At 35.4% G+C, this 72,089-nt stretch overlaps 4 protein-coding genes across 13 annotated transcripts in view; 1 reads left to right on the top strand and 3 right to left on the bottom strand.

The window, feature by feature from the left end:
* The window catches only part of LOC125657898 (uncharacterized), a 22,817-nt gene extending 20,491 nt beyond the window's left edge, over positions 1 to 2,326 (bottom strand). For all 5 annotated transcript variants that reach the window (XR_008798419.1, XR_008798420.1, XM_056148526.1 and 2 more), the window contains exons 1-2: positions 2,248 to 2,326; positions 1,805 to 1,919 (exon numbers count right to left, since the gene is read on the bottom strand). Coding sequence is in view for 3 of the 5 variants with exons in the window: in XM_056148526.1 (XP_056004501.1) it covers positions 1,805 to 1,919 (115 nt within the window). In the remaining 2 variants the exon portion in view is untranslated. The remainder of the gene's footprint in view (positions 1 to 1,804; positions 1,920 to 2,247) is intronic.
* Positions 2,327 to 17,366: 15,040 nt separating this feature from the next.
* On the top strand, positions 17,367 to 33,457 carry LOC125658890 (uncharacterized). Of its 4 annotated transcripts, none has more exons than XM_048890327.2 (10): positions 17,367 to 18,280; positions 26,559 to 26,646; positions 27,916 to 28,061; positions 28,387 to 28,696; positions 28,811 to 28,909; positions 29,582 to 29,611; positions 30,184 to 30,284; positions 30,379 to 30,947; positions 31,129 to 31,154; positions 33,262 to 33,457. In XM_048890327.2, the coding sequence occupies exons 1-10, from the start codon at positions 18,151 to 18,153 to the stop codon at positions 33,266 to 33,268; spliced, it is 1,506 nt and encodes a 501-aa protein (XP_048746284.2). In that variant the 5' UTR covers positions 17,367 to 18,150; the 3' UTR covers positions 33,269 to 33,457. The 4 variants fall into 4 exon arrangements, with proteins under 4 accessions (XP_048746284.2, XP_048746286.2, XP_048746283.2 ...); XM_048890329.2 differs by having other exon boundaries at positions 31,120 to 31,154; XM_048890326.2 differs by lacking the exon at positions 31,129 to 31,154 and having other exon boundaries at positions 17,373 to 18,280.
* An 8,806-nt stretch (positions 33,458 to 42,263) lies between these two features.
* On the bottom strand, positions 42,264 to 62,297 carry LOC125659264 (sodium-coupled monocarboxylate transporter 1-like). Of its 3 annotated transcripts, XM_048890873.2 has the most exons (17): positions 62,119 to 62,297; positions 60,958 to 61,295; positions 57,292 to 57,360; positions 57,093 to 57,144; positions 56,723 to 56,790; positions 55,803 to 55,883; positions 55,465 to 55,538; positions 55,223 to 55,360; positions 54,173 to 54,308; positions 50,993 to 51,081; positions 50,734 to 50,846; positions 48,521 to 48,591; positions 48,295 to 48,381; positions 47,970 to 48,205; positions 46,559 to 46,659; positions 44,131 to 44,255; positions 42,264 to 42,686 (listed from the first exon to the last, which is right to left on the bottom strand). In XM_048890873.2, coding segments are annotated over exons 1-17 (2,064 nt in total). In that variant the 5' UTR covers positions 62,120 to 62,297; the 3' UTR covers positions 42,264 to 42,401. The 3 variants fall into 3 exon arrangements, with proteins under 3 accessions (XP_048746830.2, XP_048746831.2, XP_056004499.1); XM_048890874.2 differs by lacking the exons at positions 60,958 to 61,295; positions 62,119 to 62,297 and adding an exon at positions 57,686 to 57,814; XM_056148524.1 differs by lacking the exons at positions 60,958 to 61,295; positions 62,119 to 62,297 and adding an exon at positions 57,447 to 57,602.
* A 6,061-nt stretch (positions 62,298 to 68,358) lies between these two features.
* Positions 68,359 to 72,089, bottom strand: part of LOC125659726 (protein shisa-5-like) — an 8,382-nt gene continuing 4,651 nt past the window's right edge. The window contains exons 2-4 of the mRNA XM_048891496.2: positions 70,800 to 70,929; positions 69,427 to 69,500; positions 68,359 to 69,137 (exon numbers count right to left, since the gene is read on the bottom strand). Coding sequence (XP_048747453.2) covers positions 68,872 to 69,137; positions 69,427 to 69,500; positions 70,800 to 70,929 — 470 coding nt within the window. The 3' untranslated portion in view covers positions 68,359 to 68,871. The remainder of the gene's footprint in view (positions 69,138 to 69,426; positions 69,501 to 70,799; positions 70,930 to 72,089) is intronic.

Below are 72,089 nucleotides of genomic sequence, written 5' to 3'. Positions count from 1 at the left end.
ATACACAATATTAGGACTTCTAAAAAATTAAGATTTTTACTCGGAGTCCGTGACCGTCACTAACGCGTCCGCGGGACTCGCCATATCAGACAAACTTGCATCCAAAATTAATTTTCTGCTTCTAGGACGCAGATTCTTGCGTTAGTGACAACTCTGATCATATACGTTTTAGATTGACTGTAGATTTATTTAATAATCCAAAAATTAAATGCAACACATTAATATAACAAATTCTAATAGACTGTCAATGTTTTCTTGTTTTTTTTATCAAAGTTATAAAATGCTGTTATGAATAGATATGTTTACAAATGACCACATATAGTTATACAACTTGAATAGAATTAAATCAAGTATGGTACTCATCAAAATTGTTAATTTTTGTGCTGTCATTAGATATATTGGACCTATTATGAACCGAATCGAAAATAACTGAATCATAATGTAATGAATCGAAACCGAACCAAATCGAGCTAACCCTGAATCGTCCCAGCCTTATTGTATAAGTCGGGAAATATTTTGTTGCATAAAACGAACTCCCAAGATCCACCTATGTCACAATCGTATTGTGACGTATGTCAAACATAGACACAAATTCGATTTGGTAATTCGTTCATAGTTTTTATATATATTTTTTTCAATTTCATGTACAAGCTTTTTCAATTAGAATTTCGTTTTCTTTTTCATTTTGTTCCAGCTCAGTTTCACTGTCTGATTCTTCATCTAAGTCAGTTCTACTACATTTCGTTTTCTCATAATTTTCTGCAACTTTAGCCTTGCTGGAACTTGTAGTACTGACCACTTTCCGTTTGATTCCAGGTTCCAGGGCGTGCACCTTCCACATATTTTTAATCGTTCAAAAAAGGACTTTCCAAATTTGCACGAAAATGACGTACATTGAAGTAAATATCAAATTGACACACTCCCCCCCCCCCCCCCCCATTGAAAACGGAATAATCTGATTTGAATGATTTGTAATTACATTGTGGAACATTTTATCACAGCTAAGGGGTGAACAGAAACATAAGCGTAATACATATAAACTGGTCCTGCTTCTCATATATGTTTAATAAGCAGCAGGAAACCCGTTTTTTACTCAGAATTCCAGACAAGTTGGTCTATAGCTATTTCAATCGTTATAGATCGACTTGATTATCTATAGACATTGTCTATCGGTCCATGGTTAATTTCGCACACTGCATAGACATGATGTTACACTTCGTCTTACCCTGCCTTTTATCAACATTGCATGGTGCACTGCAGGTTGGAGCTGTGGGACCAAATATTGGGATGATGATCCACGTAAGCTCACAATCTTAATCTGAGGGTGTGACTTTGAGAGATCTTTGTAACACGTTGTATTTTTTCTAATCATTACGCTTTATCAGTCGTGTGCTTTAAACTAGTCCATATGAACGGATTGTGTTGTGTGCAGAAATTGGTTGGTTCAAACAGGAAAATGTGACTTGTAATATAAATATATTTTTATGAACTTTTACCAGGAAATTTATCATCCTAGTGTTATTCATACTCATGAAAAAAGCAAATGAAAGGGTTAACTAGGGCACTGCTTTATCAACAATTGTCAGCACTAGCATTGCTTAAAGTATGAAGACTTTTGAAAGAGGTAAAATGTGGTGGTCATACTGGTTAAATCATCAGTGCTATATAGCTCAGTTAGCAAAAGTTCAAGCTAACATGCCATTTTGCATCCAGCATCTGACATACATTGAGTTTGACTTTCTTTATAACAAAAGGAAGCAGAATTTCCTATAGTTCTTCTCATTCAGTGAAGTGCAATAGTTACCCTCTGTAAGTCTTCCAAAGTGACTGAAATATTTCTCTAGCACAGCTTCATCTATGTCACTAGCTAACCCTCCAACAAACACTTTTCCTGGTCGATCTGCTTCTGCTGCAGGCATCTACAACAGAAAGTGGAATTGTTGTACATGTAACAATAGTTAGCAACTTGTAAATGAGCGACACAAATCCAGTGATGCACAGATTATCTGTAAATACAGTACGATGTTGAGAGAATGTTAGTTGTTACAAATAAAATTCGACAAGAACCTTGCAAGTTTTTCAAGGCGATTTGCGACAGCTAAATCGAAAGTTGACTCATTAATACTATCACGTGCTATTTTGGTAAACATCCCTTATTTCTTTTCCTCTATGTATTTATTGTCTAGAAACATATAGGAAAAACTGGCAAAAAATTAGACTTTAAGGCATCAAGAATAAGACAATTACCTTGCTTTTCTTCAAAAAAATATGGCGATGCACCTATTATTAATGCGCATGCGCTTGGAAATACGTTATATGATTGTTAATTCGTTCACTCGAAGTTCGATGTTACGGTTGCAGGGCATTTCGGAGTTTACTTTTAAAAGACGTTTCTGTATATATACAGAATCTTGTAAATAATAACAATCAATATTCTTCAAAATGAAAGATATGATTTTTTAAAAACTTCTTCGTTAAAAGTTCATGTAATAATATTTTTCTTGACGTCAGTATAGTGTTATGAGATTGACCACTGTTCTTTTCATTCAGCGATTTTTTCTTCTTTATGATAGTTAATGTGGACTACTACTTCTTAATTCCTATATCGAAATAGAATGATAATTATATACAATTTAGAATTATGTCTAAATATCAATGAGAATATTCAGGGATAAAACAGATCGCAGTACATGCTCTGTATATGGCTTCGAACCTCTAAATAGCACATGTGAACTTGAACGCATGCAGAGTTATAAGTGACCCAAAGCATCCACCGTGCACAGGCGTTACTGGGGGCGGAGTTGGGGGTGGGGGTGGGGGGGGGGGGCTAAAAAGAAAGGGGGAGTCCTTTTCCACGCCATGGGAGCCGATAATCTCCGCTTGGAATTCCGTCTTAGGTAGGTCACAGTTTTTTCTTGCATTTGTAACCATTATCTGTACAAAAGAATTATCGCACGTAACAATACGATAACAAAGGTACATCTACGAATGCAGTTTGTCTTGATTAACCTTCCAGTATGTTCTTGCCTTCATTAACCTTCTAGTCTGTTCTTGTCTTGATTAACCTTCGAGTCTGTTCTTGCCTTGATTAACCTTTTAGTCTGTTCTTGTCTTGATTAACCTTCGAGTCTGTTCTTGCCTTGATTAACCTTTTAGTCTGTTCTTGTCTTGATTAACCTTCCAGTCTGTTCTTGTTTTGATTAACCTTCTAGTCTGTTCTTGTCTTGATTAACCTCCCAGTCTGTTCTTGCCTTGATTAACCTTCCAGTCTGTTCTTGCCTTGATTAACCTTCCAGTCTGTTCTTGTCTTGATTAACCTTCCAGTCTGTTCTTGCCTTGATTAACCTCCCAGTCTGTTCTTGTCTTGATTAACCTTCCATGCAGTCTGTTCTTGCCTTGATTAACCTTCCAGTCTGTTCTTGCCTTGATTAACCTTCTAGTCTGTTCTTGCCTTGAATAACCTTCCAGTCTGTTCTTGTTTTGATTAACCTTCCAGTCTGTTCTTGTCTTGATTAACCTTCCATGCAGTCTGTTCTTGTTTTGATTAACTTTTAGTCTGTTCTTGCCTTGATTAACCTTCCCGTCTGTTCTTGTCTTGATTAATCTTCCAGTCTGTTCTTGCCTTGATTAACCTTCCAGTCTGTTCTTGCCTTGATTAACATTCTAGTCTGTTCTTGCCTTGATTAACCTTCTAGTCTGTTCTTGTCTTGATTAACCTTCCAGTCTGTTCTTGCCTTGATTAACATACTAGTCTGTTCTTGCCTATATTAACCTTCAAGTCTGTTCTTGCCTATATTAACCTTTTAGTCTGTTCTTGTCTTGATTAACATTCCAGTCTGTTCTTCTCTTTGTTAACCTTCAAGTCTGTTCTTGCCTATATTAACCTTCCAGTCTGTTCTTGTCTTGATTAACCTTCTAGTCTGATCTTGTGTTGATTAACCTTCCAGTTTGTTCTTGCCTTTGTTAACCTTCTAGTCTGTTCTTGCCTTTGTTAACCTTCCAGTCTGTTCTTGTCTTGATTAACCTCCCAGTCTGTTCTTGCCTTGATTAACATTCTAGTCTGTTCTTGTCTTGATTAACCTTCCTGTCTGTTCTTGCCTTTGTTAACCTTCCAGTCTGTTCTTGCCTTTGTTAACCTTCCAGTCTGTTCTTGCCTTGATTAACCTCCCAGTCTGTTCTTGCCTTGATTAATCTTCCAGTCTGTTCTTGCCTTGATTAACCTCCCAGTCTGTTCTTGCCTTGATTAATCTTCCAGTCTGTTCTTGCCTTGATTAATCTTCCAGTCTGTTCTTGCCTTCATTAACCTTCTAGTCTGTTCTTGCCTTGAATAACCTTCCAGTCTGTTCTTGTTTTGATTAACCTTCCCGTCTGTTCTTGTCTTGATTAACCTTCCCGTCTGTTCTTGCCTTGATTAACCTTTTAGTCTGTTCTTGCCTTGATTAACCTTCCAGTTTGTTCTTGCCTTGATTAACGTTCTAGTCTGTTCTTGTCTTGATTAACCTTCCAGTCTGTTCTTGTCTTGATTAACCTTCCAGTCTGTTCTTGTCTTGATTAACATTCTAGTCTGTTCTTGTCTTGATTAACCTTTTAGTCTGTTCTTGCCTTGATTAACCTTATAGTCTGTTCTTGCCTTGATTAACCTTCCCGTCTGTTCTTGTTTTGATTAACCTTCTAGTCTGTTCTTGTCTTGATTAACCTTTCAGTCTGTTCTTGCCTTGATTAACCTTCCAGTCTGTTCTTGTCTTGATTAACCTTTCAGTCTGTTCTTGTCTTGATTAATCTTCCAGTCTGTTCTTGTCTTGATTAACCTTCCAGTCTGTTCTTGTTTTGATTAACCTTCTAGTCTGTTATTGTCTTGATTAACCTTCCAGTCTGTTCTTGCCTTGATTAACTTTTAGTCTGTTCTTGCCTTGATTAACCTCCCAGTCTGTTCTTGTTTTGATTAACCTTCCAGTCTGTTCTTGTCTTTTTTTTTTTTTTTTTTTTTTTTTTGATTGGCAGATATTTTTTTTTTTTTTTTTTTTTTTTCACATATATCAGTCTTTAATTTCAAAATACATTACTATTTCGGGGTAAAGTCTCCGCAGAGACCCCCTTATAATCTTTACCTAGGGTGCCAGGGGCCCCTTGGATTAGATGTATATAGGCATACATATACATATATATAAATTTATCATATAAATTTCTACATATAGAAAACACAAACATATATGCATACATACAAACACACACACATATAATATACTGTTATATAACAAAATTTATTAACATGTTATGGCAAAAAAGGTTCTTATTTTTACGGAAAAACCAACAACACAACAATATAATTATGTACATAAAGAACCTGAAACTGCCATATGCGGGGTTAACAATTCAAAAGTTCATATCACAACCCCCATGGCAGCACTATAGGAGGACAGGACCCCTCCTCATAGTGGGAACTTTTTGCAAAATACCAGTATATAAAAGGTTTATTACAAAATTTTATTTGATATAGAAATATAGTTGTTTGTAATCAATTCAAATTGTTCAAAATAAACTCACATTGTAACATAGTTAAAAATGTGCATAGACAGATATTTGTCAGGTTTCATATTATAAAAAGTCATACCTGCAAAGGTGTATAAATTACAATTTGTCTTTAATTGCTTTCATAACTTTAGCATATTTTTTATCCTGAATTTTTGTGTACACTTCTGTATAAAAATTCAATTTACTTTTTATGTGGTTACATATTTCTTGAGGTTTTTCGTCTTTGTTATCTAATCTACAATACATTTTATACTTGTATATTTTACAGGCAATAAGAGATATTATGCTATTCAAAAAGAGTGTCTTTTCATTGTTTTCATAGTAAAATCCTATCACAATTGTCTGTTCTTGTTTTGATTAACCTTTTAGTCCGTTCTTGCCTTGATTAACCTTCCAGTCTGTTCTTGTCTTGATTAACCTTCCAGTCTGTTCTTGCCTTGATTAACCTTCCAGTCTGTTCTTGTCTTGATTAACCTTCTAGTCTGTTCTTGTCTTGATTAACCTTCTAGTCTGTTCTTGTCTTGATTAACCTTCCAGTCTGTTCTTGCCTTGATTAACCTTCCCGTCTGTTCTTGTCTTGATTAACCTTCCAGTCTGTTCTTGCCTTGATTAACCTTCCAGTCTGTTCTTGTCTTGATTAACCTTCTAGTCTGTTCTTGTCTTGATTAACCTTCCAGGCTGTTCTTGCCTTGATTAACCTTCCCGTCTGTTCTTGTCTTGCTACTACTAATAAATTCATATATTGATAGTAATGATTGCAGTTATACCTGCGTATTTGATATAAATACCCTCGATACAACATATTTTGATTAGGGGTTTTGTTTTATTTAAATGTAAGAGGAAGTGATCATCACTGCGATAGTTGAACAGGCAACAAAATTATGAGAATAGTATGAATGCATAATTAGTCAGAAAATGTATAAAATCAAGGGCAGTCTTCAAAGGCACCATAAGGCACATTGCGATTGTTGTGCACGGTGACATCGCCTCGAGATCACCCCCCCCCCCCCCACCCACCCACCCCGTCACCTATAGTATGATGTTTTATTTGAACTATTTCTTATATCGCAATACAAATAAATACTTTAAATTTAAAATATCTTTTATCATTATATATATATAATGTCGCGTTTTTCATTATAATGACTAATTTTTGTCATTATATAATGTCAGATTTTTTATATTTTACTCTGCAATGGTTATGGCAATGGATAACTTGTTGGAGTAATATAGTGATATGTTTTCACATCATGATATATTATACATTACACATTTTGTACTTCACATTAGATATAATTTGTTCTACATTACATATTTATATATTATGTGTTCTACATTACATATTATGTGTTCTACATTACATATTATGTGTTCTACATTACGTATTGTAATTACACAGGATTCATTTTCTATTACACATTACAAATAGTGTGTTACACATGATGAATTACACATTATACTTATGTATACATTCTACATTTCATGACAGGTAGATCCTAGATTTTGCATATTTTCTAAGTAAGCTTAAGATGAATTGGTTTCAATCGTAAATATGTGTGTATTTTCTGTCTGAGACAGACGACAATGAAATGTGCAGTGTTCTTCTGTTATAGAATGGAACAATTATATATGAACTGGGAGGTCAGCTCTTCTCTCTCTCTCTCTCTCTCTCTCTCTCTCTCTCTCTCTCCACTCCCATCTTTCCCGTATATCCCCTTCTGTCTCTAATCATATTGTTCTGGGATGAGTTTTCTTAGAATTCATCGTTAATTAACACCTTTTACAAAAACCATTTTCAAACAGCACTGAATTTCAATTGTTCTATTAAATATTTTGGAGTAAAGTAGCTTTTCCTACTTAGCCTGTGGTTTATGAAATATTTTTATCAAATCATATGATATATAATTGTAAAGTGTGCACTGTAGACCTTAATTAATTTTATATTATCAACTATACTATCAACTTGCAATGTGAATTGTTAAACAATGTGTAACGCATTTCTAGAATATTTGTCAATAATATAGATCTAGATACCCATTATTTCTGTATCCTTACAATCTCAATGAAACCCATTTGGTGGTCGATACCCTTGTCCTTTCATTGTAGTTTGTTATTTATGCACTTCGATGTTGCGTTTTCAATTTCGAAATTACTCGTCCGATAATTATACTCCATAACCTTCACGAGTTTACTTACAATGTGAATAGAAGGAAGTGGATAGATTGAATTTTCCTTTCAAAATGACGATAAGTTAATCGGTTTCTGTGTAATGAAAAGCGACAATAATTGCATCCCAACTACTTTTTTTTGTTATAATTTCAGAATGAATGCTTGAATTAAACGAGATCCATCCAGCACATACTAAACCACCTAAAGAAAAGTGCGTTCACACACGCCCGCCCGCCCTCAAATATCAAACACTTAGAAATTATAATACCAAGGTCTTAGTGTGCCTTGTTATACACAGAGAAGACCGCCACTAATCCATGGCTCAAATAGATTACGCTTTAACTACATCAGGCTCTCCTGCAGCCTTCAACAAACACCACAGATTGCGTAATAACATGCTGGCGGTCCCAACTCGCCCTGGATGCCTTCTGAACGAGCGAGCAGCCTCTAAACTTCCAGTAAATTTTCGCTACGCGCGACATTCCATTTTCAACTGCAAGTATTTGAATGTCCTCGTCGTGCCGGCATATCGCCATGGAAATCGGTGTCCAGGGTTCTAACAGAAAGCATGGATCATATATCAATGTTAACCTGTTATAAGCTGTATAGTTGAAAATACATGAGGGTGTGGACGGCGACGCTTCACGTCAGCATACTCCATGAAAAGTATGGCGATGTGAAGCTTCCCAGTTCATGAAATTGCAAGACCTCGCATACTAGTATACATGTATAGATAAGTTAGACAAATATGCTAGTAGTATCGCCACACTGTTCTCTATGTGGTATCTCGTGCAAAACAGTGACAAGTTTTGCTCCCCCATCCGTGATTATCTCTTTTGGAATAAACCAATCTTTCTAATTTTGCTTGGTAGATGTCACTTATTTTTCTGAAAAATAGTCACTATTTGTTTAACATTATTTCATTACTTTACTACATGGTCGTACAGTGTGTGTCTGTCTGAATCATGCATATTTTAAGAGATGTCTGAAAGGACTCCAATTTAAAAAAAATGCTAAAATGAATTAGGCAACAGGCTAGACTTTTCTTCATTAGTAGTTATGAGAACACGTATCTTATAAAAAAAATTATGACCAATTCAAATTTTGAACTCGGGGACCAAATCCCACCTCATCCCATCGGGGGTAACAAATTTTAAACTCTACTCTCTCCAATGATATTGATGTCCTCTCGCAGTAACCCAACTCCTACCCATAGTACCGTTATCCTGAAGTCCACATCTCGCTAAGACACCCCACTTCTAAACCAATCTCCTGAGAAGTGACCGTTTCGAATTCTCTGCTCTTCAGGATCCTTTAGATGAGTCGGTGAATACAATGTTTCATGGGAACAATACATGTGTAAATCTGTAGTAGTCATGGTTAATAAAATAACACCTTTCTAAAACATATTTGCATCAGCTGAACAATTTTTTGATTTGATATATATTGTCAGTACATTGTATACTAATATAAAGTCCGAATATCATACATAACCCCGCCTTTCCGAGTTAAAAACAAATAAAACAACAATCTTAAGCACATTACATCAGAAACTTTTTCGATGCTTAATTAACCTTTACGATAATTACTTCGCTCTGCATTGACATCAATTCTTGTAATTAAATACTGCCGCACCAAAAGACGGAAAACAAAATAATTGATTTCATTATCTCATTTTCCCTCTTGATTGAATATTCTATTTTACACTTTGGCCATAAAACTTATTATGTTGGATCACCGCAACCTCACATGGCAGATCTTGTCGATACTCAAACACTTAAGTATTTTTTTGAATCCATAAAACGAAATATTGACTGTTTTTATTACTGATAATTGGTTTGTTTTCACGCAGCGACCCAATAAAATGTTCAAATTTGGTTATCAGCGACGTGTTACGTTTTGGGTTTTTTGGGTTTTTTTGCATCGTCAGATATCGATACGTCTTATACACGTGTTTAGTGTGTGGGGCGTCAAACGATTTCTAGGGCGATGAAATTTTGCATCTAAGTTTAAAAGCCGAGTTGCGATATTATAAACTGGGAAAAGTGCACATTAAGTATTGCTTACTGTAAATGATTTTGCTGCACTTTAGACGATTACTTCTTTAACCTTCGGTCCAAGTCAAACTGATATAGTTCTTCTCAACCAATTTTCATCTCAAAATATTTTGCCATTATGCTTTATTATTTATGCCCTTGATTATATATATGCTAGTCTTGTCACAGGGAATGCTGTATCACATATTGACTTACATCTAATGCTTGTAAATTTACTTAAGGATAGCAATGCCAAAGCTTTCCAGAAATAGAACAGCTTTTCCAGATACTTCAAGAGGGATATGATTTAAGGAACATTTTCATTGAGTATCACTAGACGGAATGTCAGACATATTATTATTTTTTTTACATGAAGCAACCGGTAAAAATGTTAATTGAAAGTTGTGCTATACCAAGCGTTTCTATCCCTCCATGCAGAAATAGCAACTGGTGTTCAAAATTTGATTTCAATGCATCTACAAAAATTGTAATTTTTCCTGGAAATCCAAGCATTGTTTTGTTGATAAAATGTTTATTGATTAGACAATATGGCATTAGAAAACTAGCTTGAAAATACGGATGTATATTTAATTGCTGTTATAAAATTTAGAAATTCTTTACAAAATTAAGGATTATCTCCCTCACGCATAGCTCTTATCCTTAGACGAATTTGACTCCACCTTTTTGGCACACTGTTTTCCCTATAATAGCTCTAAAACTCCATTGTTATTTCGGATTTCAAACATTTCGGTTGAACATCACTGAAGAGTCATTATTTGTCGAAATGCGCATCTGGTGCATCAAAATTGGTACCGTATAAGTTTTACATTAGAGTCAAGTCGATTGACACAAATTCTTTAATTTCTTAAAAAGAAGACAACCATTTTTATATACAACATATATACCGTGTTGCAGAGAGTTGGAAAGTGAGCTAGAAATATATAGAAGTATTAGAAAGCAAGCCAGGTGTCGAGATACTCCATAGCGTTTCTGTCAGAAAATGTCTTTGTCATTGGTAAATTGTTGAAACAGATTAGGCGCAATGTATCCTAATAGGACAAATTTGACATGTTGGCGCAAACCTCCTGGAAAAGGTATATGTATTTAAGGAGGTGTACAAGTACTATATCGTCATATGGCTGACTTCCTTTTTAAGCATGAAGGAAAACATAAGTATCAGTAATTTTAACTTTGACTGCCTAGCTATTAGTTAATGTGTCAACTGCTGATCTGTAAATCGCGGGTTCAAGTCCAGCCAATCTGATTAAAACTAGATCCTCAATCCGTTCCTTTATTGGTCATGGCCAATAGAGGAGCGGATTGAAGATCTGGTTTTAATAAGATTGAAGTCCATCAGGGGTTCAAATCCCCCCCCCCCCCCCCCCCAAGATTACTTTCTATTAAAACTGCATTGTTTGACTAAATGAAGTAGATTAGAAAGTTTTCATTGTACATATATCTCCACTTTTCATCCACATCTGGTGTATTAAGTAAAGTCCTGTGTTTGAATAATATCAGTTTTGTCTTTCATATGTATTGTATGCCTGGAATGCCAAATTTTGATACACTCAAATAATTGTAACTCTTTCCAAGTATTGCTCTTTCTATTTGAATCACTGCGCACATTGAATTTAGTTTGAAAATTAAACTTTAAATGGTTGTGGACGCTGAATAGAAATATTTAACAAATTAACGAATATCTATCATTCACAGACCGTTCTTACTGTGAGTTAAAGAGTACACGTAATGTAAACTTTTCAATATACGATTAGTAATAATCTATATTACTCTTTTCATGTTTGATATTTCAGACTTTGAATTCTTTTGAAATGAATTCTAATTGATGGTAGAACTGGACCTGATTAATTTTTAATTGGCCCTAAAATCTTGCATATGGTGTTTGGTACCATAAAAAGGTTTTTATATCCTTATGATAATGTATTGATTAGCTCCCTTTAGAAAAATTGGTTAAAAACAACTTGCATGTCTTTATCAAACTTATGGGTCATGCATGCAAGTTTTAATGAGATGCTGATACCACGAGTCAAATTATCGAGGCCATATTTTTCTCGTTTTTATCAAACACTTTTTATGTACATGTAGTAAAGTAGATCTCTGATCATGCCATTGTTTTCTTTGAGAACGATTGTCGCACTTCAGAAAAAAGAAGGAAAGAAAGAGAAAAAGAAGAAGAGAGAAAGTTGTGCAGTATACAAATCAATTAGGATTCAGTAATATTAGTTATATCATTCTCATTGATAGAATAACTTTATTTAAAAAAAACTGTAATCAAAAGAATAGCTCTTATTAAATGAATAACTCTAATCAGAAGAATAACTCATCAGAAGAATAACTGTAATCAGAAGAATAACTCTCATCAAAAGAATAACTGTTATCAAAATGATAATTCTTATCAGAAAAATAACTCATCAAAAGTAAAACTCTATTCAAAAGAATAACTCTAACCAAATTCTTATCAAAAGAATAACTCTCGTCAAAAGAATCAAAGGAATAACTCTTATAAAAAGAATAACTCTCATCAGAAGAATAACTCTTATCAGAAGAATAGCTGTAATCAACAGAATAACTTTAATTAGAAGAATAGCTCTTGTTAAATGAATAACTCTAATCAGAAAAATAACTGTAATCATAAGAATAACTGTAATCATAAGAATAACTGTAATCATAAGAATAACTCTTTTAAAATAATAACTGTAATAATAAGAATAACTGTAATCATAAGAATAACTGTAATCATAAGAATAACTCTTTTAAAATAATAAATGTAATCATAAGAATAACTCTTTTAAAATAATAACTGTAATCATAAGAATAACTGTAATCATAAGGATAACTGTAATCATAAGAATAACTGTAATCATAAGGATAACTGTAATCAAAAGAATAACCTTTTAAAATAATAACTGTAATCAGAAGAATAACTGTAATCAGAAGAATAACTGTAATCAGAAGAATAACTGTAATCAAAAGAGTAACTCTTTTAAAATAATAACTATAATCATAAGAATAACTGTAATCATAAGAATAACTGTAATCATAAGAATAACTTAATCATACGAATAACCGTGATCATAAGAATAACTGTAATCATAAGAATAACTGTAATCATAAGAATAACTGTAATCATAAGGATAACTGTAATCAAAAGAATAACTCTTTTCAAAAAATAGCTGTAGTCAAAATAATAACTGCAATCAAAACAATAACTGTCATCAAAATAATAACTCTAATCAGAAGAATAATTCTCATTCAAAGAATAACTCTCATCAGAAGAATAACTCATCAAAAGAATACCACTATTGAGGTGAATAACTCTCTCATCAATTGCATAACTCTAATCAATAGAATAACTCTCATCAAAAGAATAACTTTAAGGGAATGCTGTGCTGGTCAATTACCTCAAACTGCAGGAATTCGGTCTGGGGTCTAGTACACGATGTTCTCTGAAGCGAGGCGGGATCAACACTCAGGAGGCATCTGGTTAATTCATGCCCCTACATAATCGATTCCACTACACTCCTCCCCATGGTATTTTTGGACAAGGCTCCAGCGATGTAATAATTAAATGGGCCAGCAAAAGCAAACCACATTTAATGTGAAATGAAAACCCCCTTCCCTAAGATTAATATTTGGCATATTTGAACACAGAAACGTTCGAAATAAAAGAGAAAAAACAAAACGAAAACTTATAAACAATTATATATACAACAGGGATAGTGATTTCAAAATCTGCGTGCGAATTAAGAAGCTTAACACTCCGCTGTGGTCTTTTAGTAGCTTCCTTTGTGGTCTCACGTCTTAGGCATACACGTGTTTCTCCATTTGACGCTTCTAGTTTTCTCTTGTCATTCGGAGACTCTAAGGGATCCTCCATAGAGTCTTCTTCAGTAGATTCTGGTGTTGTTTCAGACAACGGTGGTAATGTCTCTGGTGGAGGAAATTGTGAGGAGATGTTGTGTCTCAACCGACTTAACCACAGAGGAATTTCTCTATCAGAACATAATTTTAGTCGGTCATGGTGCACTCTTTTACTTTTCTTTCGATCTCTGATCCTATATAAAACAGATGACAATTTGTCCTCTACAACGTACGGCCCAATACATGGATTCCGCAGTTTCTTTGACTGGCCAACTTTAGTGGACAAGTCTATCATGTAGACAAGACCATCAACATTGTATGCCTGGTTATGGAGACGTATGTCGTTCGTACGTTTTTGTCTTATCTGTTCACGTTGTAGATCTTCCCGTGCAACAGCGTGGACTTGTGACAAAACTTCTTCCAATTCATCTACATAGTCGAGACTTTGGTATCATGTTTTTCACTCACACCCATCATAATATCCACTGGTTCGAGAATTTCTCGTCCTAGCATCATTTTATTAGCTGTAAACCCTGTCTGTCTGTTAACGGTAGCCCTAATGGCACCAGCAATGAGCTGTAGGTGCCGATACCACTGTCGATGGAAACGCACATTTTTCAATTAGCAACGGATTGACTGCAAGATGGTTCAATTGTATCGTTCTATTTGTCCATTTGCGCATGGTCTGTATGGAGTTGTACGTGTCTTTGAGATCTCCAACAGTTTACAAAGTTTTTGGAATAGGTCACTCATGAAGTTCTTGCCCAGATCTGAATGGATTTGAAGGGGGCATCCCATCCGTGCAATAAATCCTTCAACCAGTGACACTGCTACTTGCTCGGTTCCTTGGTTAGGGAGTGCATTAGCATTCCAACCACTTGGTAAACTGATCAATCATCATGACGATGTAGCGGTTATCTCTGTTAGATTCTATGAATGGTCCTAGAATATCTATATGTATTCTTGCCATGGGAATACCGGCATGGAACTTTCTGGCTGAATGTGAGGCTTTTCGCTGATATTGCACTCTTTGCAAGTTTTGACATACGTTTTACAGTCTTGGGTCACACCATATCAAATATATTTTGATCGTACCCTCTGCAATGTTTTCTGCTCGCCATGGTTGCTTGCGCATTTTGAATCATGGCAACCTGACATTACTGTTCCTCTAAGTGTTTTTGGAACAAGCAACAGTGTTGTTTCTGATGTATCATCATCTACCCAAGTGTAATAGAGAACACTTTTAATAACTCCGAGTATGTCCTGGCATCTCTTTTACTGCTGAACTGGAGAGGGAAAGCTCAATTTCACTCGGACCACTTCATGTTTTCCACTGAAGAAGGTGTTTCAGTTCCTGATCATTTTCTTGAGCTTCCTTCAACTCTTTGTGGCTAAATGTTTCGGACCAATTACATGTCTCATTAGGCTGATCAGATTTAGATTCATCTGTAGGAAGTTTAGTATGTATCGTACGAACGGCTAGTGGGACAACGCCATCAACATCTTCCCCGAACCTACTCCACTGACTGCATCCCCCACAAGGCAGTTCACTTTTAAACTGCTTAAAACTTTACCTACATCATAGCAATCACATCTGAGTTATGTGGGTGGTGTCCTTGAAATTCCATCGGCAATGATGTGTGTTTTTCCACTTCTATGCTGTATTGTCATATAGTACTGGGACAATTCCTCCAGCCATCTCGCGAGCTGACCTTCTCTATTTTTAAATCCCAGAAGCCATGCTAGACTATGGGGGTCCGTTCGTATAATAAATGGCTTTCCAAGGAGATAAAACCTGAATTGTCTGGCGAAAGCGACAATAGCCAGAAGTTCTTACCTTGTACAATACCGCCTTTGGACTGATGATAGAGTTTTGCTCGCATAACTTATAAGCACTTCTTTGTCATTCTGTATTTGCGACAGTTCAGCACCTATTGCATAATGAAAGGTGAAGATAACGAACAGTGATCAATCTCATAACTCCTATAAGCAATACAAAATAGATAGTTAGGCAAACACGGACCCCTGGACACACCAGAGGTGGAATCAAGTGCCTAGGAGGAGTAAGCATTCCCTGTCGACCTGTCTCATCCGCCGTGAGCCCTATATCCTGATCAGGTAAACGGAGTTATTCGTAGTCAAAATCAGTGTGCCAAGAACGGCCTAACAATCGGTATGAAACACGTCAGACAGCATTTGACCCAATGATAGGTTGTATTGACGAACTAGACCGTTATAACGCATAATCTGATGCGTCTGTATCAAGTATGCATGGGTTTTTTGAATTGGGGGGTGGGTTGGGGGGTGGGGTGGTGGTGGTGCTAATATTGCTGTCTGGGACATTGCGTGTCGAAGGGACTTGAATGCATTGTCCTGTATGTCACCCCACACAATGTACGTCTTGGTTTTGTGAGATCATACAACGGAGCAGCTAAGATGGCAAAATGATCCTTAATGTGTTCCCTGTGGTAGTTCATTTAGCCCAGAAAAGTCTCCACTTCTTTACGATTTTTGGGTACAGGCCATTGGGCCACACATTGTATGCTACCTGGAGTAACTGCTACACCTTTTTCGCTGACCACTCTGCCAAGGAACTGTATCTCTTTTCTGAACAGAGTGCATTGCCTTGGTTTTAAATGTTGTCAAGGGCAATAATTCATGTTCTGGTATTTCCTTTATTGTATGTCCATCATACAACGATTTCTCTGATATCTACAATTCATTTATATACCTGTACATGTATATTACCTGTACATGTATATTAAGATTTTGTCATTTTAACCAATTTCTATGTACTTATTATTGTGGTGTGATTTTCTGATGTTGATATATACTTCTGTTTATATACATGTATGTCTAACATCTTAAAAGAGGTGGCAACATACTATCAAAATAAAAACTTTATAATTCTATCAAAATCATTGTGTCTATATGTGATGCTCTACAACGATATTTATATACATGTGTTTCAATAGCTTTGTCACATCTTTTATAATTTTTGTGTTTACATTTACATAACAAAACAAAATGAAAAGCAAAAAAAAATTTAAAAAAAAATAAAAAAAATATATATATATATATATATATATATATATATATATATATATATATATATATATATAATAACAACAACAAAAAACACAAAAAAGAAAAACCTAATAAATATTAACACATTCAATTACATGGTAGTTTAACAACTCGTTGATGGAATGATAAAAAGTGGACAAATTGTTGATTGAATTTCAACAAATATCTGATAAAATACGTTATACAATAGACATTTGATATACTTTTATTTGGATTACAATGAAATATAATTGAATAATTAAAAGTGACAGCAGTAAATCAATATAGATGCCTTAACAGAACTGAAAGCAACACGCGATTCAAAAGGTTAGGGTTTATCGTCATCACAAAGTTAATATGAAATGCCGAATATGAAAAATGCATGTAGTAAAACGACTCTTTTAATCCCTGTATTCCATTGGAAATTGAAATATTTTCTTTCATTTTCTCAGCATTTGCCAATATCTGTCACTGTTGCATTTGAGATGAAGTCACTTAAATTCAAGCCGTCGATATAGGCCACCCACAAGGAATACACTAGGTGTACCAGGGCAAGTGCTTGTTTTAAATACGTATTAGAAAATCCCCACAAATTTTATAAACCGATTTCAGCCTGCAATTATATAGCATAACATCTGTGGTTGACACGGGGGCAGTGAAATCAAATGACTGTCAACGAGGGTCGGAAAGACACACAAAGTGATAAAAATGTTATCGACAATACGTATTGCATATGGTGGTTTTAGATTTGTATTGAACGCAGCTTGATTGCTTGCTTTACTCCAGCCCAGTTTCTTCCATACAGATTCGCGTCACCCATACAACTGTTCAATAAGATTTTAATGAGATAGTTTGTCCTATTGACGGGTTGTACGATTGAACTAGTGAGGCAATCATGCTTTCGTGCATAGATTTAATCCGTTCACAGTATACCCCTTCAGTATACCTCTCTAAGATTTAAATATTGTTTACGACATTGGTTTACATTTTTTTTTTTTGGCTTCTTCATTGGAAATGTTGAACTTTTAATTCCTCCTAAGCGGCAAAGGGAATAGCCACGCTTTTCTTCGACGGAGTTACACCGGATTATTACAGAGACGTCTCCAGGCAAATTAAGATTACTTTACTTTTAGGAAACTTCTACTGCAGTTTTTTTTTTACGATGCTCGAGGAGTGGTGAAGTTTCCTTTTTTTTAAGTGTCATAATCGAATTTTATGTTTTTAAAAGTGGTTTTAAAAGAGGTAAAAATGACTCGGTGACACAATCAAGTGCCAAAGTTGCCAAATTTCCAAAAGCCGCAGCAAATTCTGAGGATATATAGACTTAATATCAGTGTAACACTCAAAGGACATAATCATCGCGGAGACAGGTGAAACTGGAGAAAGGTGAGACCGGAGACAGGTGAAACTGTGCGGAGACAGGTGAAACTGAACTACATTTTGGAAGGAAACATTTAACGTTTTCACCATGCATACGATGTATGAAAAGGTGGTGTCGGTGATTGAGAAGCCAGTGGAGGAACGGACGGACATCGAATGTACGGATCTGATCTCTTGGTTCCGTAACAAATCCTCCCTATTCCGATCTCTTAAAGCAGGTAAGCGGGCACATGCGCATGTACTACATAAAGGTATAGATCTCTATAAAACTCGAAGAAAACACAACAATGAATGATGTACTAGTAGTAGAGAAAAGGGGTACATTAAACAAAATTTATTTTCTTTTTTTTTTTCTTTTGTAAAAAGAACTAAATGGTTTTTATGCAGTATAAGATTATGAAATAATCGAACAGATAAAAAGGAATTATTAAAGCAGGTGACGAATGTATATAGAACATCATGACAGCTTGCATTGTGTGGAATTCTTCTCGTGTGACGCAATGCATTTGGACATGGGTTTTTTTTTTAGCTGGTTTTTTTTGTCCTTGATTCCAAGTTCAAGATTTTGGCATTATTGTTTCTTAAGGAGATAATATCTTGTAAGGCTTAAATGGATAGACCACGCGCCTGCTCTTTTAACATTTACTGTTCGATTACTGGTATCCCTTTACAACCAGGTCTTGTCCACATTAATGTCACAGTTTACTTCTCCGATAGTTCATAAATATGATGTCATTCGTAGATTGTTGTCATATTGAAACATTTCTCAAAATCTGTGTACTTTATATACGATTCAAGAAGTCTCAAAGTTTACCCCGCAACAACGTGTTAGAGCATATCAAGTACGGTATTTCTTTATCGTTTTGTTTCATTCCAGTGGATGCACGTTTGTATAGAATTCTTACTCAGAATTGACAGTGTTCATGCTTGTTTAAATTCATTTCCTCGTCCTTGAGAACACAACATTGTATTGTTAAAACTAAGGGAATCTTGGTCTTTCTGAAGAGATAATTTGTCTTTTTCCTCGCTTGTGCATTTCACAATTGACTATCATTGGGAGGTATAATAGCGGATCTCATCAAACCATTTAGAAAACAGTTGGTCATATTACTGCTGAATACCTTAGATGAAATTTGAAAAGAGAAAGGATAATTACGTTTGACAGAATCCTTTGAATTATGAATGTCTTTATCTCCCGAGTACTTCGATATATTCTTGCCGTCAACTCAGAAGAATGATTATTTGTTGTGATCAGAAAATATTGACAAATTTCAACATCGGCGTTGATTGTGAAGAAAGGGTTTAATTTTTCTAATCACACTCTTGAGTAGCTCAAAATACACGCTTAAGAGGGTCTTGTAATGGGGTTTTAAAGTTACCGCAATTATTACAAATATCTGTCATAATTCAAGCAGATAAAACACTTAAAAATAATGTTTTAAAATATAAGTGGATCCATCGAACAAACATTCAAAAGAAAATAACTCGTCAGGTTTTTTTTTCAATTTAAAATCGTAAATTAGCTGCATGCTTTTCGGTGTAAATCAGAAGTGAACATACAAGTTTAAGAGAAAAGGAATCACAATTTCTAAAATGATCCAGTGTAAAAAAAAAAAAAAAAAAAAAAAAAAAAAAAAAAAAAAAAAATCTCAAACAGCAACTGACAATATGTATTTCATTTCTTAAAGAAATGTTTCAAAAGATATGTCTCATTGAAATGGACAATCTTTATTTGATTTTCTCAAAGCAGGTTCCTTTGAAAATTCTTTATATCACGAATCCGATTCTATTTCCTTTTTGTGTCGACTCTTTGAAGAATTTATTGGGTGGAATGCCCGGGTGACAAGAAGTTACCTTCAAAGCAACCTTATCTTGTCTGTTTCATTTTACCAAATTTAACATCGAGAATCATTTTGATCGCCGTAGAGGTTTACATATTTACAATGTTAATGAATTCGCCGGTGGATACGGACCTGAATATCGAGTATGGCCGATATTTGCATTTTATGTTACCTATAATATATTACAGTAGAATAAATGCATACAACATATTTCAAAGGTGTGTTATAAAAAAATTTATCTTTGATAAATGTTTGTTTTATTTTATTCATTTCTGTTTCAAATTTCATAACAATGAGATTTATCGATATAATGGGTGTTTTTATTATACCGGTATAAATTTGACAAATGATGTTCGAATGAGGATGGGTAATATCTGGTTAAATGTCTGTTCATCCCTTTGATAGCGACTCTAGACTGCTCATTAGCCTTGCGGCGCTCGCCTTTAAGGTGAACTGTGCTTCATCTTATAGTTTCATCCGATTCTAGGGAATTGAAAGCTTATTTTTGACCATAGACAAACATCAAATGGATGATAAGGGGCGCAGAAAAGCTTGTCAATGATTTACGGGAAGTTAATATATTTTGAGACGGTGAAATAGTGTTTATCATAAAATCGACTTGTCAATTTCAACTCAATATACATATTCATAAGGTGTCGAGATGGTCAGTTACATTTATATGTCATTTGCTGCATGGAAGAATGCTTCTCTGAGGTTTTTAAAGATCTACAATAAAATAAGAAATGTGTTTCGCCTCGTCATTACATAATACACAAATTGTTCAGTGAAATTGCCAATTTATTCTCAAAGACGCGCGATAGAACACAATCGTTGAAATGCCTTAGAAAATGACAAAAATGGATAAATATATATATAAAAAAAAACACCACCAAACAGATAGCCTTAGTCGCTACCATTAATACAATGTAGTAGTCATCTGCAATTAAATAAGATTCACTGCGCATGTATTCATCTGTTGCTGGAAACATATTCATAATATACTAATAGAAGTAATATACAAATAAGAAAACTAATCATAGAACGACTTCGTTAAATTCGAAGGTTGATGACACATCAAAAGACTTCATTAAAAATTAATGAGTATGAATGCATACTAGGCCCCAGGATCATGAAACGTCCCAAGTCAAGATCTGAATACTGTGATAAAAGGATTGAGAATTGAGTCGAGAAGTCAATCATCCCAAAATAAAATTGTTTTACAATATTTTTTCATCGAATTTCTAGTGTCTGCAAATTAAGAGTTTTAACTCAAAAGCAATGGACATCTTATAGGTGATTGAAATTTTTACTTAAGTCTGAGTTTGTTACCCTGGGACCAGGCCTACATTTTTCACCATGTTGTTTCATCAAACAAATCCTCCTCATTGACAGGTACCCGTAGGTTCTTTATAAGAATTTTTGATAACACGCTCTCGGTCTGACTTGGAAAATTCAAACTGTTAGTTTTTACAACACGGGAATCAATAGTTCATCTGTCTATATCAATGTATTGCCAAACACATTTGTAGACAATTTACACCCTTTTCCATAAAATTCATAAGTTGAAACATCTTTTTGGATCTAAAACCATGAATGAATTTTTTCTAAATCACTTCGAAAAGAAAACATTAAACATGCAAATGACTTTGTCAGAGGTGATTTATTATGACGCCCTTATTTGTTCGATATATTTCATTTGTACCTTTAAACTTCTGATTCACAGATATCATGAGAGCTGCTTACAATCTCATTCCTTGCATTCGTTGCCTTAGCGTTTAATTGACGTTCCATATGTGAAATCAGATATAACCAATTTTGGGGTTCCGATTGGTAAATTCTCTAATTGTTATGAATGGTTGTTAATTATGCCTATATACCATGTTTTTCATTTTAAGAAGAAATAATTATGAGAAAATTATTTTTAGAGTGAAACTTGAGAACCCATAATGATGAACGTCATTATGCATGACGGCTTGATAAATAGGGGGGAATAGATGAAAATGACAGAGCATTTTAGATATTGTCCTCAAACCGAAGATTCAATATTTAGTGTAACCCCACTATTATTAAAATCCTGACAATACTGCCTTTTTTAATGTAATGTGTGATATGGGAAGTTCAGAAAGTAAATAAAAGTTCATAGACAGTTTGTTAAGTATTACGTCTCTACGGGTAATCTCCTGGAGTGTTCTCGGAGTCTAAGGACATAGTTTGCACTAAAAAAAAATAAAAATAAAAACGTGAATAAGTTATCATCTTTCAAACAGAACAGTTCATACTTACGGAAATTTATCTTTGGTGGAAGTTACTCACCAATAAAAACAAATTAAAAAAGACTGATAATTATGTTTAATTAATCAATAGATAAAACATCCTTCAATCCGAATTTCTAACGTGATCTGTGGTCTATCAGAATGAAACCCCATACATAACTAGAAATAAAAGATGGCAACTTAAAGAAAAAAGGTCAAACTACATTTACAAGTTTATTCAATAAGATTTCCAAATGAAAAAGCACCTGTCTCGATGAAATAAATCAATACAGGGGAAAATAAACAGAAAAGTTGATATTTTCTTTGCTTATAAATGTACCAAAGCATATGAAATTTACAGCTGATGTTTGTGTTTATTCGGATTGAGTAAACATTGAACGATCCATATTACACAGGGATTGATAATGGTTAATGTGTGTAGTGTCGAGTATTGCAGAAAGAGCCTATTGAAGTTGTCTTCATGTGTTGATTTCTACCTATTTACATTGCAATACTGACAATCCCACAGTAAACAGGCTGGTTATGCTCATTTTTCAAAATCAGGCGTAGGCATTGTCCGTCAAATAGGTTGTTGCATAATAAGATGGTGATTGGACCGTTCCGAGATCAAGGCGTCGAAACCGTTTTCCTATAGGACACATCAACAGCAGCTGGGTATCTTATCATGTATACTGATATATATATATATATATATATATATATATATATATATATATATGTATATAGCACGGAAATAGCAATGAACTCTTAAATGAACATCACTGTCCTAAGTGAAGAAACATTTAATGTAAAGCACAGAAAATTTCACTTTATTTGGATACCCACTTCCGCCCCTACCCGGGGTTGAACTCACAACCTGCGGAACCAAATCTTCTAGCAGCATGTAACCAGCGCGTTAGACCGCTCGACCATCTAGGTACTTACACACTATAGAATTACATGTACAGGTACTTAAACACTCTAGAAAATTACCTGTACAGGTACTTACACACTATAGAATTACCTGTACAGGTACTTACACACTATAGAATTACATGTACAGGTACTTACACACTATAGAATTACATGTACAGGTATTACACACTATATAATTACCTGTACAGGTACTTACACACTATAGAATTACCCGTACAGGTACTTACACACTATAGAATTACATGTACAGGTACTTACACACTATAGAATTACATGTACAGGTACTTACACACTATAGAATTACATGTACAGGTACTTACACACTATAGAATTACATGTATAGGTACTTACACACTATAGAATTACATGTACAGGTACTTACACACTATAGAATTACATGTACAGGTACTTACACACTATAGAATTACATGTACAGGTACTTACACACTATAGAATTACCTGTGCAGGTACTTACACACTATAGAATTACATGTACAGGTACTTACATACTATATACTTACCTGTACAGGTATTACACACTATATAATTACCTGTACAGGTACTTACACACTATAGAATTACATGTACAGGTAATTACACACTATAGAATTACCTGTACAGGTACTTACACACTATAGAATTACATGTACAGGTACTTACACACTATAGAATTACATGTACATGTACTTACACACTATAGAATTACATGTACAGGTACTTACACACTATAGAATTACATGTACAGGTACTTACACACTATAGAATTACATGTATAGGTACTTACACACTATAGAATTACATGTACAGGTACTTACACACTATAGAATTACATGTACAGGTACTTACACACTATAGAATTACATGTACAGGTACTTACACACTATAGAATTACCTGTGCAGGTACTTACACACTATAGAATTACATGTACAGGTACTTACATACTATATACTTACCTGTACAGGTATTACACACTATATAATTACCTGTACAGGTACTTACACACTATAGAATTACATGTACAGGTAATTACACACTATAGAATTACCTGTACAGGTACTTACACACTATAGAATTACATGTACAGGTACTTACACACTATAGAATTACATGTACATGTACTTACACACTATAGAATTACATGTACAGGTACTTACACACTATAGAATTACCTGTACAGGTACTTACACACTATAGAATTATATGTACAGGTACTTACACACTATAGAATTACCTGTACAGATACTTACACACTATAGAATTACATGTACAGGTACTTACACACTTTAGAATTACCTGTACAGATACTTACACACTATATAATTACCTGTATCGGTACTTACACACTATAGAATTACCTGTACAGGTACTTACACACTATAGAATTACCCGTACATGTACTTACATACTATATACTTACCTGTACAGGTATTACACACTATAGAATTACCTGTACAGGTACTTACACATTATATAATTACCTGTATCGGTACTTACATACTATAGAATTCGTCAGGTGATCATGTATCCCGCTGTAAGAGAACATGTCTTCGCTATTTCATATCCATCGATATCTTGTTCGTGAGTGGTCTTGGAAAGTTCGAAACTACTGCGAGGACTGAACTGAAAACTTTTCCGGGTTTTTTCGGCATATCATATAGATGTTTGGAACTGTCATCTTTCTACGAGTATGTTCATGTATGCGCGTCTACATGTAATGGGACAGCGTAGACATTTTTGGATGTAATACTTTCAATTTAGGATATGTGTACATCATATCATTTACTCCTACAGAAGTCACTGTTCCCACAAAATCCTCTTCAAACATATATTAGTAATGGTTTTTAAATCATGAGATGTAATTATATCATTATAGTGGTAAATATATCATTAGTGGTAAATACAGCATTAGTGATAAATATATTATTAGTGGTTAATACAGCATTAGTGATAAATATATCATTAGTGGTAAATACAGCATTAGTGATAAATATATCATTAGTGGTAAATACAGCATTAATGATAAATATATTATTAATAGTAACAATATCGTTAGTGGTAAATACAGCATTAGTGGTAAATATATTATTAGTAGTAACAATATCGTTAGTGGTTAATACAGCATTAGTGATAAATATATTATTAGTAGTAACAATATCGTTAGTGGTTAATACAGCATTAGTGATAAATATATTATTAGTAGTAACAATATCGTTAGTGGTTAATACAGCATTAGTGGTAAATATATTATTAGTAGTAACAATATCGTTAGTGGTTAATACAGCATTAGTGGTAAATATATTATTAGTAGTAACAATATCGTTAGTGGTTAATGAACCATTGGGAGCCTGTAACCGTTTACTTGTATCAGAATTGAAACACGAAGGAGAAACGGATTATTTATTGAAAAGGGGTATTTAACCCTAAGCGTCATTGAAGTGAATTAATGAGTGGGTACCTATGTACTTTGGGATGTTTAGGGTAAATAGTTGACACATGGACCATGATATAGATATGACAGACTTGCATATATTTATTTTACATAAAGAGGCTAGACTACCCTTTATACATGTATATGAGGGTGAATATCAAACAAAAAGGGTTTACATTTAACGTTTTACTAATAATCCTAAGTATGATTATCGAGCCACATGATTCTCAATTGTTCAGATTCTGTAAACAAACAAATTACAGGATTAAAACTGAAAGTAAGATTAAGGTCGACATGAATACACGCACGTTTAAGGTATTGTTTCTTTTTAAAATACATAACATTTCTGTATTTTCCATCACATTGAAAAATAGAATAGCGCCCCTGGTCTGTATTTAGGTACAGATGTTTGAAACTCTAAATTCATTTTATATAAGAGAATACTAAACCGCTTATTTCTATAAAATGGGAAGTGTGGCATTCTAATATTTGTAGCATAGTGGTAGATGTTCTAAATGTTTTAATCAAAGGTTTCTGGTCCTCATTTGAATCTTTGAAAAATATATTAACACAGTTTGTTTTTAGACAGGTCTCTTCATTTGTAACAGATATCTGACAATACGTTAAATATGCTAATTATTAAATAGATATTCTATGGCTAACAATCAAGTATATATGCACTGCAGTGTCATCTAATTCAACCCAAACAGTGCGGCTTTTTTTGGCCCTGTCGAGATATAGAAACTTTGTTAATTTTAAATTGAACCTTTACACAGTAATACAATAGTCTTATTTATCTCAGAACTATACATAGCAAATGTTACTAATTATATCAAATCAGCCATTGTCATTTAGGGTAGTTGTGGCACTTTTAGCAAGACATCCTAAATTTTGGCCTTTAAACAAATAAGATGTTGACAAGTGAGGAATTTAGCTGTTTTGTGCAGAATTGCATACATGATTGAAATGCACACAATCGTCGTTTATATGATGAATAATCAAATAAATCTTATTGAATGTCTTTTTATTTATATACAGAAATAATCAAAGACGTTATACGACATTGTATTTTTGAGAGACCTAAGAAGGATGACGTCATTATCAAGCAAGGGGACAATGGAGACAGGTAATCACGTGACAAACAATATCGAAAGGTGGATGGGAAAACAGACAATTGAAAATAGCGGCATTCAGACTATTCTATGATAGCTCTCTCGACCATTCCTGATTGTTACGAATTTTGATATTTGATTTTGATAACTTTCTTATTTAAGAATTGAGGATAATAATAAATTTCAAGAGACAAACTGCATCTAATCATGATACAATCAGTTTTTGATTCATTTAGTTCATCCGTTATTGTCGCTTTTTGTTCTTTCATCTATTTACGTAAATCCGATCGTCTGCCAGTCCACGATGTTTTCTTATCTGTAATTTACTTGTGATATGCCCCACAATATAACATTTTACTTTTTCTAGCCGCATAGGCAGTGCGTCATTTATCAGATATCAAAGATTAATCATGGTCATTTTGACTACGAGAAGAATACTTTATTGTATGCTGTCCCTTCCTTTTCTTTTGAGGACTCGAGAGGTACCGGAAATGGCTGCGCACCAGTTCTTCACATACACCGTGTTCTTGTCTAGGTCGCTTTGGCGGGACGCTTTTGTCTCCTCCATACCTTTAAAGACACAAAAGGGGATGATTGACAATGTAACACAATGGCGGAGTTGCATGTTTTAGGCCCACTGTCATATTTTGAAGGTGGAGATTGGTCATGATGTATTGGTTGTCTATGATTAAAAAACAAGGAAAAGATTAAAAAATAGCGCAAACATTATTCTCTTGTATGTTGTGTGCCATGACCTCGACCCCTCATCATGCTTCGTTACAAAGGTACCATTCTCTCACCAGAGGGCGCGTTACGCAAGCTTCACATACACGTGGCCATTGAGTCACAACCTTGAATGATTTCATTTATATATGTATCTCGCGCAAATTGTTTGGGTGTTGATGCCTGCAGGTGTGTCAAGATGCACATGTACGTTCACTGTAACTTTTGTTATGCAATGCTTGTCTGGTCCGTTTCTTTGAAGACTCGGTAGGGAATGAATGGCTTCTTTCGCAAAAGATATGTTCAAATATAGTTTATCTGCTTTTTCATAATGTTGACAGAATGTCACATACATATAGGACAAAATCATTGAAATGGTAGAGAAAAAATAGTTTGTCTATCTTAAAACGAACCATACTTGAAAAAAAAGAAGCCTTTTCATTAATATACATTGCACTTAAAGGTGACATGGTTTAAAGGTAGGGATATTCTTCATCATCAGTTGGATGAGGTTTTTTTCCTTCTAAACATTGAATCGTGTTTATCTTCTTCATCTTCAGGTTATATATCATTCTTCGCGGGAAAATGTCAATTCATGTTTTACAAGACAAAGAAAACGACCAAGAAATTAGGCAAGCAATAGAGAAAGCTGTATCAAAGGGTAAACTGGACAGGGCAGCATTAGGGCAACATGTGTGGACGTCAGGTAACCATGACAATGTGAAGAAGAGAATTAGATGAAGCATGTGAAGATACTACACTGTAAAACTTTGTGTTTTGTGTGGGTCATAAGTACAGAAATTTAGACATTTGTTGATGGTTTAGGATGAAAATTCCATTAGGATTTTTTTATTTTGTTGATTATGTTTGATATTCATTTACGATGGAAACAAATCTCTAAATAGATTTAGCAGGGTTCGAAAACGGTACTAATTCTAGATATCCCAATGTATTAGTGTTTAGTTTGAATTATAGATTAATGAAAATAAGAGTCGCGTTTTATGATTACACGTGTTGTTGGCATCTTCCAGGTGAGGGCAACACGGTAGGCGAGATCGCTCTCATTAAAGAGGATTGCGTGAGAACGGCAAGTGTCGTTGTGGATGAAGACACGGACTTGATGGTCGTGGATAGGATGCTTTACAACAGATCAGTCCGCGACGTTCTAGAGAAAGAGTTCCACGACAAAACTGTCTTTGTGGATACGAATCCTCTATTTTCATATTGGTCTCCCAAAATGAAGAAATCTCTAGCAATTTCTTTGAAAAGAGAAATTCACTTCTATGGAAGCCCGATTGTGCGACAAGGTCAACCTGTGGAAAATCTGTATATAATTACAGAGTAAGATTTGATTGACGGTATTGGAAAATAAATTCAGAAAAAGGAGTACAATTGAATGTGTTTGATAACAATTTTTATATGAATTTGTTAGTTTGAATTCTTTTGATTTTGCAGAGGAGAAGTTGAGATTTTGATCGACCAGGGTGGGTACAAAGAACAGTATCCAGAAATTTGGACGGAAATGAAACGTTTACTACCGGAACTCCTACCTCCGTACGTATTATTTTTATGCTTTACTTCCAGCACTCCCACATTTGCTTAAAATGCTTGGATTGCGTAGAAATAAACAACTTTGTGACATGGAAGTTAAAAATGATGACTGCATTAATTAAATACAAAAATTAGATAATATTTTTCCATTAGCCTTTTATTGTAATGTTTCATTCGCAGTTTTAAGTCATTCCACCCCATCATGCATGGATGTGTATCTTTAACATTACATTTAACGTTTAATATAGAATCGGAATTAAGAAATCCACTTAACGTGTAGGTTGGGAGATGTTTTTCTTTATTCGCAATAACAAGTCCATGTGGTATTTACCTGTCTGGTATTGTTCCACAATTATTAGTTTAACATCGATTTACGAAATTGCTTGCTAAGGAAGTAATAAGGAGTGTCCCGCGAATATTACGTGAAACGGAAATGGTCGGACTTGTAACGAGTTGTTCGATTATCATGTAAGCTTTAACTGTTAGATATTTATTTGAAATGATGTCAGATTCCAGTATTAAAAAAACCCGTTATGTATCGTCAGAGATCATATTGTAGTTTTAGATAATCATAATTATGAGCACGATTCTTGTTAGACCATAGGGTGTCGTTGGAATGAAAATGCTCCAATTCTTGTTTAATATAAATATCATATAATATGTTTTAATCTGCAGGAGACGAAGGGTTTCAGTAGGAAGACAAAGGTACAAAACGTGTGAGATCATGTAGCTCAGTAATGACTTTGTCTAAAATAGTTCTCACATAACTTGTGTTTTACGTCACTGGTTTTCGTCTATACACTCACAATTCTATGATTGGACTCTACGTCACAGTAATTTCGGATCTTGATTTCAAGTCCTTCATTAGGTGTTCTTACATGTAATGTTTTAATTCTTTTTTATAACACTAGATGGAATTTCCAATACTTTCATGGGGTTTTATAACATTCATACTCGGGACAGCTGGTGTTTTAGTTAGTAACACACTCTCTTCTCGGCTACCGTGTGCATTGTCCCTTTCGGACTTTTTTGTTTCTGAACTCAATTGTCACTAAATACATGGGTTTATCTGCTGTCTTTATAACTAATTTTACTAAACTAATTGTTGATACGAGAAATTCAAATTTACTAAACCAATGCTGTGGTTTTCATTGATAATAATACCAATTGTATATTCATATATACGGTGTTTTTTTAATTAAAGAAGTTATTTTTGTTTTTACTTTGTTAAGTTTTCATCCATGATACATTATAATGAATGTATGGACCTGTTACAGAGAAATCCCTGTCAATATCACGCCTTCTGAATCTCTGCGTCAGAAAAAGATGTCACATAAACATTTTCAAATGTGTCTTCTGGGTGGAAATGAGATAATCGGTACGTACGTCATAAAGCATTCTATTTTAGTGATTGTAAAAATGTGTGGCATACATACAGCTTTCCTTCTTTCTTTCTATTCTTGTTTTGACAGGTGCGACGGAGACGTTACTGGGATTGAAATCATACATGGAAAATGCAAACGTCACACGGCGGACCGAATTATTATCGCTTAGTAAAGGAAATTACCAACGTTTGTTCATGAAGAAGTCGGCAAATCGGAGTATAGACTTACTAAAAAGTGTAATGGTGTCTCGATTGTATCTCTATATACACAGGACTCAGTTGTCCCTCCACAATGCTTCCTTGCTTAAGTACTTTACCCTCAAACTCAGGGATCCCGAGTCACTGAAACAGTTGCGATCACGTAATGGAAGAAAATCTAGAGGCAAACAGGAGAAGAATAAGGAGTATTTTTATGGGGCCTTCAACTCGCGGAGTTATGACAAGGATGAAGAAAACATCCGAAGCTTTCTGAAAACAATGGGAGTGTACTACATTACCGACAATTCTCTACCAGAGTTAGAAACCAGCACGCGAGTTTTGGCGGACTTAAATGCTCACTTATCGGATTGGTTGAAGCGTACACGGAAAAGCGACAAACCAGAATTCAGAGAAGTTTTATCACCCGAGGGACAAAAGTATAAAAGATACCGCCTTGAGGTGAGTTGTCTGAAATTTGTAAATTCTTTGAAATGTAGTATGTAATCATGCTAATCATATTCGACAAAATTGTGAAGTGTTTTGCAATATACTAGTATTCGATATTTTCAATCTGAACATATGATATCTAGCATATATGAGTTGTTTTACTAGATTGATAAAATCAAAACAGTTTTAAAAGGTATGCAAACGTGGATACACGATGGGGTATGTAACGCCTCGGTGTGGTTGTATCAATAAGTTGTGCATAGTATTAAATTGTGAAGCATATTATGTGTTTGCATACATGTATGGCATACAACAGTAGCACGATATTTCAACACGATGGTGACTGTTCCGTCGTCAATCAACTCAGCATCTGGTTCCGGGACCATAGAACCTACACGAGATTACTTTATATCTTAGTCTTACTTTTTCACTATTTGCTCCTTCCATAAAACGAGAACTTAGACCAAACATGAGATCGTCTACGTTTTATGCTTTCGGAGACAGACGCGAAAACGTCAAGCGTCTTTTGGATATGACTTTAATAACGGAAGTCTCGTGTCACGGAGCCAGACGCGAAAACGTCAAGCGTCTTTCGGATATGACTTTAATAACGGAAGTCTCGTGTTACGGTAGACTATGGAACGACAAACAAACTTTACGGCTACGGCCTTCAGAGACATACATGGGTCTGAATTCATAATCATCACCAAAACCTGGTGATGTCTCTAAATGAGTGGAAAATTCTTGAACTGGAGATAAAACAACAAGCAAACAAACAAAAATAATTTCAGTAGTTGTCGGTGTGCTTCTTGTGGGACTGTTGATCGGCATTCTTTTCTTTTTGCTTCTGCTATTGAACAAAATACTAGTATGTTATCGCAATGTATCTACTACTAATAATTAATGTAGAATATATAGAGCGATATTAATACAATATTCAAGAGTTTCTCAATATTGTATCAAATATGATATTTTGTATTCAAAAGATTTTTCTTTAATTTTAAAGATAATTTATGAATATGATGTGTTGCACATGTGGGTCTATGACAACTCATCGAAAAAATTGATAGAGAAGACAACTCATCTACTTTAGTATCAATGTTTTTGTTTCTTGTGGGGAAGATCGATCTCTTCACCACACACGGGGAAATTAGCAACCATTTCCGTTTTGGACCGTTCTAAATCTCCTTTAAAAGATGATATAGATTTGTAAATGTCGGGGTGCAATACACCGACAACACGAAAAAGTCTATGCCACCCTTCTAAAACTTTGTTGTGCCAGGTTTATTGGCTAAACCGCGTTCATATAGGTTCCAGTCCTCAGTGAAGTAGTGGGGTTGTTAGTTTGCCATGTTTTAAACTACTTAGGTAATGACCGATGAAGGGCGTGATGAAAAACAACAAAACAATGAAAAGTGTTAATTTTTTTGTCTCTCTATTTCATTATTATTCATACAAGTGATGTCAATGAGTGGTCGTCCTCTATGAGTTGTCGCGTCGGGGAGTTTTACTTTCGATTAGTTGACTTTAGGTGAGTTGTACCCTTCGCATCGTCGGAAACCCACGGTCGATCGCACTTCTTTTACCTTCCGTGGGACACAATACCGATATTTTCGCTGGAAGGTGTGTCTCGGCTTCTTAATGCGATTGCTCGCATTATCATTCTTTATAGCGATATTCAACCAATGAAAAAAGCCCCCTATTTCTGATGTTCGGGAGCAGAGAAAAACATGGTTTTCGAAGCGAAGATTTTGACTACCAAGTTAAAAAGCTTTCAGCGAGATGCTTTACAACTTCTTTCTCAGTTTGTTTTGAAATAAATTCTATTCAAAATATAAACATACCTAACAACTTATCTCTTTCCTCCTTCATCTAGTCTACTTTCGTGACCATTGACTCGTTGAGTTTGCATACCCGATTTCATTTATTCGTACAAAGGCTGCACACAAATGATGCGTCAGTGGGTGAAAGTATAGGCACTTTAGAGCATAGCTGTACTGTTCAGGGGAAGTTTTTGACGACAGAGCCCTGTAACCCCGATCTTTGATAGTGGCACAACAACATTCACACACTTTCACGGACGCGGCGCTGACGCTTAAAGTTACGGGAATATTTACGGCGATTCTCATTAGTCCTCGATAGGTCATGCATTTTAATGAGTTATGCAAAAATATCGGCGTTGTAACCAACGGGAGGGAAAAGAAGTGCAACCGACCGTGGTTTTCCGACAATGTATCCTTCGATGAGTTGTCCGGTACCGCATACATGTTTATCCTACTTCTCATAAAATATTTATTTTTAAAATTACTTTTTTTCATTTTATCAGGCAATGACTCAACCACCGAGACTGGATACCTTTGTGAGAACCAAAACAGTCATTTGATAAACATTCCACAGGACTTTACACACCGAATAAGACCGACATAATTTAATTGACCGGAATATATTCTTCAGATACTGCAAAATTCTTCAAATACTCGGGAATTATCAGTACAATGCAATATATTAATTCAAAAAAATGATTCTAGCATGGTTGTTCTGTTGACAAATCTGATAGATACTCCGTACACAATGACACGTTTATCAGTTGCTCGAAAAGCTAGTGCGGTTCTGATGTCTTCGACTATGAAAGATATACATTTGTATTTAACGACCACTGGGAAGATCGTCGTGGTCTGAGGAAATTCTGCCGATCTGTGGAAGAGAAAGGTGAAGATAACGAACAGTGATCAATTTCATAAATCCTATAAGTAATACAAAATAGACAGTGGGGCAAACACGGACCCCTGGACACACCAGAGGTGGGATCAGGTGCCTAGGAGGAGTAAGCATCCCCTGTCGACCGGTCACACCCGCCGTGAGCCCGATATCCCGACCAGGTAAACGAAGTTATTCGTAACCAAATTCAGTGTGCCAAGAACGGCCTAATAATCGGTATGAAACACGTCAGACAGCATTTGACCCAATGCTAGGTTGTATTGGCAAACTAGATCGCTTTAACGTTTGCGAAATGCTGACTTTAAACGAGACTGTTGAAACCCCTGCGCCATCAATTTGTTTGTCAGTAGCTTGCCACGATTTAAAAACTGACTATACGCAGAACAAGCTCTTGCGTATCGAATCAGTTGAGGTATATAAACACCATATGCAGGTGATGATGGAATATTGCTACATAAATATGGGAAGTTCAAGATAGAGAAGATGAAATCATCCTGTTTATCATAAAGTTAAGTTGTTAGTTTGCCGTTGATATCTATTTTCACTATAAAATATCTAAGTATGAAGCAGAATTGGACGATTCTGTGGCGTCTTTTATTTCGAGTTCACTGGGATATATCGAATCGACATATGCATGAAAATTATCATCGTTAATAGATAAAACATGGATATATCTAAACGTCGAATTGAAGACCAGAGCAAGATATTTTTTTCTTCTCACGTAGAAGTTTTTGAATAAATTCTGTTTCATAGGAGTGTAAAAACAGGTCAGCTAACAACGGAGCACAATTCGTGCTCATGTGAATTCCAACAGACTGTTGGAGGACCTGATCACCAAAGACCACGGAGATATTGTGAATGAGAAACTCCATCATATCTTTTATTTCAGCTTCAGAGTACTTATTACTAGATATGAATATTTGCGTTTTCCATTTTTGTTGAAGAAGCAACTGCCTATGACACGTTTATCAGTTGCTCGAAAAGCTAGTGCGGTTCTGATGTCTTCGACTATGAAAGATATACATTTGTATTTAACGACCACTGGGAAGATCGTCGTGGTCTGAGGAAATTCTGCCGATCTGTGGAAGAGAAAGGTGAAGGTAACGAACAGTGATCAATTTCATAAATCCTATAAGGAATACAAAATAGACAGTGGGGCAAACACGGACCCCTGGACACACCAGAGGTGGGATCAGGTGCCTAGGAGGAGTAAGCATCCCCTGTCGACCGGTCACACCCGCCGTGAGCCCGATATCCCGACCAGGTAAACGAAGTTATTCGTAACCAAATTCAGTGTGCCAAGAACGGCCTAATAATCGGTATGAAACACGTCAGACAGCATTTGACCCAATGCTAGGTTGTATTGGTAAAGTAGATCGTTATAACGATCATATAATCTGCGAAATGCTGGCTTCAATTTATTTATCAGTAGCCTGTCTCATACAGAGAATGGTTCTTGCGTAGAAAATCAGTTGACAGACAAACACCATATGCAAATTTTATTGGAATATTTCTACAAAAATATGAGAAGTTAACGATGGAGAAGCTGAAGTCATACCGTTTAAGTTGAGTTGTTAGTTTGTATGTTCTATAAAATATCAATGTAAGAAGCAGATGTGAAAGACTCTACGGTGTCTTTTATTTTGAGTTTACTGGGATATATCGACTCCACAAATGAATAAAATGAATATTGTAATAGATAATACGTCGTCGATATATCTAAATGGCCACACATACTTGTTCTTCTCATGTAGATGTAGAAGCTTTTGAATAAAGTCTGCCTCGTAAGAATATCAAAACAGGTCAGCTGACAAAGGAGCACAAATTGAACTCATGGGAATTCCAATGGACTGTTGGAAGACCTGATCAGCAAAGACTACGAAGATATTGTCAGTGAGGAAATCCAGTATATTTTTAGTATCAACTTCAGAGCAGTTGTGCGTAGAATCAGAATAGTGATGTTCTGGATGACTGACAACAAGATAGGAATATTTCCTTCTCCTTTTTTTTTTTTTATCGAAGAAGCAGCTGTCTAGCCTAGTCTTTTATGCGTCGTTAGGAACGGTCTTGTAAAGAGTTGAAAAGTCATACCTTATGATGTTGTTGATTTGAGAAAAGTTTTGTGATTTCAACTTTATCAAAAGTTCTTTAGAATTTTTTGGAATCCACATTTAATTTTCACCACTTCTGGCATATGTCGTACCACGGTATGTTTGATTTCTCCTTCTCAGTTGTGGATATTTTCGTGTGGAGCAAAATTATCGTAAAACGTAATATTATTGAAATTAATGAAGTAACAGTGAATTTTCGTGGATTTATATACTTTCCTAATCATATAGTTTTTATAGATAAAAATTTTGTTACATTATCTAATTGCATAACCTGGTAAAGATCAAAACATGAATAGCATTTATGACTTCAAAAGCAAAAAATTGGGGTGCGCCAGTCATTTATATTTTAAAAGACTCTTACAATGTAGTTTACATACGCATGTGACATTACAACCTTATACTCTAGCAAAATAATGAAAATATAATTTTCCAACGATAGGCAAAAATTGAAAAAAAAAAAATGGTTTGGTAGTTTTCGAAATATCTAAAAAATTCGCGTTTTTCAGGGACAATTCTCGTATGAAATACATGTGAAGGAATGTAAGACAATTTTTTCTTAGTATATACTGTGATTTCAATAATTTATGTGGGCGTCATACAACGAAACTGCTGTGTATGTAAATTCGCTATTTTCTTGTTCAACGAGAAACACGACGCAAACGAACGGTGAAACATTAGAATAAAAAGATTCAGCATGATTAAGTCTCCAATTAAATCGTTTTTCTAGCTAAATTTGTTTGTTTTTATTTTATTATCAGTCACGATTTTCCTTCACAAATGTTAGACTTGTATATTTTTTTAACATTTGGATGTACATAGATACGCCAGGACAACAAACATAAGATATTGATAAAGTATAGAATCAGGTAAGAACAATATTGCTGATAACGGAGATTTTTAGTTCAAGAAATCGGAATAAAAGAGAGAACTAAACGCACATTCAGTTTCAAACAGCCAGCTACATGTAAATGTTTGTATTCCAAAGACAATCCTCTTACTGCAAAAAGATTAAGTAAAATTTCATAATAGACATTTTTTGCTGATGGTAATCCTTAGGGAGACGTTCGGTCCCTAATTAATAACTCTATCTGGAACATTGAGTGGCTCTATGGGTACCGTATCCAAACACGTATTGATTGGAATAGAATTTTCGAAAAACACGTCCGAGTTTATTACTCCAAGCTTAGTCGTCACGCTTTCTTGACCTTGAATTAAGCTATCCATTTGCGCCCCACAGGATCCAATTTATTCCACTGTTATATCATTACGTCTCAATTCTACAACCTTTAAATAATTTTCACTTCTGAATCAATCCAAAAATTGCACTTTATCTGAACGATGCAACCACCCCTACCCCCCAATAAAAATAAATTATTATCCAAAAATTTAACATTTATATATATATATCACATTTAACAATTTCATTTAAGAAATAAATTTTATTTTTGAGAATACATAAGGGTGTGAACTTCGATGTTACGTCAGCGTACTTCATGAAGCGCGTTTAGCGTTGACTATCATTGGTATCGAGGGGAAAAACACTGGAAAGGTAAATATGTTATTGTGTCTTTTCTGCATTTAACATGATACTGTGTTGTATTTGTCCGTGCTTGCTTAGAAAAGCCCCGGGTTCCTCCTCTCCGCTGTATCATTTTTTGTGTCTACTTTCTCTCTGACCAAAGGTGTGAATTTAAAGGTTGTAGAATTGAGACGTAATGATAAAACAGTGGAATAAATTGGATCCTTGGTAACCTTGTCGTATCAGCCTTGCTGATCAGCCTTATGTTACAGTACCATCATCGTCATCGTCATCGGCAGAACTCTTCAAATGAGGATATCCTTTAAAGAATTTGCCCACCCGTTCATTTAAGAAATTAATAAATCGTTTGATGATCCAATTGATATTTTAAATTGTTTTTGCAAGTCACTCGAGAGTATTTATAATAGAACAACTGTGAATAGTTAATAATTTCAGTGCATATTCATTCATCTTTATTGTAAGAACCTCCGCCGTGGGAATCCGGGTGTTGTATGAGGCGACTAAATGGGGCGGTCCTTCGGATGAGAACGCTAAAACCGCGGTCCCGTGTCACAGCATGTGTGGCGCGATAAAGACCCCTCCCTCCCTGCTCAAAGACCTAACTAAGCGCTTAGCATAGGCCTAAATTTTGCAGCCCCTCACCGGCAATGGTAGTTTTTCCAAATGAGTGAAAAACTATCGAGAGGAACGTTAAACAATGTACAATCAATCTTTCCTTACCCTCGCATATATGAATAAGTGAGTGTAAGGAACGATAACCCAGTCTGGAGATTGTTTCGATCAGAACATGGCTGTACGGAGATCGTGCAATACACTGTACACCATGTGCATAAAGAAAGAGCTTACGATTTTAAAGATTTGTAAAACTAAACAAAGTCTGTGATTCTGTGATTCCGTAGTAAAATCTCACAGTCACCGCCTGCCATAGCACGGAAGCCGCACGGCAAGGCTGATACGACAAGGTTACGAACTCCGTAGGAGCATTGCCAAATATAGGCTTATGGTATTAATTTCAGAGTCAATGTTTCATAATACGGGTATCTAATACTAAACAGGCTATAAACTGTTAAAGGTACAAGTATATTCCAAAATAGAGATATTAAGTACGATTTAATGATTAGCATGCATAGTGTACACACTAATCTTCAGGAAGACATTCTGTCTCCAATTCATAAATCGGTACAAATGAGGTATTGTATTGAAAATATTAAATCATAATTAAAGGGGGAACTTTAGACGTATTGCTCCACTACATATGCAGTCGTACTTGTATTCCAACTGCCCTTACAAAAGATGAAATTATTCAAAACTATGCTTTAGTTTTAGACACATTTAATATCCCAGTCAATGGGTCGGATGAATATCAGTTACCGTACCTATACTGATTTCCTAAACTTCATAAAAACCCTTACAAACAAAGATACATTGCTGGATCCAGTAAATGTTCTATCGAGTCTCTATCTTTGCTCCTCACGAAATAAAATATCTGTGAAAGAGAAACTTCACACTAGGTGCGGCTCAATAAGGATCCCTCCCTGCCCAAAGGCCATAAGCGCCGATCATAGGCCTAAATTTTGCAGCCCTTCACCGGAAATGGTGGCAACTCAATATGAGTGAAATATTCTCGAGAGGTACGTTAAACAATATTCAATCAATCAAACGAGCTGTACCACCACATATACCAGAAGTGGTTTAAATCAAATGTGGATTATAAAAAATTCTAATGAACTTTAAGTAAACTTGAAATCGCAAAGCTTTTCTCGAATCAGCAAGATCAAAACGTATAACTTTGCAACACGTTACACGACCATTTCTCACGATAAATCAAAGACTAGACGCTTTGACACCATAGACGGTTCTGCAACAAAAATAGAAAACCTAATTATTCATATCTAGTGAACAGTTATTCAAAAATTACTTTGTTAAACGCCTCTCTGATTCCAGGCACAGCCGCACTCTGAAATTGAAATTGAAAATATACTGGAGTTCCTCATTGACAATATCTTCGTAGTCTTTGATGATCAGGTCTTCTAACAGTCTGTTGGAATTTCCATGGGCATCAATTATGCTCCTTTGTCAGCTGACCTGGTTTCATATTCTTATGAAGCAGAATTTGTTAAAAAAAACCTTCTACATGAGAAGAAAACTCTTCTTGTAGTAGCCTTCAATTCGACATTTAGATATATCGACGATGTTTTATCTATCAACAATAATCATTTTCATTCATATGTCGATTCCATATATCTCAGTGAATCGAAATAACGGACACCACAGAGTTGTCCACTCCTGCTTCATACTTAGATATTTTATTGCAAAAACATGTAGATATTAACGGCAAACTTGCAACGCAACTTTATGATAAACGGGATGATGTCAGCTTCTCCATCGTCAACTTCCCATAATTATGTAGCAATACTCCATTATTACCTGCATATGGTGATTATATCTCTCAACTGATTCGATACTCAAGAGCTTGTTCTACGTATGATCAGACTTTTAAAAAAAAATCGAAACAGGCACAAACAAGTTGGTGTTGCAGAGATTTCAACAGTCTCGTTTAAAGTCAACATTTCGCAAATTTTGTGGTCGTTATAACTATCTAGTTTGCTAATACAACCTATCATTGGGTCAAATGCTGTCTGACGTGTTTCAGTTCGATTGTTAGACCGTTCTCGGCACACTGATTTTAACTACAGATAATTCCGCTTATCTGATCAAAACACTTGATATAGGGCTCACGGCGGATGTGACACCTCGACAGAGGATGCTTACTCATCCTAGGTACCTGATGTAACCTCTTGTATATCCAGGGGTCCGTGTTGCCCAACTCTCTATTTTGTATTGATTATAGGAGTTATGAGATTGATCACTGTTCGTTATCTTCATGCAAGGAGTGGTGTAACTCATATGTGGATTCTTAAAACTTCCACAGAACGTTAAGTAAATTTGGAAACAACTTTCCCCAAATGAATAGCATCAAAATGTACGACCTTTCAACACTTTATACGATCATTCTTCACGATATCAAAGACTAAGAATTTTGACATCATAGACAGGTTTTTCTTAACAGAAATATTCATATTGTGTTCAGTAAACCAAAAGATTACTTCATTAAACACCACTCTCATTTTACACACAAGTACTCTGATAAAGAGATGCTGGAGTTTCTCGATGACAGTATTTACATATTCTTTGGTGATCAGGTCTTCCAACAGTTTGTTGGAAATCCCATGGACTCAAATTGTGCTCCGATACTAGCTGACCTTTTTTTGTATTCTTAAATGGCATACTTTATTTAAAAGCTTCTATATAAGAACTAAGATGGAATAATCGCATGCTGTAGCTTTCGACATTAAGATATATTGTTTTTTCTGTCAGATATCTGACATGAGTTTTATCTGTCAGAAATACTCATTTTCATTCACATGTCGATTCGATGTATCCCAATGAACTCGAAATGAAAGACATGAGTCTTCTATATCTGCTTGATATTTGGATAAATTACTGAACATACATGCCAACTGCAAACTAATAGACTTCATGATCAGCTAAGAGATTTCAGCTTTTCCACTGTCAAAACCCCCTATTTGTAATATTATTCTATTGCAACCTGCACATGGTGTTTATGTCTCTGAATTGATTCAATACGAGAGATCATGTTCTACGTATGATCAACTTTTAAATCGAGAAAATCTACCGACAAATGAGTTGATGATACAGCGATTTCAACAGTCTCGTTTAAAGTCTGCAAATTCTATAGTCGTGAGAACGATCTGATTTGCAAATACAAGCTATCACTGGGTCGAATGTTGTCTGACGTACCATACAAGCGGAATTTTTAGCGAGCATTTGATTTTGGCTTTAATTTATTAGCCAGAGTGATGTGATCGCTAAAATTGAAGATCACTAATAATTTATTCTATATTGGAGGTTAACTATCTTGGAATTATAAAGTAGTTAAAATTAGCTATCGCTAAACCCATGCTTATGGGGAAAACGCTTAATTTGTGTCTCGCTAAAAATTCCACTTATACGGTATTTCACTACAATCGATAGGCCGTTCTTTGCACACTGATTATAACTACGGATTTCTAAGTTTACCTGATTAGGATAAAGGGCTAAACGCTGTGTGACCGGTCAACAGGGAATGCTTTCTCCTCGGCACCTAATCCCACCTCCGGGATGTCCATGTTTGACCTACTCTTGATTTTGTATTCATTATAGGAGATACCAGATTAATCGCTGTTCATTATCTTCACCTTTCATTGATCGCTGTTCGTCATCTTCACTAGTTCATTGATGTTCATTATCTTCACATTTCAGTGATCGCTGTTCATCATCTTCACTAGTTCATTGATGTGGTTGGTTGGTTGTATATTGTTCAACGTCCCTCTCGAAAATATTTCACATCTATGGAGACGTCACCATTGGCGGTGACTGGCTGCAAAATTTAGGCTTATACTTAGCACTTATGACCTATGAGCAGGGAGGGATCTCTATCGTGTCACACCTACTGTGACACGGGACCTCGTTTTTTGCGATTGATGTGGTACCACTACACAAATCTACAGGTGTGTACTAATTAATTATGTGGCGCTATGATTGATTGTATATTGTTTAAGGTCCCTCTCGAGAACTCTTCACTCATGGAGACGTCACCATTGCCGTTGAAGGGCTGCAAAATAAAGGCTTATGCTCGGTACTTACGACCTTTGAGCAGGGGGTCTTTCTCTTGCCACACCTGCTGTGACGCAGAGCCTCGGTTTTAGCGGTCTCATCCTGAGAATATTTGTGGCTCCTGAACATAATTTATGTCGTCATTCATGCTCTCGATACCTTGAATGAACCTTTAGAGTTAACTACATGGTCCAATGTCCTCCGCTGTTGTATCACAAGGGTCCCAGTTCTACCATCATTGTACATAAATCGTAATATTTGCATTTTATATGAAGAATAAGAAAGGATTTCATTTTTATTAAAATTCAAACATACATACTATGATATTTCAAAATACATCGCTAATTGATTTAAACCTTCTCTACACTCGACATAACACATTCTTTTGAAATTTAACTCACTTCATCATTATTAATATTGTTACATTTGTTCTTGCTTGGTTAGAAGAGCGCTGGCTTCTTCCTCTCCGCTGTTATCATTTGATGCGTCTTCCTTCTCTCTGACTAACAGTGTGACGCCCGTTACAGTACCATCTTCGTCTGCGGCCACCCTCTCCAATTGTGGATCCTCTATTAAGAGTTCGCCAACACCGTTAATCTTGTCCTTTTCTCTCTTCTCAGAACTTATTGTGATAGTCACATTGGCAAAGTTGTGTATCTTATCACTTACGAGGTCTATTTCAGTGAATTCTTTTTCTTTGTAAGCCTATGTAAAAATTTAAAACACAATAATATATATCTGAATTACAAAAGGAGTCGTGTGTTAGGTAAGGATAATATCGTATTGTAGATCATGTGTACTATAATATATAATTATTGTTTGTTTGATACAATGTATTCGTAGGATTGGTTAACTATATATCGTTAACCGATTGGTGACTGTATTATCTGCCATTTTTGCTATTTTTTTAAGGTCAATACGATGTTTTAGCTACTTCAGAAGTATAATATTACGGAAGCCGATAGGTGACAATATTCACCGAATCCGGATGACGAATGAATACGTACTTCGAGGGTAGCTAAAGCGTCGTATTGACCTAGAAAATGTCAATAATTTCTTCATTACTTAAAACATCGAAACTGGCAGGTAGAACCTATGAAACGATACCTGGTTGGTCATCATGTAGACAGATATGAACAATGCAAGACCTTCTCTAAAGTGATAAGAGGCGGGAGTTTTTCAAATGACTAAATAATGAACGAACTTACCATACAATTTCTGATCGTGATCTTTAGATCGGGTTCGATGTTACTATAATTCGACAGTCAGTCTTTACAATTAGAAAGTGAGTAGAGATGCGACTTTTTATTATGTGACCAAAATGATTAAGAAATCGTATCGATTTTTGAAATTCCCAATGTTTTATTTCTAATGCTGGAAAAATCAAATGTTTTTGCAACAGCAAGGGAGAAAGTGCAATGGACCAGACCGGGATTCGAACCCAGACCTCCTGTCAGGTTCTCTACCAACTGAGCTACTTGTATCTGGTCACCGGCAATCAAACCCGACTGACCGCTACATTCCTTCCTCCTTAAATTGTCTTCGTCCTCGAAGACACAACTCAGGTTTCTTTGCCCCCGGCAGGACTTTCGCTTGCAAGCTTAGGGATAGTCAACGGCTCCAAAGGTAACATAAAGGGAAAAATGCAACAGACGAGACCGGTATTCGAACCCAGGGCCCTTGAATCTCTAGTCAGCTGCTCTACCAACTGAGCTATCTTCCAACCCGCGACCGAACCCGGCTGACCGCTACAGCTTTATTCACTTCGAGGTCACGTGCAGATCAATTTCAAGTTCTATGTTTGAGGATATTAGATCTCAGATATCACGGAAAACACGAAATTATTCTACCTTATAATAACATACCTCTGCCCTATCTCTTTGATTTTATAAATAAAGATTAACTTAGGCATCCTATATCACTCACGATTATACCATACACATATCAATATCATTTATTATACATTTGCTCAATTATAACTGTATCATATATTGATATTAACTAACGTGTCTATGCTTATTTATAATTATATAATAAATTGATATTATCTAACGTAGCATTGCTCATTCATCATAATATCATAAATTGATAAAACTCAAGAGCCTTGGCAAAATTATATTGTATCATAGATTGATATAAACCAAGGTACCTTTGCTCTATCATAATTATATCCAAATCGCAGTGGTTTTCTGATCCACTCCGGAAGAAAGAATAATAACTCGTCTGTAAGGGATATCAAATATCTTGGGTCTGATTCCTCAGGCTTTGTGTAACCTGTAACGAATGGTGGATTACTGGTGAAAAATGACAGATTTGTTTATATTACAGTGACTCACAATAACAATAGATTAATTCTATAAATGAATATAATTCTAAACTTTGATTCTGAAAGGTAACACGTCATGAACACTGCATAAAAATTTGTAGATCAATATACATATGTTTATTATAGACCAATAATATAACTGAACTATTTAGTTTCTGAGATATGTAAAAGTCTATATTCACATTGTGGCCAATTCCTAACCCTGGAGCGGCACAATTTGAATGAATTAATCATTTTTACCGTCTTATACATAATGAAAGTAATTAAGGTAAAGCATCTGTGGATATACCCTTATAATTCCCACCAGGACTGTCACAGATGGTCCATTTTCATTAAAGAACACTGGCATGGTTCAGTCTTGTAAACAAGATGCATCAATGGGGGATACAATTTGAATAAAACTGAATCTGCTTGAGGGTGCTTTCATTTTCGTTTGACATACAGTGCTCTTGCTGCTTCAGAGAGAATTTTAAAGTGGTTTCTTTTTAAGTAACATATTTCTAGGAGAGTTTCATACCCCATTAGTAGCCTCCTTATAAAACAAACTTCAATGTGCACTACTTGTATACGGTGATGTTAAATTTTGTAATTCATTAATTCAATAGAAGATTTTATTCTATTAAGTATACCTATTTTATTATTACCTTCCCTTGAAAAAGGAACATGAACTTTTATTTGAAAACATTTTCCTTAAGGATGCTTTTGCCAAGTTTGGTAAAAATTCATTCTGAAGATTTTTTTCAAAAACAGCATCCAATTTTCCATTATTTTCATTATCTCCATTCTGAAGAGAGTGGCCCCACATTTGACCAAACTTTAATCCCCTTTACCCAAGTATACTTTGTGAGGAATTTGGTTGAAATTGGACCATTGAGAAAAGTTTTGAATTTAACATCCAAGCTTTTCATATTTATCATCTCCCCTTTAAAGAGGGTATGTCCTTTCATTCTAATTAACACCCCTTTTTATTTAAGAATTATATTGTGCTAAGTAAGCTTGAAACTGGCTCAACAGGTTCTGAAAAGATGTAAATTATAGCAAAAATTGTTGACGTGAATAATAATGCAGACAACGACTGAGATATTTTGATCAAAAAGGTTTTTTTAACCGTCTGCTCATGTGAAAAACTACTAACACATTATTGGCGTTGGCAGAAGAAAACAATACAGCATCTATAATGGTGTACGTTTTATGTTTGCTTTATTCAACTTGATGAAATTTTGTATCTTTGCAAGGCTAACCAACAAATTGGATAAATAAACTAAAAAAAATAAACACATACAAATTACTGTAAATCACCTTTTCTGCACGAAAAAACATATTTATGAAAATAAAATGTTTATGTTGGTGATATTTTTTCTTCATTTGAATTTGGCGTCTATTCTTGAATGTACAGTTATATCTATGTTGTGTGCGCATGTGTAGGGGAATAGCGTCAGTCGCCATTTTATACTTGTTGATGATAGATGTGCAGCAAAAGTCTTTGTGTTGATAGATGTGTAGCAGAAGTCTCTCCACCACCCTCCCCTCCGCCATCATATCGTTTTTTATCTGTTCTCGGCGGGCGGTAATAGCCCCATCTTTGGCATTTTTTAGAACTTGGCAATTTTTATTTGTTCTATTATGTACTGTCAAAGCATTGTCGTCATATTTATTGAATTGTGTTTTATTTGTGAGATTTGTGAATTTGTTGAACATATCTCTTTGTATATATGTTATCCTAGGCAGCACTGTCATCAATCATATTTATGTATTGCTTTTTATTTGTCGGATTTGTTAATCTGTTTAACACATCCTTTTGTATATATGTTACAATACTCTTGTCATTTATTTCCTCAGTAAATGACTATTCTAATTCCTGACAAAGGTGTTATGATTCATTCTTATGATGGAGCTATATTTGTGCCAAACGGAGCATACATAAATATTATTTACGAGTAATTTCGCGACACTAGATATTCGCAAAAATTTTGTTTTTGCGAATAAACTCTTACACATAGAAGACTTAAATTAATGATCCGCCCGTGAAAGTTATGTCTCATGATGAAATACATCATTGTATCCACGCGAAAATAAGGTCTTATGAAATAAAATCGAACTAGTGTACTAAATGACATGCTTCTCTTGGTATAAAAGCACTCTAACGTATTTCGTAATCAAACATACTTTCTCCCGTTAATCCATATTTCATTGAAAAATGTGTGATTGTACCATGTCTTCAAGAGCCAGTAAGAAAAGAAACAAAAGATACCAGTTAGGAAACTGAAAATAGTTCCCGAAATGACACTGTTGATCAATCCGATGATACTTAGGAGGGTGTAGGAGATTGAATACAGCTGATCAAGGCCTTTCCTGCAACATATCAAAGAGCTCAGTATTTAGACTTACTTGAGAAACACCTATCTGATTAATCTATTTTGCCAAGAAACTTAAGTTTTTTTCTTCGATATTCTAGATGCATATATTACTAAGGTTTCACATTTTGGAATTAAAAGTTACTATATTATCATAGAAATGTAAGAATACAAATATTTCAGTACACGAAAGTGATTGTGAAACACGAACACCTCCAGCGAAACTTACACTGCAAGTTACAGTGACAAAAATTGAATGTCATTACGTGAAGCATGCATTGTAGAAAATTGAATGTCATCACGTGAAGCACGCATTGTAGAGGCATCGTCACAAGAATTTCCTTTTCTTTGTAATTCAAAAGTTTATATAACATTTTCGATAACTAAGGCAGTGGTCAGAGTCGGAAGGGCAACCTTCCCAGCAGACACAAAAGACAACTTTCCTAAAAGACACAAAAGAAAGTGTCAACGTTGAAACACCACTGAAGGTGCACATCGGTTCGATTTTGAACTTACTGTGTTGTTTCGACGTTGAGACAACCTTTACGATCAAGACGACTGCTCAATGTTGAAGATGTAAAAACAAATTTCAACGTTAAAACAAAGTTGAAATTGTTTATCTTAGCAAGACTATTTCAAAGTTAAGACGATACTATCACAAGTTCAGTTGTCAGTGTTGTGTTGTAATTGATTCAACATTGACCAGGTTTTGTCAATCCTCCATTTGAATGCCAAGAAGACTTAGTATTTGTGTGCATCGCTAACTTTGATTATCAATAATCACTGCTTATGGTCCCTTCTTGAAAATAGGTTATTGCTACCTTTTATTGTGAAGTTACAATTCTACATTTTATTTTTTTTTAAAAATTCATACACTTATTAAAAACTAATGAACCACCAGGTGCTGCTCAAGTAACATTTGTAATATGCACTTGTGGTTCATTAGGGGAAGGAACTCTATACAACCAATGTTCAACATACCCCGGTAAATGAAACCCATAATCAACATAAAATATCATCATTGATTGAACGTCGGAATTTCAACGTTATTTTAATTTTCACTAACCTATTTTTCAACTTTAGCTCAACGTTTAAATTTTGTTGAAATAATGTTGAATCCACGTCGATGTGACTGCTCAGGTACGATAGGCTTTCTACGCGAGAAGAATTACGCCCACTGAATACCAAATCTCGAACGTTCAAGAGTTAAAACAGCATTAATTTTTCCAAAGAAAGACAGACAAACGGGATAAAAACTATGCCCCCGACTATTTGATGCTGAGGCTATGAAAATGAATGAAAACCAACGGTTCCACTGGTTCAACAAGGACAGACGCTTCCGTTGTCATAATGGTGGAATACATGGTTTCTAATGTTGAATTCATCATCCAGTCACTAGCATTGGCAACAAAGGAGGGATCAAAGCATTTGTCTGTGGGGGCCGGCGGAAGAGGAGGCGTTCTTTTGATTCCCGTGGATACGGACATTCCCGTAGCAATCCATCCAACTATTGCTACTCCACTTATGCAGCTGAAAATAGCTCCCTAGAGAAAATTCAAATGTAGGAGTACAGACCGAGGAAGTGGGTTTTTTCTTCTTCAATTTTGTGCCTGATGAAATACAGTTTATTTACCTTGGCGTTAACCCACGGACAGAAACAGCCAATGAGATATACCCCTGTTAATGGTCCTCCTATTGTAGAAAGAATAGTTCCCGTAATCTGAAATTTCAAAAGTTTCTATAATTTGATTTATCTTGAATTGGTGTATACTGTATCTCATTTGGAATTCACAACACATGGTAGCTTCCGGCTATTTCCACACCCAAGCGGATAAATTGAACCTCCAGATTATATATACCTGTACAAGGGTTCCACCGATGGTCGAAACAAGAAAGGCAACTGCAACGGCCATGCATCCAAATACGACAACTAAAAGAAAGATGGGACATCGAAACTATCACTTGTTACAAATCGGAAAATTAAAGAATGCAATGAATATCCGTGCACATGTTGAGGTTGACAAATAATTGTTCACAGATTTCAGGTATTTCCTGATCCATTCTAGAAGTTTAGTACGTATTCAGTGAGGTTTACAGAGGCAATAGTGACTATTGTCACGATAAGTGATGTATCTAACATGTTGTGAATTGTATTATTGCATAATATTACTGCATCAGCTATTTTGCTTTGATTTTTGTTGTGTATTGTAGAGCCACTTGAAAGCTTCGCGGGGAATTAACGCGTGCAAGAGTTTGTCTGCAAGAGAGTTTGAACTTTGGAGGTGACGAGAATGGACGTATTATCTAATTCGTCTGTTCGTGAAAGGACAGAAAGTCATCAGACCGTTGAACTGTCTATGGTGCAATTTGATTTGTATGACACTCTTTCATTATGTGTTAGCGCAATTTAATTTTCAACAGTCAGAACTTGTAAACGGTTAATTTGATACTATGAGTCGGAATTTGTAAACGGTTAACTTGAGACTATGAGTCGGAACTTGTAAACAGTTAATTTGACAAAATGAGTCAGAACTTGTAAACGGTTAACCTGAGACTATGAGTCAGAACTTGTAAACAGTTAACTTGAGACTATGAGTCAGAACTTGTAAATAGTTAATTTGACAATATGAGTCAGAACTTGTAAACGGTTAATTTGAGACTATGAGTCAGAACTTGTAAACGGTTAACTTGAGACTATGAGTTAGAACTTGTAAACGGTTAATTTGAAACTATGAATCAGAACTTGTAAACGGTTAATTTGAGACTATGAGTCGGAACTTGTAAACAGTTAACTTGAGACTATGAGTCAGAACTTGTAAACGGTTAACTTGAGACTATGAGTTAGAACTTGTAAACGGTTAATTTGAAACTATGAATCAGAATTTGTAAACGGTTAATTTGAGACTATGAGTCGGAACTTGTAAACAGTTAACTTGAGACTATGAGTCAGAACTTGTAAACGGGTAATTTGAGACTATGAGTCGGAACTTGTAAACAGTTAACTTGAGACTATGAGTCAGAACTTGTAAACAGTTAACTCGAGACTATGAGTCAGAACTTGTAAACGGTTAATTTGAGACTATGAGTCGGAACTTGTAAACGGTTAATTTGATACTATGAGTCGGAACTTGTAAACAGTTAATTTGACAATATGAGTCAGAACTTGTAAACGGTTAACCTGAGACTATGAGTCGGAACTTGTAAACGGTTAATTTGAAACTATGAGTCAGAACTTGTAAACGGTTAACTTGACACGATGAGTGCGATAGAACCGCGAAACTGAAGCTGGGTATTTGTTTTGTAACTAATGTGTACTTGTGTGTACGTTTCAGATATTTGTATAAAGTTGTTATAGGTTTTGATCGTTTTGACTAGTTGGAATTTGGTCGATGAAATACTCCATATAAATTGGTAAGATCAGCGAGCTACATGTATAAATAGATTTGTGTTCGGGCATTAATACCGAACCTATTACATACATTTTGTTGTTATTCAGTTCTAACTGTTTACCTAGGTTTGGTCATTAAACTTATCAAACTCTTTCCCGGTCAAAGAGCGAAATTTTACTACATGTAGATGTAAGCGTCTTGGCGATGTTTAAGCGTTCAATATATGTAGATGTAAGCGTCTTGTCGATGTTCAAGCGTTCAATGATGGAAACGTTGTGTTTCACTTTCAAATAACAAAATGTTGATATTGTTGCAAAATCAGATGAAAGAAAATTCATACTGATCATTGGCTTGATGCAGTACGGCCAACGCGGATCCCGTATTTTCCGCGCTCCCCCCGCGGGATAGAGATACCGCGGTATGTCTCAGGTAATTATTTTGTTAATTTGTACTACCAAATTTAAGAATTATGATAGTTGATTAGGTAATGAACTCATTGCATGGCTCTTTGGGTACTATTCAGCTGTTCCCGCGCTCGGTAGGGGAGAAGACCTGGGAATATATTGCCTTCGGCCTTTGCAACAGTTTCTCGGGTCTTCTCCTCTACCTCGGGACAACAGTTTGACAGTTCAATAAGAAGCCATGCAACAACTGTCTATACCTCTATATGTGTTGTACCTCACCTGATAGTTTAGCGATCACAGTGGCTTTGAATTCTGACATCGGTTTGGTATGGGGTCTAACAAAGTCCTGCCACACCAGCGCAGATAAGCTACTTAGTCCCGACGATAAGGTACTGTGAAAAGTATCATATCTCAATATATACATATACTGACATACAACAATGAATAGAGTATCCTGAATAGAGAGCAACTCCAGGTGATTACTGAATTTTGATTTTAATTACATTTGCCGAGAATTTCTGATAAAACATAAACTTACCTTAAAGATGCACTAAACAGAGAAGCTATGAAGAGGCCGGGCATACCGGGGATGTCGCCAAAAATGCTCATAACCATAGCCGGAACAATCTAATTATAAAATACCCAAAACCATAGACGGAACAATCTAAATATAAAATACCCATATCCATAGACGGAACAATCTAAATATAAAATACCCATATCCATAGACGGAACAATCTAAATATGAAATACCCATAACCATAGACGGAACAATCTAAATATAAAATACCCATAACCATAGCCGGAACAATCTAAAAATAGAATACCCATTACCATAGCCGGAACAATCTACAAATAAAATACCCATAACCATAGCCGGAACAATCTAAAAACAAAATACCCATAACCATAGCCGGAACAATCTAAAAATAAAATACAATGTACCTATAACCTTAGCCGGAACAATCTGAAAACAAAATACCCATTACCATAGCCGGAACAATCTGGAAAAAAAATACCCATAACCATAGCCGGAACAATTTGAAAACAAAATACCCATAACTATAGCCAGAACAATCTGTAAGCAAAATATCCATAACCATAGCCGGAACAAGCTGAAAACAATATAACCATAACCATAGCCGGAACAATCTGAAAACAAAATACCCATAACCATTGCCGGAACAATCTGAAAACAAAATACCCATAACCATAGCCGGAACAATCTGAAAACAAAATACCCATAACCATAGCCGGAACAATCTGAAAACAAAATACTCATAACCATAGCCGGAACAATCTGAAAATAAAATACCCATAACCACATAGCCGGAACAATCTAAAAATAAAATACTCATAATCATAGCCGGAACAAGCTAAAAATAAAATACCCATAACCACATAGCCGGAACAATCTGTAAGCAAAATATCCATAACCACATAGCTGGAACAATCTAAAAATAAAATACTCATAATCATAGCCGGAACAATCTGAAAACAAAATACTCATAACCATAGCCGGAACAATCTGAAAATAAAATACCCATAACCACATAGCCGGAACAATCTGATAATAAAATACCCATAACCACATAGCCGGAACAATCTAAAAACAAAATATCCATAATCATAGCCGGAACAATCTGAAAACAAAATATCCATAACCATAGCCGGAACAATCTGAAAACAAAATATCCATAACCATAGCCGGAACAATCTGAAAACAAAATACCCATAACCATAGCCGGAACAATCTGAAAATAAAATACCCATAACCATAGCCGGAACAATCTAAAAATAAAATACCCATAACCATAGCCGGAACAATCTGAAAACAAAATACCCATAACCATAGCCGGAACAATCTGAAAACAATATAACCATAACCATAGCCAGAACAATCTGAAAACAAAATACCCATAACCATAGCCGGAACAATCTGAAAACAAAATACCCATAACCATAGCCGGAACAATCTGAAAATAAAATACCCATAACCATAGCCGGAACAATCTAAAAATAAAATACCCGTAACCATAGTCGGAACAATCTGTAAGCAAATTGCCCATAACCATAGCCGGAACAAGCTGAAAACAATATAACCATAACCATAGCCAGAACAATCTGAAAACAAAATACCCATAACCATAGCCGGAACAATCTGAAAACAATATAACCATAACCATAGCCAGAACAATCTGAAAACAAAATACCCATAACCATAGCCGGAACAATCTGAAAACAAAATACCCATAACCATAGCCGGAACAATCTGAAAATAAAATACCCATAACCATAGCCGGAACAATCTAAAAATAAAATACCCGTAACCATAGTCGGAACAATCTGTAAGCAAATTGCCCATAACCATAGCCGGAACAAGCTGAAAACAATATAACCATAACCATAGCCAGAACAATCTGAAAACAAAATACCCATAGCCATTGCCGGAACAATCTGAAAACAAAATACCCATAACTAAAGCCGGAACAATCTGAAAACAAAATACCCATAACCATAGCCGGAACAATCTGAAAATAAAATACCCATAACCATAGCCGGAACAATCTAAAAATAAAATACCCATAACCAAAGCCGGAACAATCTAAAAATAAAATACTCATAATCATAGCCGGAGCAAGCTGAAAATAAAATACCCATAACCACATAGCCGGAACAATCTGTAGGCAAAATATCCATAACCACATAGCTGGAACAATCTAAAAATAAAATACCCATAACCACATAGCCGGAACAATCTGAAAATAAAATACCCATAACCACATAGCCGGAACAATCTGAAAATAAAATACCCATAACTAAAGCCGGAACAATCTAAAAATAAAATACTCATAATCATAGCCGGAACAATCTAAAAATAAAATACTCATAACCATAGCCGGAACAATCTGAAAACAAAATACCCATAACCATAGCCGGAACAATCTGAAAATAAAATACCCATAACCACATAGCCGGAACAATCTGTAGGCAAAATATCCATAACCACATAGCCGGAACAATCTGAAAATAAAATACCCATAACCACATAGCCGGAACAATCTGAAAATAAAATACTCATAACTAAAGCCGGAACAATCTAAAAATAAAATACTCATAATCATAGCCGGAACAAGCTGAAAATAAAATACTCATAACCATAGCCGGAACAATCTGTAAGCAAAATATCCATAACCACATAGCCGGAACAATCTGAAAATAAAATACTCATAATCATAGCCGGAACAATCTAAAAATAAAATACTCATAACCATAGCCGGAACAATCTGAAAATAAAATACTCATAACCATAGCCGGAACAACCTGTAACATCAGTAGTGTGTAACGAGCAGATATTTACAAGTGAATAGTTCGTAAACTATTTTAGCTATGTTATAACAGGAACATCAATAATAATTCAAATACAATTTAATAATTCAACATTAAACTCCTTCACCATTGAAAATCCATCGATTTTCAACGTTGAAAAGAATTTATACCGTCAATGTTGAACAATGAAAAGTCAAATTATCAATATATCGTTTGAACCACAATTCAATAAATTTTCAACGTTGAAACAGCATTGGATATATTTCTGGCCCTACCACAATATTGCAAGAAAGATTCAATACGTGGAACTGAAATACCATATTTGTGAAAATTGAAAAAGAACAATAAAACGTCAGAAATATCTAAAATATATAGATACTGGTCTAACCTGATTAGAATTTTTGATGGTCTTTGACGCTAATGGATCGCATCTAATAGTATGGTAGTAGGAATATGCTATAATCCCCTCTATGACTGCTAGAAATATGGTTACGAGGAAACCAGGGGCGGTGTAATACATTACTCTATAAAACAAACATAACCAAGAAACTAGAGATTGTTAGCTTCTTAATAAAAGTATTCATTTGACGAAATTCCCACCAAATTATAAAGTATTTCAAAAAGACTAATAACAAAAATTCGTTATTTATCTTAGTTAATCAATTTTTAAACTTGATACTAATGGAAATATTTTATACTGATAAATCCCTTTCATTGAGTCAAGTGCTCTTGATCTGGGAAAATCGTTAAAGCTGCTGGAGGCATGGAAAGTGTTCTGTTGTTTTCCTTTCTTGTAGTTGTGGGTACATATGCAAGGGTGGATCCAGGGGGGTTAATTGCATTGTTCAAATTTATCAACACTAGTATATCATTTAATTTTAGGATAAATATGACGACACACTGCTGAATATTTACAATATTTTTGTTAGATACAAGTATCACTTAAGAATTCTTAAAAAGTATATGTAACATAAAAGTTTTGTTGAAGAAGTAGACAATGTGAAAGTGAAAAAGAAGTGCCAGGAAATGCTCAGAATGTAGGATTTTGCACCATTTACCCCGATCTATTGGGAATAACCTTTAAATTAGCTTTTTTCATTTCATTGCGATATAAGATATGAGTATGGCAAATAGAAGGACTAGAACTTTGGAAACAAGTAGTAAATACATTCAACATTTCCTTGTATAAAAACTGTCTCAATATTTCCTTAAGGTGTTATATACGCAAGCAAAGGGTGTATATGGGGTAGGGGTGGAGGTTATAAAAATACCTAAAAGATCAAGCGCTAGACCCCTCATTTCACAAATTCCTGGATCCGCCTATGTCCATGCCACAAAACAACGAAAAGAAAAGTTACAGTAAATAACATGAGAGAGAGAGAGAGAGAGAGAGAGAGAGAGAGAGAGAGAGAGAGAGAGAGAGAGCGTTTCTAATAACTTTTTAGCATCAGATAAAGTAGGTGTAGAGGAAATCCTTTGAACAGATGATTGATTGAAGATAAGAAAAAGTCCTCTGACCACACTGCCAATGAAGAGGTTCCAAAAGGTGTGACGAGCTCTAGGGTCCAAATCAAAACTACAGAAAATATAATTCAGCATTACATTATTTCAAAATTGGAGAAGTTTTCTTCTAATGTGTTTTGAGAATACTGTCATTTAGAAAACTTCAGAAACACTTACTTGAACCAGTTTAATCTTCCATTCTCATTAGCTATTTTCCAGGTCTTACCAATACCCCCTATGTCTATCGTTCCCTGATAGGTAAGAAAATATAAAGCTTCTATACACGGGATGATTTATTGCTGGAATGGTTTTAGAATTATATAGGAAACAAGATTTTTATTGTTTTAGGGGGTTTATTGTTCTAATTAGAATCCTGATTTCTTACATTTCATCGTAACAAAATCTGAATTGGAAAATTAAATATATAAATCATATTCAATTTCAAAAGTTAACACAGGCTTATAGAAATATAAGCTAGTTAAGATTTTTCCGGATTTGTTTTCTGGCAGACTTACTTTTATCATCACAGCGAATATTCCGGAAAACATTACCATAAACTGGAAAACATCCGTCCATATCACAGCTTTGATCCCTCCCTGTCATAAAGAAATAAACACTAACTTGAGTTCCACAAAAACTTTCAAATTAGTTAACCGATATATTTCTTTAACCTGCGTTAATCTTTATCAATGTACAAGAGAAAATTGCTAACTAATGGACATATTTGTGGACTCTAGTCCGTGGGTAAAGAGACACACAGACCGATGTCGACAGGGTGAAAAGTACGATGGTGGCACAATGTCGATGTGATATAATGGTCATTATTGCAATGCTAATAAAGTGAAGGATATAGAAATTGTATAGCTTATTGACAGGATATAGGGTGCTGATACATAATTGTGATCAATGTCATGTAGACATAATGTCGACCATCGTCCACAGGTACGATACACACATATAGTGGAAAAAATGAACAACATACTGCATCGCCAACGAATATTCTAAATCTGCACAGTCAATGTCATAGGTCAATGAACTAAATATATGAACTGGGGCGAATCACGTGACTTTAGCATGACCTAATACCCATAAAAATGAAGACGAAAGTCAATACAAGGGAAAATTCAAACGAACAAGTAACACCTTTATCAATAACGAATTGTCAGATGATTTATATCAGCATTTGGAGGATTTTCTCAGAAACAAATCTATACTAAAATGGTAGTTCTGCGAGACATAGAAGCAGAGAACATTGACGCAGTTTTTGTTTTCAGTTTAAAACTTTCCGACCGCCAAAATCGTATGTCACGTGATTCTCCACCATGGTAATGAAACTGTAATTTGGTTTAAAGATTATCAGCATATTTAGGGTTGGTAATGCATAAACAAGTGATTTATTTTTCAGACTACAATTGTATAATTAATTCAAGCTTACTATAGAGGTATATATGACAGCAGCCAGTGCGACAATCAGAATTGAATATGGCATCGGAAACCCCGTCACTGAAACATAAAAAATTCGTAATATAATTATAACACACAGCTAGGTAGATATTCGTAGTTAATCAAACTTATTTAAAGTCAGCAGCAGATTGTATTTTGACTGCTCTTTATGATACTTTAGTTGTCTAGAACATTGTTCAGACATTAAGTATAACAATGAACTTAATTTTACATTAACACGAAGACTTCACTATATTGAGTATAAGTCTGATTCATTGGTAACATTTTTTGTTATTCTACCACCGACTAAATTTTCAAAATGCCAAATGCAAGAGAACTTCATTGAGTTTCTGTAACCATACCTGCTTCCAGGGCCAACGCAGGGCCAAACAGAACAATACCCATATACATGACCTGAAATATATTTATACACAAAGGCATCATAATATAGCTATGATATTTGTATACTCTGTAACGTGATAGAAACTTTTTTGTGTGCTCATACAGTATCAGTTGATAGCCATGATAAAACTTAAGACTTCTAAATTAAAATTGACTTACGTAATTCAAAATTCCCAGAGACGTGGCTAGCAGGCGGACAGCGTGGGATTTGAACCGAAGCTCTAGGTACTTAATAAAAATCATCAGCTTAGGTTATAGTTTTTCAAAACCATTTTCACAAGGTTCAGATATTAGAAAAATTAAAGTTCTCATACTTTTTGTACTAAAACGAACGGGAAGACCAATACTACACTGTAACGAAGTATTTGTACTCCCATTTTACCAGTTATAGAGCCAAGTGGTATCCCCGGAAAAACGAAAGAAGAGAAGTAGAGCCAGTTACCAATAGATTATTATTATGAATGATCAACGCTGTGAATGCAGTAAGTAATAAAGAAATCGTTAATTTTCTGGCGTTTTATTATTCTTCGTTCTCAAGGTAAAGGAAACTCACGAAAATAAGTGATTTTATAATGATTTACAAATATCCGAGACAATATCATTAGTCCGATTATTCACTCTTCTATAATTTCCGTAACTGAAACTACAGTATTTGTATTTAGGGTTTAGTCTTTTCATGTGTTTAGTAACACATTGACCACGTGACTATTTTAACTTATCCAGGGTACGTCATTCTGTAGTCTCGATCAAACAGACGCTTGACTGCCTCTACGCTCGTCAGAGAGCCGAGCGTCTGGTTGAACGATATTAGTCATTCTGTAGAGGTTATCAACTTTTTTCTGTTTGCTTAATAACGTACAATTTTCTGTAAACAATACTTCAAGGACAAGACACCCCCCCCCCCCTTCAAACATAATGAATTTATCAATGACAAAACAGCAAAATAGTGGCAAATGTAAATATGTCATGATCCAGAGTGTCGAAAGATTGATTGAACCGAGCAACGGAGTGACTACGCATTTCTAATTACGGCATTACAGTATTGAAATTCAAATACAGGTATATATTAAGGGTCTATATCATGAATTTCAAAGATGTTGTATGAAAATGATTTTCGTCCCCGACATAACCTTATACAAACGTATATGATCCATTTGAATTTTTATTTCTACATGATCACAGCGAATGATGTGCAATGGAATAGGGACTCTAGCCCCCCCCCCCCCCCCCCCCCCCCCCCCCTAGAAATCTAGGATAAGACCCCTTTAAAACACCTTCCTTTTGATCATTATCTCCATTTATATTCCATCTGCAGTTACACATTGTATTTTCACAATGAATTCTGCGAAATAGACCAGATAATGGAATAGAGTTCCATACGTCAATTTAAAGAAGATGTGTTTGTAGAACACTGATGCCCCCGTATGACATCAAACTATTATTATGGTACTCAAGGAAAGATCGCGTCACAAGGAATGAACATATGAAATATGAAAGCCTTTTCGTTAACCCATTCTCTACCCAGAGTTCCGTGCGCTCCTCGCACTACACCTCTGTCAACGGCTTTTTACAGAAATCTTGTAAAAGTTTCTATTATCCAACATTTATGTTTTGGACTAAATATTTAGTCATATTATCATATGTTTTCGGTGCAATTAAATTGATGCTTGCTGTAAATTGTTTAAAATCGCCGTTTTCTGATCATAAATTTGGAACTACTTCGCAATATGCGTATGAATATAGGACATACACGTGGTGGAGATTTAAATGTAAACATGGAATCAAAAGTAAGAAAGGCTGTAAAAATATGACAAAACTTGTAAAATAAGAGACAAACAGCTGAATGGTAAATATGTACTTATTAAAGTGTCAGTGAGCTATGAAAAGAGCCTGATATATCACCTGTTGCCCGAACTTTTAAAGGGAAAGGAAACCGAGAATGATTGTTTATACCATGTGATTATATTGTCACGTGATTCCAAGCGTTGACAGAGGTGTATGTGAAGCTTGCGTAACGCGCCCTCTGGTGAGAGAATGTTCGTTAACCATTCAAAAGTTATGGCCAAGTTTAAAGTTTTTAAGTAGGTCAAACTTCCAGATCACTGAAAGATGATCTTGTCAAAAGGAATACACATGTGAAGAATAAAAGCCCTATCGCTAAACATCCAAAAGTTATGGCCGGTGTTAAAGGTTTTCAAAAGTAGGCCAAACTCTCAAGATCATGGGGTCAAAAATTTTGGTACCAAAGGAAAGGTCTTGTCACAAAAAATACACTTGTAAAATAAGAAAGTCCTATCACCATCTATTCAAATGTTATGGGGAAGGTTAAAGTTTTTGCGGACAGACAAATAGACATACCAAAAACCATATGACCCAAAATCTCCGATTACGGGATCATTAAAGGAGGGGGGGGGGTGAAGGTAAAATTTTGGCCTTTAAATTCCATGCTCGTTAATTCGCATCAAACTTTCCTTGTGAACGAAACGTAAACTTATTTCGCATTTAGTCTATATATATATATATATATATATATATATATATATATATATAAAAGCACTGAAAAGGCCACGACACTGTTGGTTATTTAAAACTCAAATTTTCGACGCAACCCGCGTCTTTATCAAGAGACATAAATTACATAAACAAATAACGCACAAAAACGACAAGTATCGATAAACTACATTGGTGAGAAGAGTGATACACTATTGTACTGAGTGATAAAAATGGTGGTGGTTACGTTGTAAAGCGTGTTTACTGACTATGGTTTAGAGAGTTTGTACCATGGTCGGGTCGGGATGAAAATAAAATTATTCTTGAAAAATTACAGAAATCAGAAAAATTTAGAGGGAAATCTTACAAAACAATGTGATTATGGAATAAAATAGTGGGAAGATAATGATATGGAGTGATTAAGTTCAAAACAATATTAGGTAGTCCGTACCATTGATGATTCGGATATGGTGAACAGCGAAAAATAATGATTGCCAGAAGAACAGGATTAAACAACAAAGTCAATCAAAGGACACTGATCTAGCATTAAAATCAACAATCGAATAGGTGAATGGGAGAGAAGTCTAAGGAAAAAGATTCAATAATATTTTTATTTTTCAAGGTAATATATTTTTCAAGGTCAGACAAATTGAAGCCGCATTCTAGAAATTCTGATATCCCAACATAAAGATATATATATATATAAATACACTCTCAATTAATCAAAGATCTTAGTGATAACTTTTTAACATTTACGAAAACTAAGCGATGTTTTCAATCAATAGTTGGGGGGGGGGGGGGTTACCTCAGGCTAAGGTGGTCATATTTCGCTGTTTATATCATCTGGACAAAATTACACACTTGTAACAGATTGGTCTCATTCACATTTTTACAAGACATAGGTTTGATGACTGACAGAAGTGAATTAAGTTTTGAGAGCGACCTGAAGGACAGAACAGTGGCAGATCAAGAGAGATTGCGGAGACTTGACGGAGGTCTGCGGTCCCTGTATGCTCTGATATCTCACATATGTTGTACTGAGAACAGGTATAACATTGTCAATGATGTCACTAATACATTGATACATATACAATTCTGGGGCAGATCCAGGAATTTTTGAAGAGGGTGTGTGTGTTCTATAATTAATTTTAGTTTTCAAAGGGGGGTGGGGCAACAACAAAAAACAACCTTAAAATGCGTTTTTAACACTTTTAAGAAAAAATTCCGACGAAAAGAAGGGAGGGTGTTCCGACCCTCTGGATCCGCCACTGCAATTACTGTACTAAATTTACTTTTCATTGTAGACTGAGTCCGATGCAATGAAGGATATATTACCTCATTAGCGCTTGTGATCTTTAATGGGTGAATCAGCGGAACCATTACTTTAATCGCTAATAGGTTGGCACAGAAAAAACCTAGATTTGCCCATATCCACTGAATGCCATATCTGTATATTTCTGCAGGTGTTCCTAACATCATAATGCTGGACTCGAAGGATACCAGTAAGGATATGGCTACTGGTAGAACAGCCATCTTACGGTTACCCACGAGGTATTCCGAAGTGGTTCTTTGGCGGCCGCCTGACAGAGCATAATAGATTCCGATTCCAAGGGAGACAACAATGGTGAGAATAAAAACGATATAGTCCACGGCTCCAAATTCGTGTAGCTGCACTGGAGAGAAGAAGGGATTGAATTAAATGATGCACATAAAGTACATTATCAGAGTAAAAACGTTAAGATGGGATGTAATCTTAAAGGGGCATTAACTGTAAAAGTGATGGCAACCGTTTCTTTTTCTCTCAAAATCTCTCAGTGGCATAGGAATGTATACCAATGACTAATAAAAACATTTATTTTGTACAAAAACAAGAAAAACCTAAAATGAAGAAAAAAACTATGTTAGATATCCGTTTTTAGAGTAAAGAAATATATCGACAAGGGATGCTTACTCCTCTTAGGCACCTGATTCCACCTCTGATGTGTCGAGGGGTCCATGTTTGCCCAACTCTCTATTTTGTATTGCCTATAGGAGTTATGAGATTGATCACTGTTCGTTATCTTCACCTTGCATAAGACAGAATTATTGTTTTGCAAGACAATAATTATTTAATCACCAAAATTACATATTCATGTGCCTGCTTTGAGGTTAAAAAGTGATTGAAATAATTAAATACTGATGTTATTTCCGAAATATATAATAAAGAGCTAATTTCATTGAATTCTATTTTTGTGAAAAAAAAATTACAGCATAATGCCCCTTTAATCTTACTTGGTTACAATGGATTTTAAGACATCTGCTGGCAAATTTGTGATAAAAATGAAATTAAACACGTGGGTATGTTCGTATGTCAGATGCTAGTTAAATGTGTAAATGATTCGAAGTTTTTGAGCAGAATTTTTTCCAATCATTTATCATGAATAAAACTTACATTACAGTACATCTTCACAACAAAAAAAAAAAAAAAAAAAAAAAAAAAAAAGATTTGAAACTTACTTATTGCGTGCTATCTGATTTAGACCCAAACCGGAATGAGGCAGAGGACGGAGAATAAATTTATAAAATGTACCTATTTAGTACTTATATCAAATACAGGACAAAAATTGGGACATTTCACATGAATAACTTACCAATTCAGAAAAATGACTAGGCATACATCTACTCACTGTCAATCGTAAATCCGAGGCACGACTTTTCAAATATAGTCCCCAATGCGTACACTCATTCTAAAATCAGAGACATGATATTCAAATGAAGTATCAGTGTGTATCCAAGATTTAACACTACTGCTATTCTATTTACAAAGGTTCGCCAATTGCTACACTTTTTATAAAGTCAAAAATTTTGAAGATTTGTAAGGTTACTTTCACAGCTAAATATGAAGAAGGGTTGTTTTGTTTGGACCATTAGTATACAACTTAATGTTTGACTAGCTAAAAGTGTTATAGACAACCTGGGCAATCTGTGTGTTATAGACAACCTGGCAAATTTGTAAATTGTAGATGTCTAGGTAAATATGTGTGTTATAGATGACTAGGTAGATATGTGTGTTGTAGATGACTAGGTAGATCTGTGTGTTATAGATGACTAGGTAGATATGTGTGTTATAGATGACTAGATAGATCTGTGTGTTATAGATGACTAGGTAGATATGTGTTATAGATGACTAGGTAGATCTGTGTGTTATAGATGACTAGGTAGATCTGTGTGTTATAGATGACTAGATAGATTTGTGTGTTGTAGATGACTAGATAGATCTGTGTGTTATAGATGACTAGGTAGATCTGTGTGTTATAGATGACTAGGTAGATATGTGTGTTATAGATGACTAGGTAGATCTGTGTGTTGTAGATGACTAGGTAGATCTGTGTGTTATAGATGACTAGGTAGATATGTGTGTTATAGATGACTAGATAGATCTGTGTGTTATAAATGACTAGGTAGATTTGTGTGTTGTAGATGACTAGGTAGATCTGTGTGTTGTAGATGACTAGGTAGATCTGTGTGTTATAGATGACTAGATAGATCTGTGTGTTGTAGATGTCTAGGTAGATCTGTGTGTTGTAGATGACTAGGTAGATATGTGTTATAGATGACTAGGTAGATCTGTGTGTTATAGATGACTAGGTAGATCTGTGTGTTATAGATGACTAGGTAGATATGTGTGTTATAGATGACTAGGTAGATCTGTGTGTTATAGATGACTAGGTAGATCTGTGTGTTATAGATGACTAGATAGATTTGTGTGTTATAGATGACTAGGTAGATATGTGTTATAGATGACTAGGTAGATCTGTGTGTTATAGATAGCTAGGTAGATCTGTGTGTTATAGATGACTAGGTAGATCTGTGTGTTATAGATGACTAGATAGATTTGTGTGTTATAGATGACTAGGTAGATATGTGTGTTGTAGATGTCTAGGTAGATATGTGTGTTGTAGATGACTAGGTAGATATGTGTGTTATAGATGGCTATGTAGATATGTGTGTTATAGATGTCTAGGTAGATATGTGTGTTGTAGATGACTAGATAGATCTGTGTGTTATAGATGACTATGTATATCTGTGTGTTATAGATGACTAGGTAGATATGTGTGTTATAGATGACTAGATAGATCTGTGTGTTATAGATGACTAGGTAGATCTGTGTGTTGTAGATGTATAGGTAGATCTGTGTGTTGTAGATGACTAGGTAGATCTGTGTGTTGTAGATGACTAGGTAGATCTGTGTGTTATAGATGTATAGGTAGATCTGTGTGTTGTAGATGTATAGGTAGATCTGTGTGTTATAGATGTCTAGGTAGATATGTGTTATAGATGACTAGGTAGATCTGTGTGTTATAGATGATTAGGTAGATATCTGTGTTATAGATGACTAGGTAGATCTGTATGTTGTAGATGACTAGGTAGATCTGTGTGTTATAGATGACTAGGTAGATATCTGTGTTATAGATGGCTAGGTAGATATGTGTTATAGATGACTAGGTAGATTTGTGTGTTGTAGATGACTAGGTAGATTTGTGTGTTGTAGATGACTAGGTAGATCTGTGTGTTGTAGATAACTAGGTAGATCTGTGTGTTGTAGATGACTAGGTAGATCTGTGTGTTATAAATGACTAGGTAGATCTGTGTGTTATAGATGACTAGGTAGATTTGTGTGTTGTAGATGACTAGGTAGATCTGTGTTATAGATGACTAGGTAGATCTGTGTGTTATAGATGACTAGGTAGCTATGTGTGTTATAGATGACTAGGTAGATATGTGTGTTATAAATGACTAGGTAGATCTGTGTGTTATAAATGACTAGGTAGATCTGTGTGTTATAGATGACTAGGTAGATCTGTGTGTTATAGATGTCTAGGTAGATCTGTGTGTTGTAGATGACTAGGTAGATATGTGTTATAGATGACTAGGTAGATATGTGTGTTATAGATGACTAGGTAGCTATATGTGTTATAGATGACTAGGTAGATCTGTGTGTTATAGATGTCTAGGTAGATCTGTGTGTTATAGATGACCAGGTAGATATGTGTGTTGTAGATGTATAGGTAGATTTGTGTGTTATAGATGACTAGGTAGAGCTGTGTGTTATAGATGACGAAGTAGATCTGTGTCTTATAGATGACTAGGTAGATCTGTGTGTTATAGATGACTAGGTAGATCTGTGTGTTGTAGATGACTAGGTAGATCTGTGTGTTGTAGATGACTAGGTAGATCTGTGTGTTATAGATAGCTAGGTAGATCTGTGTGTTATAGATAGCTAGGTAGATCTGTGTGTTATAGATGACTAGGTAGATCTGTGTGTTGTAGATGTATATGTAGATATGTGTTTTATAGATGAAGAGGTAGATTTGTGTGTTATAGATGGCTAGGTAGATTTGTGTGTTGTAGATGACTAGGTAGATCTGTGTGTTATAGATGACTAGGTAGATCTGTGTGTTGTAGATGACTAGGTAGATCTATGAGAGTTTCATAAATCAATTGATGTTGCAAGGTGCAAAATTCAAATATAATACAAAGAAAGGAAAAACAGTTTTAAAAAATTTAAGTAAAGGTTATAAATACGTAACCTTTCTACTTTCACATGAAAAAAAACATAAGACGATTGAGAATTAATTATGAATTAAAGTCGGAACAAGTCGTTGCACTTCGTGTTTTCGAAGAGGCAAGAGACATTGTGTGTCTACTACCAACTGGCCATGGAAAAAGTATCATTTTGCAGCTGATGCCGTTTCTTTCTAATGACCCAATCACCATCTCTATGAAAAGCAGTTCGCAGTAATTCCCTATCCCTTATCCTACAATGTCTGCAGGAGTTCCTTATCCCTTATCCCACATTGTCTGCAGGAGTTCCTTATCCCTTATCCCACAATGTCTGCAGGAATTCCCTATCCCTTATCCCACAATGTCTGCAGGAATTCCCTATCCCTTATCCCACAGTGTCTGCAGGAATTCCCTATCCCTTATCCCACAATGTCTGCAGGAATCCCCTATCCCTTATCCCACAGTGTCTGCAGGAATTCCCTATCCCTTATCTCACAGTGTTTGCAGGAATTCCCTATCCCTTATCCCACAGTGTATGCAGGAATCCCCTATCCCTTATCCCACAGTGTGTGCAGGAATCCCCTATCCCTTATCCCACAGTGTCTGTAGGAATTCCCTATCCCTTATCTCACAGTGTCTGCAGGAATTCCCTATCCCTTATCCCACAATGTCTGCAGGAATTCCCTATCCCTTATTTCACAGTGTCTGCAGAAATTCCCTATCCCTTATCCCACATTGTCTACAGGAATTCCCTATCCCTTATCCCACATTGTCTGCAAGAATTCCCTATCCCTTATCCCACATTGTCTGCAAGAATTACCTATCCCTTATCCCACAGTGTCTGCAGGAATTCCCTATCTCTTATCTCACAGTGTCTGCAGGAATTCCCTATCTCTTATCTCACAATGTGTGCACGGAAGGTTGTGGTTTATGTGCAGACGAACTCTGCCGGAAGTTTGAGACAGCCGGAATCGTTGACAAAGTACAGGAAGGGCACAGACTTCAATTGGAATAAAGCGGCTTGTCACGGATTTTGTCATCAATTCAATATTTACACAAGGGAGAAGGTCTAGATTCCCAAAAATCGCTACATCAAACGTCCACTCGTCTCCTTTTTTACGGATGGTAAATTTTACAACCTCAGTTTTACAATCGATCAAGAGAAGAACTATATATGATCTTTCCCTGATCGATTGAGGCCTTTCTCGAGCAAAACAATACACAATCAGTTAATGGATTGAGACCTGGGTTGTAAAATTTAACATCCGTGGAATACAAAAAGGAGACGAATGGAACGAGGTAACGATTTTGGGATTCTGGATTCCCCCTTAGCGTGAATAAAGAATATATAGTGTCATATTTCAACACGACAAAAATTTGTGACGAGTCTAATTGTGATTTGAATGGATCAAGAAAGCGGTATCCAGGGTGGAAGGAAGAAAGTTTTGACGGTAGTGCGTCACCTTTTATTGGTTATTTTGACTAATCTGTTCTTAAACATGTGTTAATGCTATCAGGTCTCGTTTCCCCGAGGACTGCTGGCTGCGCTTATTATTATCAGTACGAGGTAGCATTTAATACTTGTAGGCAATTCCACTATCACGCGATCGATCGACTAAATACAATATCAATATGGTAAATTGATAACAATGGCACCGTCGTGTCAACATCAGCGTTCGGTTTCATGATAACGTCACACCTGGAAAAAAACCCACCACACCTGGAAAAAAAACCCACCACACGCACGCACGCACGCACACGCACACACAACATAAACACAAACATTCATAATCTTATATCTATCTTTTTAAAAGGTGGTTCTTCATACGTAATAGAGAGAAAATTTTAGATTTTTAATTTGTAGCGTTTCCAATAAAACCTCAAAACAAATCTTAAGCATTTTCTCTTATCTTCGAAAAAAAATGAATTGACGCAAAAAATTCATTATTTACATTAACTTTCTTTTATACACATATACATAATAAGGGGCGGATCAAAGAGAGTGTGCATGTGGTTAAAAGAAATCTATTTATCCTACAATCTTCCCCATAATTATAAATCTCTACAGAAAAATTTCAAAATGTCAAATTAAGAAAAAATACATATCAGACAGACAGACAGACAGACTGACAATCAGTCGACTAAAAAGTAGATATTCTATATGAAAGTAAATACAATGAAAAGTGAAGATAACGAGCAGTGATCAATCTCATAACTCCTATAAGGAAGACAAAATGGATCCATAGATACACTAGAGGTGGGATCAGGTGCTTAGGAGGAGTAAACATCATCGACCGGTCACACCCGCCGTGAGCCCTATATCTTGATCAGGTAAACGGAGAAATCTGTAGTCAAATCAGTGTGCCAAGAAAGGCCTAACAATCAGTATGAAACACTTCAGACAGCAATTTGACCCAATGACAGGTTGCATTGGCAAACTATATCGTTATAACGACCATAGAATTTGCGAAATGCTGACTTTACACGAGATTATTCAAACCCCTGTAATATCAACGTGTTTTTCAGTAGCCTGCCTCGATTTAAAAACTGATCATACGCAGAACAAGCTCTAATGTATCGAATCAATTGAGAGAAACAAACACCATATGCAGATGATTATGGAATATTGTTGAATAAATATGGGAAGTTGACGATGGAGAAGCCGATGTCATCCCGTTTAAGTTGCGTTGTTAGTTTGCCGTTAACATATGCTCAATACAATATCTAAGTACGAAGCACATGCGGAAGACTATATTGGTTTTTTTATTTCGAGTTCACTGGGATATATCGAATCGACAGAAAGAAAATGATTATATGTTAATACATAATACGTCGTCGATATATCTAAATGTCAAGACAAGAATTTATTTCTCATTTAGAAGCTTTTGAATAAATTCTGTCATATAGAAGCTTTTAAATAAATTCTACATCGTAAGAATATAAAAACGGGTCAACTAACAAAATAGCGCAATCCGTGCCAATCGGATTTCCAACAGGACTGTTGAAAGATCTGATTACCAAATATTACGATTGTCAATGAGGAACTCCAGCATCTTTTTGCTGCAACTTCAGAGTACTTACGCATGGAATCAGAGGGATGTTTAGCAAAGTGAATTTTTGAATGACTAATCACTACATGTGAATATATTTCCTTTTTTTCCATTTTTGTTGACGAGGTAACTGTCTATCATGTTAAATGAAATAACAATATACTTTATTTTAAAAATATATACATAGTAATAACTGTATCAACGTACAAGACAACTAACATCCTAATTATTAGCGTTATGTCGGGAGGCAGCCGTAAAATATGGAAAATATTTAATCAGCAACAAGTAACATGAGCATACTATCTAATAAAATCGGTTTGAAAAAAATAAATCGACTTTTTAAAATCAATTTCCTTGTTTGGCCTCCATCCTAGTGACAAACGTTTTCTGATGTTTTATCATACGGGGATTAATCCATCCATATTGCAACAAAACTTCTTTTCACAAAATGATGTATTTGGGGGTGAAAGCGCAATTGCACTCTGTCATATTAGTGTAAAATTTTAAAATAAAAGTGAATATACAAAGTTCAACTATGTAAAATATCTAAGTGCATTTAAAAATCATTAACTTGAATTTCAACAGTGTTACTGTACAGCGAAAATATTCTTATGGATCCGCGAATGTTGATTGGTCCATTTAGCACTGATCGATTTCATTGTTTATATTCAGTAGTTGCAGGTGCGGGAGGGTAAGCTGGACCGGATGAGGACTGAGGTTGCCCGGGATAGATGGGCGGATCTTGGGGTAGGGGGTTACTGGAGTAACCCTGTTGTGCAGGATATCCATACGGGTAGTTTGCCGGTTGAGGTTGTCCATATTGTGTCGGCATCTGTCCATACTGTGTCGTCTGCTGATGGACATTGTATGCAACAGTCGTGCCGGCTGCAGGAGCAATCACGACGCCCTGGGCTCTTTTCTCTGGGGAAAATACATATAGTTTATAGTGTACCATATTGAAAAGACCAATTTTAAATTATTCATCAGGAGAGTATTTGTCGTTTAGAATGATATTCTGGCTTTTAAAAAAAATCAATATTTTAGCTTTTGTCGTTTTTATTGAAATCATTCTAATGCTATCAAGAAAATATTGTAAAGACGGCTGAAATATATAAAAATACTGATTAAGTGTCTGCATCCATGTAAGAAGGTTATAAGAGAGAGAGAGAGAGAGAGAGAGAGAGAGACGCCAAATGTTCTATACACTTACTTTTGCAGGCGATGACAATGATAACAATGACCACAATAACGATCACGCCGATGACAATGGGAGCGATGATGACTCTGTGCGTAAAAAAACAAATCATCGTAACACAATATACAGCAACGCCGTGATGTGCAAGGTGTCTCCTAAAAGTATTCCCTATTCTCAAGGATACCCATTCCTATTGGATTTTGAAATACTTTATACTGATGCAGTTACACGCAGTACTTATACAATTCCATGAACCCTAAAAAGCATCAATTCCTACACTGTAAAAAATGTGCTTAGATTTTAAACACATAAAAGACGTGTTTAGCACTAACCGTGTTTAGATAGGTGTTTAATGCGTAAACGCATATAACATGACATGTATAATATCTAAACACGTTTAAGCTATTTTTACGTTGCGCGCCGTTTTCTCGCCGTAAAGATAAGAGACAAAGGAAATGATCAGATCAGACTGTGCTTATGGTGGACCAGTGTTGACGATCTAGGCAAGTGTTCAGGACCGTAAATTACATGGAGGCGGAGGAGGCAGCTGCCTCCTCCAACTTTTGAGCCAAAAAAAATAAAATTTAAAGTTCATTAGAATTTATGTTGTTTCCAATAACTAAGAACATGATACCTCCCTTAAAAAGCATTCCAAATCTTTCTCTTAGAATGAGTTAGTCAAGTAACATCTTAGAAGGCCCTAGAATCAAGGATTTTGCACGAAACGTGTTCAGTGTGCACAAAATGTGCTCAGCGTCTGGGGGCCTGGGCCTGGGCGGCCCCCAGACCCCCGCCTAATTTCCTGCCTCCTCCAAATTGAAGGTTAATTTACGGCCCTGAGTGTTTTTCTGGAGGTAAAAAGGAGGTAGTAGTGAAGTGTTTAGCTGTTAAACGCTTATGTGTTTAGAATCTAAACACTTCCATTTATGTGTTTAGACATATTTAATTTCTAAGCACACAAGTGTTTAATTTCTAAACACTTTCTCATACGTGTTTAGAAATTTAACATGTTTAGGATCTAAACATGTAAAAAGAAAAAAAAAAAGGTGTGACAACAAAGTGTTTAGAAAAGTGTTTGAACTCTAAACACATTTTTTACAGTGTATTTGATATTTCAATACTTTAGACATTACCAATCAACATTCAGAGCACACGCTGTCAATATGAAGTGACATCTGAAATATAATCTCTGAAAAGTAACTATCATTCTAGAAATACGAAGTAGGAAAATTCTCATTCATAGGGGTTGTTCAGATGAGCAGGTACAGAGCTCAAACTATACCAACATAGCACACATAAGTTCATATATAAAAATACTGATTAAGTGTCTGCATCCATATCAGGAGGACATGAGAGAGAGAGAGAGAGAGAGAGAGAGAGAGACTCACGCTAAGTTGATGCAGATGGCGCCACTGCAGATGAAACCATCGGGACAACAGTATCCTGTGGAATCGCTGCAGCAATGATAACCATAGAAACAATTCTTTGTCCCACACTTCTCACCCCAAATCCCGGCCACTGAAATTCATAATCATCAAAGGCTGATAGTCTTCATAGAATTACACGATCAAATCTATGTCACAACCACAAAAAACCCAAAAATCAAACCAAAAGCACCTGCAATCAGGAATTCAATTAATCACGAGGCATTCCTGTTTTCTAACATATCTAGATAAATGCGATTTAAATCTCGAGTTTGACATTCAAACCGATTAACTAAACAGTATCAACTTTCTTGCAATTTATTACAATGTTTTTCTGAAACAAAATTCGCGAGCGACATCTTCTAGGAGAATTAAACCAATTTTAAGTAAAATACGATTTCATTTAGCTTCAAGAATGCACTATTTCGTAATCACTGAAAAACATCTCGGTTCAATGGTCGAAATTGATTAATTGCGCAGTTTTTTCATTATTTCATGGCAAACTTTTATTATCTGATTAGGCAGCAGGCTGTGTCTATGTAAATCTACACGGTAACGTTCACAGTGAGAAATTACAATGGATATGATAATTGATAAGAGTGTCTCATTATATATTTAGTGAAAAGATTATTACATGTAAAGTACAACACTAATGATAGGATAGGGGGTTGAGCAAATACACTAGGCTGAAGCTAGCAGCCACTAAGTTAACCAGCAGCCATTAAGCCCGTAAAAGCTAGCAGCCAATAAGAAAATTCATCAAAGGACTGAAACAGACAAAATACTAAAACTTAGCAAATAATCGATCAAAATTGATATGTTTAAAAAAAAACATATTCTTAATCTTAAAGGCAATTGAGCTTACTTGAAAGTTCTTCATGTTGCATCGCATAGTGTCGTAACAACTTAATCTTTGAAGACTCCACAAAAGGAGTATGGACATATGGTAGAGGACACTATCATTTCCTGCCCTCGTTTTGGAGCTGTAAGGGTGCCACGTGGGGGTGCCCGAGAGTGGAATCACTTTTCAGACCTCTCTAATGATTGAATATGGGGTGATAAAATAAACAAAAGTGAAGAAGACATACACGTAGACGACAATGTACAAAAACCCACTGAACACTTAAAACGGGTCACGGCGGCCTTTAACGGCAATTGAACTCACCTGACAGTTCTGAATTTTACAGTTCAAAGAATTCTAATTGATATTAATAGTAACTTTATCTTTGAAAAGTCCATGGAAGGAGTATGGAA

Source organism: Ostrea edulis, chromosome 9 (genome assembly GCF_947568905.1).
Source record: "Ostrea edulis chromosome 9, xbOstEdul1.1, whole genome shotgun sequence".
In the NCBI taxonomy this organism is placed as follows: domain Eukaryota; kingdom Metazoa; phylum Mollusca; class Bivalvia; order Ostreida; family Ostreidae; genus Ostrea; species Ostrea edulis.
Note: the sequence above shows the minus strand (reverse complement) of the source record. Positions and strands in the feature narration are given on the sequence as shown.

Bases quoted from the DNA above. Each gene is read 5' to 3' on its own strand.
- LOC125658890 (XM_048890326.2), top strand. From the start codon at position 18,151: ATGCATACGATGTATGAAAAGGTGGTGTCGGTGATTGAGAAGCCAGTG. The intron at 26,647-27,915 runs GTAATCACGTGA...CTTCATCTTCAG, and splicing joins CAAGGGGACAATGGAGACAG to GTTATATATCATTCTTCGCG. The intron at 30,948-33,261 runs GTGAGTTGTCTG...TCATTTTATCAG, and splicing joins ATAAAAGATACCGCCTTGAG to GCAATGACTCAACCACCGAG.
- LOC125659264 (XM_048890873.2), bottom strand. The intron at 48,592-50,733 runs GTGAGGTACAAC...TCTTTCTTTTAG, and splicing joins TGTGATCGCTAAACTATCAG to TTGTCGTATTTGGATGCATG. The intron at 48,206-48,294 runs GTAAATAAACTG...AATTTTCTCTAG, and splicing joins GTCCGTGGGTTAACGCCAAG to GGAGCTATTTTCAGCTGCAT.